This window comes from Tauraco erythrolophus, chromosome 8 (assembly GCF_009769465.1).
Source record: "Tauraco erythrolophus isolate bTauEry1 chromosome 8, bTauEry1.pri, whole genome shotgun sequence".
Taxonomy (NCBI): Eukaryota; Metazoa; Chordata; class Aves; order Musophagiformes; family Musophagidae; genus Tauraco; species Tauraco erythrolophus.
In genome coordinates this window covers 3470568-3541858 of record NC_141472.1, presented here as the reverse complement: position 1 = coordinate 3541858, position 71291 = coordinate 3470568, and the positions used below count along the sequence as shown (strand labels likewise).

The following is a 71291-nucleotide window of genomic DNA, read 5'->3' as shown; positions in this document are numbered from 1 at the left end:
GAGAGAGAAAGAGAGAGAAAGAGAGAAAGAGGGAAAGAGAGAAAGAGAGAAAGAGAAAGAGAGGAAGAGAGGAAGAGAGGAAGAGAGGAAGAAAGGAAGAAAGGAAGGAAGAAAGGAAGGAAGAAAGGAAGGAAGAAAGAAAGGAAGAAAGGAAGAAAGGAAGAAAGAAAGAAAGACAGAAAGAAAGAAAGACAGAAAGAAAGAAAGAAAGAAAGAAAGAAAGAAAGAAAGAAAGAAAGAAAAAAGAAAGAAAGAAGGAAAGAAAGAAAGAAGGAAAGAAAGAAAGAAGGAAAGAAGGAAGGAAAGAAAGAAAGAAAGAAAGAAAGAAAGAAAGAAAGAAAGAAAGAAAGAAAGAAAGAAAGAAAGAAAGAAAGAAAGAAAGAAAGAAAGAAAGAAAGAAAAGAAAGAAAGAAAGAAAGAAAGAAAGAAAGAAAGAAAGAAAGAAAGAAAGAAAGAAAGAAAGAAAGAAAGAAAGAAAGAAAAAGAAAGAAAGAGAAAGAAAGAAAGAAAGAAAGAAAGAAAAAAGAAAGAAAGAGAAAGAAAGAAAGAAAGAAAGAAAGAAAGAAAGAAAGAAAGAAAGAAAGAAAGAAAGAAAGAAAGAAAGAAAGAAAGAAAGAAAGAAAGAAAGAAAGAAAGAAAGAAAGAAAGAAAGAAAGAAAGAAAGAAAGAAAGAAAGAAAGAAAGAAAGAAAAAGAAAGACACTAAGCCGGTGCACTAAAGCGTGTACACGGACATGTTGAAGAAAATCAAGACTAATCACTCTCCAAGGCCGCTGAGGAACATCAACAAGGAGAATAATTTATTTTCAGTTGTTGTGGTTGAAAAAAAACTTTCTGAAGTAGGAAGGTGCAGGTGTGAGAAGGGTCATTGAAGCCAACTCCTTCGCAGGAGGGGCTAGAGTCAAGATCAGGCCAATGTCCACACCTCTGGCGTATTCAAGGCCAGGACTGGAGCGTGTCATCCTTCACGTCCTGTAACCACACTTTCCAACGACTACAAGTGCCCGCAGTAAACACGTCTACATCCAATTCCTCTCTGCAGTCAAGATGATTAATAGCTGAAGTCTTGAACTTAAAAGAATTGATGGAGTTCTGCCACGGACTTGAAAGCAGCCCAGATCTCGAACTTTGGATCCTAACCCCTTCAACGTGACGTTTAAGAACAATAACCAGTGAAATTTTTGGGCTCAAGTTTTCTCTGCTACGGCCTTGCGAAGCTCTTCTGTCCATCACGTTGCAGGTCGGCTGCGTTTCTCAGACACGGTTTGCCAATGCACATGGCTGGTATGAGATACAAGCTGTGACTCGTGTCCACCTGTACACGCCTGCGTTTCACCAGTGAAGCCCAGCATACGTTTCACTGAAGACAGAAATGACAGTTCTTGAAAAACGGTATGTTTTTTTTGGAAAGAGAGTGAGTTATTTTGAAGACTCACTTCATTTGTTCTCAGGGTAAGTTTTTATAAATCTAGATACACCAGAGACACTGAATGTTTTTTATCTTCTGTAATATTATCTTTTGTAAATTATCTTTTGCAATGCCTTCAAAACAAACTAGCATGCATTTGCATACACACAGACACATCAGCAAAGTGGGTGACACTGGGATCTGCAGAGTGAAGATCTCCATCTTTTCTTTCCTTTATTGCACCTTATATCATTTCCAGTTACAACATCCGAAATAGACAGCTGGTTTTATGGCCCTTTAATATACTTTGCAGGAAACAATCCTTGCATTAACATCTTTCCTTCCTGAATCCGCTCAGTATTGTTTTTCAAGTCAATATCAGGATAACTAGAAACTTTCATGGGCATCAAACTGGTTTATTTTTTCATTTATTATTAGAATTTGCATGACATTTAAGTTAAAACATTTCTCTGACTTTTTCCTTTGCATAAATGATACATTAAGTTTGTTCAAAATAAAGATTTTTTTTCCCTACAAAGATGAACTTGAAAATGGATTTTCTCTCTGTAAACTTTCCATTTTTTTCAAAGGGGAGGGCTCCTAAAGTTTTCTGACTTGAAAACAGTTTGAAGACCAAAAAAAAACCATGGTTAGCATCATGCTACTCCATGTAGCACCTGACCTGAGGAAACCCTAGGGAAAAGCAGTCAGTGATTACTTGAGATGCATTTGTTTCAGAAAGTGAAACAGGCTTTCAGAAGCCTCTGGCCAGATGTGAACTCCTTTTGAACACAGGGGGACCAGTTCTTGCGACCAGAATATTTCGGTTCTTCAAAAAACCAAAACCTATTTCTTAATGTTGCAATTGGGTTGGAGACAATCTGCACGTACCAGAAAAGTGGTTAAGGGAAGATTCCTGGAAGATGTATTTGTGCACAGGGATGACTGACAACACAAAACGCACAAGAAGTCAAGGTATTTCACCATAGTGGCAGTGGAGATGATTTAAGACAGACACGTGCAAGCCAGGGTTTGCACTTAACGGCCTTTGGTCTTTTAAACAAAATGAAAACAAGCGATGATACCAGCATAAAAGACGGTTATTGCTGTAGTCATAATGGACTCACTATAAATTCATTTTTTGTCCAGCTTGGTCTCTGTCATAACTTGTTGCAAACCATCACAATGATGCCTTACAGCTTTCCATGACATAGCATCCAAAAATGTCTTCCTTTGGAAGTATGCCTTCAAATTTCCATGTGTATACTGCTATGTTAATTCCTCAGGTCGTCTTGACACTCCATAGTGTTTTTCCAAGATATCATGTAGCTGCTTATAGGTAAGAGTACACTACGTCAGGAGAAATCAGACTTGTTGTCAGGAAATAGTTTTTCCAAGATCTGGCTGTCTACAGATATTAGATACCGGCCATGTTAGAAACTGTCCACCAGAGCACCACAGAGCAATAATACCACTGTTAGCAGCTAAGAATAAACACCTTCTGTGTTTCACTGTCATAAAATCTACTGCTTCCTGCTCCGAGTCCACTGCAGCAAAAGGGAACAGTTGCTAAAAACATCACAACCTTAACTTTAAAATAAGTTTAGCAATCCAATATAGCAGCAATTTTATTTCGAGAAGCATCTGGATTTTATTAGATGCAAATGCAGTTGGGTAGAAGTCTGGAAGAGGAGAGAGAGAGAAAAAAAATGTTCTCTCTGGAATATTTTAAACCAGAAGCATTCATCATGCTCAGCATATCCTTGTGATATAACACGGGGTTTAGGGTGACTGTGCAGTTCACTGCAAAGTTATTGCTACTGCAGTGAGTTATTGTGTTTATACTTTCATTGCCTCTTGCAACTTGCAAATGGCGACAGGTGAAAAGTTTCCTTTCTTTTTTGCATGATTTGGCAGCTGCTTGCAGCCTCACTCAGCGTCCCTTGCAGTAGGAAAGATGGAAGACTGATTTCTAGTCATTCCCAGGCAGTTCTGGGCATTTGCTGAGCCTTTTCCCTACAAAAAACCTGTACTTCTGGGAAGTCATCGCTCACAGGTGATGCTTGTGATGCTGTCCCTGTTGTTGGCTCTTCCAGCACCAGTTTAACAAGGCCATGTCTTCTAGTTCCCACCCAATGAACATTATATAAATTGTTCATTTATGTGGATTTTATACAACATGAATATCAAGTAGATGTATGAATGCAAATTTGAATATTAATTTAAATTTCAAAGTCCCAGATCAAAACACCCTGAAGTTATGCTTGGATTTAAAATCAGCATCAAAACTTCAGTTTTATAAACGAAGTCTCTTCTTCCAATGAGGCAAAACAAATCAGTGACTGCTATCTAGTGTGGCATTTGAACATCACAGTGTCACCTTCCCTGGAGATGAATCTCCTCTTTAAACACATAACTCACTGGAATATGCAAACGAACCCACACTTGTCTAAGAACTACGTAATCACAGCCTATAGTCATGTACACTATGACATAACTTGCACTGGCGATGACATCAGCCGCGTAGCAGGAGGGTTAGATGCTGATCAGCTGATGCTGAGGGTTAGATGCTGATCCGTTCACACACAGGGGCTAAAAAGGATCCTCAAGATCTAGCAGATAATTTTTATGGGGTGGGAAATTCACAGGGCCGCTTTCCCAGCCCTACTCTCTCTGCTGGTGGTCACTAGTCCAGGCAGCACATCGGATCAAATGGGCAAGAAAGCAACGAGGGGACAGTGACATTCATTACAGCAGCCTACAGCAGGTCTACATCCCTCTTTCTCATACCTGGAAACTTTTCTCATCAGGGAAGTGTGTGGATTGGCACTTTAAAAAGCTCCTCCTTGTCTTAAACCTTGTAGTAGAAAAAAGGATAAAAACACACTAATCAATTACGAGCATAGAATCATAGAATCACAGAATGGTGTGAGTTGGAAGGGACTTCAAAGATCATCCAGTTCCAACCCCCCTGCCATGGGCAGGGACACCCTCCACTACACCAGGTTGCTCAAAGCCTCATCCAACCTGGCCTTGAACACTGCCAGGGATGGGGCATCTACAGCTTCTCTGGGCAACCTGTTCCAGTGCCTCACCACCCTCAGAGTGAAAAATTTCTTTCTTATATCCAATCGAAATCTCCCCTCTTTCAGTTTAAAGCCATTGGGCTCCCATTCACCTAACACACCCCCTCCACTTCCGAGTGTGAACACACCATCCCGTCCCCGGGACGGATAATTTATCTGGGGAAGGGGAAGAGTGTAGTTCACCCTTTTATTTATCTTCTGTCTACCATTTAGGAGAGAATTTGACCTAAAAGGACTCAAAGATGTAAGCATCACCCTTAGCTGAGGCATGTTTGCAGCATCCCTGTGCATCCGTAAAAAGAAACGGTGCGCATAGCACTGGGCACACTACCGGGCATGTTTTTTAAGATTAATTTTATCAGTGTATCATGTCTGATTTAAAGGGCTCTGATTTGGGAACTTTTTCAAATATGTGCCCCACTAGAGAGGTAGTGAAATGCACCCTGAATGCACTGGCATTCTTCCATCCCTAAAAAAAACACAGTAATGTAGGTAGTAGTAATAAAGAAGCAGATTTCTGGAAAAACTCAGTAGTAGTGAAACCTGCTGTGTGGCACTCAAGGGCAACCACAAATTAATCCTTTTACCTTTGTCTTGAGGATGGATTAAGCTTAGGCCGTTCCCTATTGCCTCCAGCAACTTGGATACAAGCAGCAGTGTCGGAAGGCACGTTTTGTGCATCTGAGGACCGGATCGAAAAAGCCATTTAGTACCACTCATAAAAGCCAGCAAAGAGCACAAGCACACAAATCCTAACTCATGAGGTCTCACTGTCTCTTGCCTACGCAGACAACAGCAGTTCTCCAGGGAGGTGACCTTGGCCAATATGTTTAAATCATGGGAGGGATTTTTACAGATGCCAAAAGGATTAGGACACCCCATTTTCATTAATAATCAGGCATCACGCAAGGACCCACAACGCCTTTGAAAATTGCTCCCCACGTGTTCATTTCAATATGAAATCATGGAATCATAGAATCATGGAATGGCTTGGGTTGGAAGGGACCTCAAAGATCATCTAGTTCCAACCCCCCTGCCATGGGCAGGGACACCCTCCACTACACCAGGTTGCCCAAAGCCTCATCCAACCTGGCCTTGAACACTTCCAGGGATGGGGCAGCCACAGCTTCTCTGGGCAACCTGTGCCAGTGCCTCACCACCCTCAGAGGGAAGAATTTCTTCCTTATATCCAATCTAAATCTGCCCTCTTTCAGTTTAAAGCCATTGCCCCTTGTCTTATCATCCGATGGGCTGCATCCTCCAGTGGGTGCACATCTGTTTCCTTCTTTTTGAAAAACTTGACTGCCTCCAAGAACAGGAGTAAACTTAGTAATGAGGCAAGACTTAATCAGTATATTTAGATCATAACCAATACAGCATTGTGGTTTTTCACTTCCTGTTTTGTGTTGATTTTTAATTAACGTTGACATTTATATATAAAATAGTCGGTTTTCAAAAGGCCAACTGAAAACCCTCTTGTGGATTACCTCATCTAAGCACTGATTTTTTTTCTGTGCATATTTGTAATTGTCTGAAGGTTTTCCAAGCATGTCTTAAAGTCACACTCCAGTTTTCAAACACATTTATAGCAATGTTATAAGGTCATGAAACGTCAAAGAAAAAAATGAATTTTAAACAGTAACAGTGTTTGTGATGGACACTGGGTGTGGAAAGGATATTTAGACCCATATCTCATGAAGGCTGACACACAAATTTAAGGATATAGCTGCAGTCCATGGATTTAGAGATGGACACGCACAGTGTATATGCTTTTGTGGGATTGCTCTGGCCTGCTTAAAAATCAGTTGCACATTATGGTTTTGATTTTGGCTTTTCTATAAAGGCAGAATTTTTAACTGTCTTAAAGCATCAATACTTCCCTGAGAGGTTAGACAAAAAGAAAAACATTTAGCAGAAGTTAGGAGACCAAGCCTGCTCCTAAAGAAACCAAGGTCAGAAATGTTCTCATTTCAACAGAACAGTCTAGCAGTAAAATTTCTGCTTTCCTCTTAAATATTAGTATTCCTTTCCTTTTCTCCTCATGTGCCTGCCATAGCTCTCATCCCTCCAGCAGCTATGATCTGCTGCCAAGATTTGTTCTACTCTCCGCGTAATTTACGGCCCTGTCATGCAGCTTATTCATACACACTTTCCCAGTGGCAAGGCTGAGGATACTGGTGTATTTAAATGCTGCTCACAGCGGTGCGGCGAGCGGCCTCCAGAGAGACAAAGCACATGCCTAGCTTTATTCAGGTGACAGCCAAGGTAAATCAAACAGTGGAATTACTGCAACAGATAAAGCCAGACACTTTAATTAATCTTTGCAGGGTCAGGATCTCAGCCTTTCAGCTACAAAAAGTCCCTGGCATATCTCTAAGCTCTGAGCCAACAACAGCAATGAGTTCAGTGCACTGGGTTGCCTCTAGCCTAACGCTGCTTCCCCCAGCTGACCTACCCTCCCCGTGGCAATGTTTCTACCAGGCACTACGTGCCTACAGGAGCCAGGGGCCTAAATGGCATGTCTGTATAGACTCAGGTACTAAGAAACTTAAATGGTGCTGGCTTTCCATGAGACTTAGGCTCACAAGTCTCTTGGACCTGGCCTATCAAACAATCTCAGGTCTCAAACACATGGGAGGTAGACGTCCCTATGTCAACGCGAGCCCCAGGCATTTCAGAAGTGCTTAAACACCAGTACTCCAGAGCCCAAAGCTCTACCATAAAGTCCCTTTACAACAACGTTGGTAAAATATTACTGCTTTTCCTGTGATCCTTAGAATTTTGTTGTCTTAAACATTTCTTTCCCACGTACAGACGCTCCGTCTTCTATAAGTGTTCAAGGCCAGGTTGGATGAGGCTTGGGGCAACCTGATGTAGTGGAGAGTGCCCCTGCCCATGGCAGGGGGGTTGGAACTAGATGATCTTTGAGGTCCCTTCCAACCCAAACCATTCTGTGATTCTATGATTCTATAAAAAATTCCTATCACAAGTATGCTTCTCTTTTCCCCTTTTTGTTTTCTCCTTCAAGGCTTTCCATTTAAGAAATGTCTCAGGCTGTTTTATTTGCCAGAGGAAGAAAGAGTGATTTTTAGAAGATATGTTTCATAAGAAATTGCACAAAATACTCTCTAAAGACAGGAGACTTACACAGGCCTCCTGATTCCACGTCCCCGCGTACTTACGAAACAGAACGTGAAAACAGTGAGAAGGAAGAGTCAGCCAGGAGATGAACGCCACACGTAGCACATTTCCAATATCACACAAGACATTTCTGACTATAAATTAATTGAAGAGACATACTGTCAAAAACTTTCCCTTCATTGAACGTGCACATAATCTGCATTTTATACTAATGCACTCTATGGAAAATATGAATGCTGTTCCTGGAAAGTAAGCCGCGACCTCTTTCCACATTGTGTATAAATCTGGAGACTGTAATCAAATGCAGAAGCAAGGCATATCTCCAGACTCTGAAGCTTCTACCTGCCCCTGTAAATCTTTCAGCTATGGAATGGACAGCAAGTGGGTTTACACTAATCTAGCCAGATTAATACCCCAATTCGGTGATATGTATTTAAGTAACGTTTGCTTTAATTTCTGTATGACCCAGCTAAGCAAACATGTGCCTCCAATAAATATGGCTGGCTTGGGACGTATTCAGTGAGTACAAACACCAGATGCATCATCAAGAGCTTTGGGATATTTGTTTTTAGCATATGACCACAAGATATGATGCATCTTTGCAAAACTTCCTATTTCACTTAAGAATTATGCTCAGCGTTTTTGGTGTTGCCAGAAGCTATTCTAGACAACACAAGCAGAAGTTTCCTCTCTAGACTGTGTCAAACTATTCAGGGTTTTCTTCCCTTTGAAACCCCCTTTTTTCCTCTGTTTCCATACCTATGAAAGTGAAATGCTAATAGTTACCCAGTTTGGAAAGTCCCTAGATCAACCTGCTAACAGGCCCAAATCCTGCTCCTTCTAAGAAAAATGGGAATTGTGTTGTTCAGTTCAACAGGCTGGACTGCAGTCACCTCATTGTAGTCAGGTGAGGGATTTAGTTTTCCATTGGTTACGTGCCTCAGTGCCTGCCTGGCGACTGCTCCTATGCCTCTACAAGAGAGACGGAGACAAAGTGTAGGTGAAATTATGATGTCATCCCTTCCCCACACACTGGTCAAAGACACTTGCTGGTCTTGAGAGAAAAATTCTGCAAGAGAAGAGATGTGTCTGAATCACCAGTTTTCCTGCCAAACACTTCGAAGCTTTAAATTGGTGTGTAGGTGCTTGGAAGTAGTGAAACGGATTCCTGGGACACAGGCACAGCTCCTTGTTCTGGGCAAGCTGACTTGTTTTCCCTTGTGACATCCCAGTGGAACACTTCTTGCAGTGTATCTAGCTAAACCAATCAAACATACGTCAGTGGCTAAATACTACCAGTGATAAAACTTTTCTTTGCACATAATCACTTTGGCATGACTGTATCAACATAGATGGCAGAAAGAATTATGTAAAATGGCCCATGAAAACTGTGTATATTTATTGTTACTACAATAATCCATCATCTCAAGAATGAGTAACACTGCAAACTCCATAAATACTGTCAGAAAGGTAAAAGAAGTAAGTGAGGACTGTTGGAAAGCATCAGCTCCAAACCTGTAGTATTTCATGGATGGGTAGTTCTGTACAGACTGGAAATACGAACTCCAAGCCAGTCCAAGCTGCAAAGTAACTCTAAAACCTGAACAAGGACAATAGTAAAAAAAAAAACCCACATGCAGACCACTATCAGTTTTGAGTGCCAGCAAAAAAAAAAAAGGTCTAGCCCACTATAATCAACATTTGAAAGTAAGGAATTAATTCAAAGGATTAACAGCAGAGCAGAAATCCTCTGAGTCAGTATAGAAAGTCCTTTGCTGTGAGGTCCAGCTTTCAACAAAAACCAAATCAAAGCACATCTAGATTTTATCATAAAACCACACCAGAAACAGTTCAGCAATGAGATGTAGGACTGAGGTAGCTCCATTTCTCAGCCTGACTCTACAGTTAGAGGTTTCCAACAGAAGTGACTTGGGAGGAGAAAATGCCTTATCAATATCTATGCCTATAGAGGACCAAAACTCTCCGCTGGTAAAGCTCCCTAGGGAAGAATCCTACCTGCAGGAAGCCCTACCTTCAGACTAATGATGTGTTGACTGATTGACACAGAACGAAACTCCAGCCCGCTCTACTAAAATTTCTTGCTAGAAGCTCGTCCTCCACAAAGGGTTCGAATAAGCCAGAAACAGCCCTTACGCCTTATTGCGGGCCTCTCTCTGGGCTGGATTCCCACCCGCAGAAGAGAAATAGTTGGGAAAGTCTCACAGGAGAAGTGACACTATTGCTGGGCCGCAGAAACCACCAAGTTAAATTAAACACATCAGAAACCAAAGAACATCTCGCTGGCCAGGAGACCTGGACTACCAAAAGGGAGAGGGTGGAAGAGAAGGGAAAAGAAAGTGAGAATGAAGAAAGGGAGAAGACCCAAGTTCTCCCCCAGAAGATGGAAAGTATAAAAGGCGGCCAACAAGAACTTCTGGGCAGGGCTGCAAAACAAGTGAAAGTGAGAGTTTCTCTCATCTCTGAGAGTGCAGCCAAAAAATCAGGTTACCAACAGTAAAAAGAAGGGGGGAAAAAAAGCGCAAACCCTTCAAAATTGGCAGCAAAGAACTATCCACACTCCTTGGCTCCATGTAAGGCTGGGTGGAAGGGGTAAGAAGGAAACAGGGGACAAACTGCAGCTTGGAGCCAAAATATTTTCCTTCTGGATGCTCCTGGCTCCGTTCGGCCCTTTGTGACTCTCAATTTCAACCCGTTACGCGCTCCCCCATAATCATCATAATAAATAGCTGTTTGCTTGCTCAGTGTATTCAACTTCCTCGCAGCAAGCCAAGCTCAACCCAGCACTAGCTTTTCTTTCTGGATTTTCACCAGGCCTGCCTAAAACCAAACAAGGCTCGGTGTCATTTGCCATAGCCACTGGGAGAGAAGAAAAGCAACTGCACTCAAACAGCAGGGTTTGTAGCCAAGTTCACCTCATGCTGCTGGCGATGACATCACCGTCACTTAACGTCGCTTTAGTACTTTTCAGATTGCTGTGGAAAAAGGGAGGGTTTCAATTCTGGTTCTGGGCTTTGAGGGAGACGCAAGTTGTACTACCAACACGGACATAACTAACTGTTGTCCTTCCATTAAAAGAAAAAACCCTCTATCACTCAAAAGTCAAATTATTGTTAGAAACCTGTAATGGCTAAATAGAAACAGTCACTGGAATTAGGAGCCTTCTCCCATCACTACCGCTGGGTGGGATTTTGGCCAAAACGCAAAAATTAAAAAGAACAGACATAAGGAACTGCGCTTTTCCAACTGTCCTAACTTTTTTCCTTCCTTTGTCCATGCTTAATGTGTACAGCCTTGCACACGATTGCAGGCATTGCTAATTATCCTGTTATTTGTGGAGGGGGGTTCCGGCTCCTGAGGGGTGATCTGTCACACCCGTGCTGCCCAGGCTCCTTGCAGCAACCCTCGCTAGCACATTTTGTCCCAGTAGCCCCGCTTCAGGGCCTGTTGGAGCTCTCTCACCTTTGCTTTGGGGAGAAGCTGCAAGATTCCACTTCCTTCCTTGCAAGGAGTGCTGGGCTGTGGGATGGAGGAGGAAATGGCTCACTCATTCCCTGCAGTGGCCCTTGGGGGCTGCTTAACCTCTGAAAGGAGGAAAATAAGTGGCACAAGCAGCCAGTTAGAAGGGGATTTCCTTTGAGCGGGGCAGACATCAACTGGGGAGATGGAACATCCCTCATTAAGACAAAATAGTTCCAACTCTCCCTAAAATAACATCTCTTTCAAGAACCGGCAATACCATTCTTGGTGTCTCAAGCCAGGTCCTGGTTCAACAGTGCTCATGAGACATCCCAAAACACCAGTTCAGATTTCCAGAACTGCCCTGACAAGTTGCCAAAAGCACTGCAGAACATCCTCAGCAGCGTATCAGGCTGGGATTTCCAAAGGCAACATGAACAGGATTCGGCCATCTGTGAAAATCCCCGCCAAACTTCTCAATATGTGATGAAGAACATGTTTTTCAGCTCTTTCAAGCTGGTATTGCCCTTCCAAAAGCTTCTCCTGTGAACGAGGGTCTGTCCCATGCTACTTGCCTGTCACGGGTCTCATAAGAGTCCCCACTTTTCTTGAAGTTCTGGCACCAGGGAAAGTGTCAGAGTTTCAGTTTCCATTCTTAAATCACTTTGTTATGTGATGTAAACACCTCCTTAAAGAATGAGGAAAACAAATAAACAACCCAAACCCCCCAAAAGAACCCCTCTACCTGGAAAAGAATGAGAATCTCTCCCCTCTGCCCTCCAGAGCTGTCCCCCTGATTTCGCAGGGTCTGACTCACGAGTGTTGAACACCTGGGGCTGACAGTACTGCAGGCCCAACTGCAAAACAAGAGGAGCCGTGGCTATGAACTTCTCATCGCTGGCAAACTCCAACAGTTTGGGTAGACCAAACCAAACAACATCATCCACAGCCAGCTAGAGAAAGGAAACGCTTTCTTCTGCGTTGATGACACCGAACATTTTGTTAGGAAAGACTGGGGAGGAGGGAGAAGAGAAAGGAATTTCCATGGAGAGTGCCAAAGACCTAATTAATGCCCTGCTAGGGACCGTTTATACGCGAGGAAATTCATTCCTACACTGAGAGCCGGCATAAAGTTACGTACCGCTCGAGTGGCAGTTAACCGGCAGAAGGAATGAATTTCATTTAGAGTGATGTTCCAGATTCCTGGATGAGACACGCAGGAGTGAATGAAGCACTGTGCAATAGAGCCTCAGCAGCCTCGAAATGAATTTTGCTGTGACCTAACAAAAACCACAGGCTTGAAATTGTGATGATTCAGAAATTTTCAGCTCACAACAGGAGTTCTTGCAAAATATTTGGGAACTGCAGGAAGCGTTTAATGGTCTCCCCATGTCAAGGAGAGGAATCCCGACCTCTTGTCTTTATGGTTCTTGTTCCTATGAGTGATAATTTTAGAAGGAGATGACTAAGCCCGTGTGGCCTTTCTTCTAAGGTTGCTAAAAGAATAACAAGTGATCTGGCTTGGTCTTTTCTCTCCTGATTCATCCTCCCTCTTTACTATTGGAATTTTCATGAGAATGATTACAGGGGCAGACCACGCTCCCAGTCATACGTGTAGCCCCTCATGAGTGTGTGCAGTAAAGGAAATCAAGTCAACCCACTGGAGAGGTTTATCTACACAGCAAAGGAATGGAGCAGCAAAAGTCAAGACAAGCTTAGAAGGGCATGTGCCTTTTCTAACCGAGAGTTGGAAAGTTAAGATTTCAGTAGAAAAAAACTCTACAAAGACCAAGAACATGAATCAGAATACCCATGGCTAAAGTGGAGGTTTAGGACATTCTTAATCCTTATTTGGATGCAAAAACCACGGAAGGGTGGTTATAAATTCAAACTGATCTCATCCTAAGAAAGATTTCAGGTGAATCTTCCTTTCATTTCCTGTTAGCTCGAGGGATGAACTGGCAGCAGGACAGACGAAGGAGTTACATCCATTTCCCGAAATAACTAAGAGACATCTCAGAAAGTCTAGCAGCGTGCAGTATAAGAAATATTGAATGTTTGTGTCATAATTACTGTCAGAGATTCCTTTAGAAGTGAAACCAGGCTGTTCGGATTTGTGCTGAAATATGATTCGTGTAAGATTATTTCTGGCTGCTAATGAATGATGGCTACGCAAGAAGCTAATTTGAGCGCCATTGAAAATTGTGATTTTGTTTTGTGTGCTTCCAGTAATGTTTTCTTAAACAAGAATCTTAGATTTGTCCCTGTATTTGTGTAACTAATGCCGTGGAAAGCACTAGGCACAGTGACACGCTTGCTAACACTGTATTTCTCACTCGATTTTCAGACCAAACTCCATTTTCAGTTTTGTGTAAACACTCACGCTGTCCCTGAAGACCTAAGTGCAATGCAAAAGTACATGAACTGGACCTAAACCAGGCATAAATGAGGTCAGTGTCGATCATTTGGCCTTCATGGGGAGTATATACAGCATATGAACCTTTTAAAGGACACTTTAAAATAGTTGCTAAAAGTAGCATGCTGGAAATGGGGGGTCACTAAAAGCAGCATTGGAAATACGTCTGAAAGTCTTACTTCTTGGGAGCAGGGACTTTCCTCCTCTGCTCCCTGCAGAGAGCTGGTAGGTGCTATGTAGCTAAACCTACAGAGGTTATAAACTCCCTGGAGCCCTCTTTGGCTATGGTTGCACAGCAGCGAGCACCCACAGGCTCTTGCTCCATAGAAAGGACTGCTGGTTGCTTCCTCATGTTTGCTTATTCCACCATAGCCTGTTCCATATGGATCACCTGGACTTAGCTCTTACATTTTAAGCAGGTTTCCCCCAGCAATTTTTATTTATCATAATCTTCCTGTACTTGAAGGACCGACTTGTACATTATCCTTTCCTTTTCCATGTCAATTGAGCTCAATTAGCAGCTCAATTAGCAGCTGGTAGCAGCAGCACGACCTGTTCGACCTGTTTGTACACTCACTGGAAGGGTAAGCAGAAGCAAGGATTGTATTGTCCAAAGAAATTGAAAATTTGACCAAGAACTATGCATACTAACTGAGAAAATGACTTAAAATTGCCTCCTCATTGCACATTTGTGTTTCCCAGAAGGAAAATTCTTCTTTTCCACTGATTTCCACCCAGTAATGATTCCTTTGGAGCACACTACGTAAAGTACATCCCAGTTATAAAAGCTCGTACACCATCTTCTGACAACATGCCTTTCACCTTCTTTTTATCAGACAATTCCAGATATATTGTAAGCTAGAATTTGAGGATGACACTTCGTATCTTAGGTCTCAGAAAACCAGGAACACTTTCCGAAAGCACGTTCTTATTTTAAGAAACCGAGTATTTGCCAGTTTATGACGATGTGTCCCACTTCAAAAGCTCATGCTCTCCCTTGCTATGGCCACCTTAGTTCTGTGATTATTTTGAGGGATAATGTGTGTCCGGTAACTCAAAAAAAATGCAGTGCAGCAGATCTAAAAATAAAAATTAGGAAAGCTGGCAATTAGCTCACCACAGCTCACCTCAATTGACAGGTCAGGTTTCAATTTCCAGTAAGTTTTCAGCAAGGAAGCTTGTGCTAATGTATCTGTGGGCATCCCTCATACAGAGGAATAGAAATGTCTTTGAAAACAGAGACCTGACATCACAACTACGCGCTTTCCTGGAACTGGTGGATCTCTCCACCTGGAGTGGTGGATCTGTACACTGACTACTGAGAGAGTCAAAGAGTCTTCATCTCAAGTGGAATATTGCTGCTTGCATTTCAGTAAAGATAATACATTTGGTTTGCAGTAAGCGGAACTAGAGCTTGGTGCTCAACTTGCTGAAGAACTCTTACGGAGACCTGTGGATGTTCAGCTTAAGATGTCTGGAAACACCTTAGGCCACTTCACACTACCGCTGGTCTGAAAAGTTGCTTTAATAGATCAGGAACCACAGCAGACTTTAGATTAATAACCTCTTTGCCAAGACAGACTACGTGTGAGAGGAACAAAAATGCTTAGCAACACGACCTTCCTCTACGATCTGAACTTGTGTGGGTCCAGTCACTGTACCAGGACAGGGAACACTGGGATTTGCTCACTAGCAACTTCCCACCTGAGAGCCACAATTACAGTGCTTGCTCTCTGCTCTGCAGGGTTCCTTCAAACCAGGGAAAAGAGAACCCCCTAAAGCAGCAGAGATGGCTACAGCGAGAAGACGGGAAAAAATGTAACAAAATTTGTATACAGCAGGGTTACATTAGACAATCACGCTGAAGATCCCATGTACTTAAAAGGAGTTCAAAGCCTAACATTTCTTTTTTTTTTTTTTCACTTTTCTTTTGTTCTCAGAAGTGATTTCGGAGAGCCAGAAATAAAGTCAGAGGAAGAGGCTAATAAATTTATTTTCAACGGAATGTAACCGCACCATTTTTATCAAGTGAGGTGTGAAAGATCTTAACCTTGAGTTCCCAGCAACAGATAAAACATCACCTAGGGTTTCCTATTTCCACCCTGCACACGCGTGTTACGCCTCACCTTCCTCCCTGCGCAGAACGTTATTCCTCCCGAACGGAGCGGTATCAGCTTACAAGGCAGCACTGCTCAAGGGAAAGAGAAAAGTTTGTCTCTCCCAAAAAAAAAAAAAAAAAAAAAAAAAAAAGGCAAAAAAAAAAAAAGCCATTTTGTTAAGCCAAACGCTCCACAAAATGGCACGACCGCTTTGCAGCTCGCTCTCCCCCCGGGGGCCGAGCTCCCCGCGCTGCCCACCGCCCGCAGCCCCCGCCCCGTCCAGCCCGGCGCTTTGTGGCTGCCGGGCCGGGCTGGGCCGGGCCGGTTGCGCTCGACGGGGCGGCAGCTGCCCCCGCCCGGCCCCCGGCGGCGTCGAGGCCAATGGGCGCCGGGGCGGCGGTGGCCGCCCCCCTCCCCGCACCGCCCGTCTGATATATAGCGCCCGGGCGGCGCCGGGGTCCCGACCGTCGGGCTGCGTGCGAGCGGCGCCGCTGTCTGCCGTGCCGTGCCGTGCCGTGCCGTGCCGTGCCGTGCCGTGCCGTGCCGTGCCGTGATGTCGGGCCACGCCGTGTGGCGGCTGGCACTGCTTGCCCTCTGTCTGGGGGCGGCGGCGGGGGGTGGCGGCGGCGGCGACGGACAGCGCCGCGGAGGCAAGAGCCGGCGGCAAGCGCAGACCACCTCGGTCCCGCAGGGCACTCCCGCGCAGAGTAAGCGTGAGTACCGCGCCGGGATGGAGTCCCGCGGGCAGGACCGAGCATGGCGGGGGGGGGGGCTCGGCCCGGCCCGGCCCCTCCGCAGCGCGGGCGGGACGCGAGTGTTGCCCCGAGACCCCGGAGCGCGGCGGGATCCGGATCCCCGGCCGCGGCGGGTGACCCCCAGGGTGGCTTTTTTGCCTCCCTCGGAGTCGGCATCCCGGCCCCGTGCTGCCCCTCGGGCTTGGCGGGACCCGCACACGTGCGCGGCAGCCGGTGCCCGCTTTCCCTCCGTGCTTCTGCCCTCGGTAACTCCAAACTTTTCATTCTTTCCCCTCTCCGCTTCCTCCCTCCTCCTCCTCCTCTTCCCCCCGCCCAGAGACCTGTTTTGACAACGGAAAGTACTATCAGATAAACCAGCAGTGGGAGCGCACCTACCTGGGAAACACGCTGGTCTGTACCTGCTATGGTGGAAGCAGAGGGTTCAACTGCGAGAGCAAGCCCGAACGTAAGTTGGTGGTCTGGTCTGTCTGCAGCAAGACCCCCGGATAGCTTTTGGTGCCGAGTGAGCTCAGCCTTGTGCCCAGTTAGAACTGGCAGGCCAGGTTTTCAGCTGAAGTTTGGTACTTGGGGTCAGTAACGGATCTACACTCAATTACACTGAAGATCTGGCTTGGGATTTTAAGAAATGCTTTTCATTAGCGATGGGCCTGCCACCAGAACCCTGAGCCAAACATCACTCATCTCTCTGGAGGATTGGATCTAAACATTAATTTTGGAGCCAACCTCTTCTTTATAATGAACTGAACTGACTCCTGGACTCGCACGGGGAAGTTCAAATCTGGAGTCACTTTGCAGCCCTGGCTCTGCTGCTTGATTGCTTCACCCCAACTTTTCATAGCTGCGCAGTGTCGTCAGCTTGTTTAAAAATATTTCAGCTTACAACTTTCCACAGCCCCCCAGCCGTGCTGTGAGCTTTCTATAATTGAGTGTAAAATGAGATTGTTTAGTCTTCTGCAGAAAAGTTTAGGTAACAGAAAGAACTTTAAAATGCAACCTCTGCTGGAAGATCCGTCTTTCTGGGATACAATGTAGTTTAGATAATCAGCTGCGATCTATCTGTATTTGTTGGTCTGAAGCCACTGGTTTGCCATAACTTCTTTATATTGTTCTGGAGATACAGGAGAGAAGCATGAATGCTATCAGCCAGGAATCAGTTTAAGACAGATGGGACTGTCCCAGCAATCTGTTCTGCAAGGCTTGTGTGCTGCCTGCCTCATGGCAAGAGTATTTTAAGGAGTACTCAGTCCCCTTACTCCTCCATAAAAGGAGGTTTAATCTAGTTTCCTTCCTCTGCAGGGATTCCCAGGTTTTACAGTTTCGAAGTCCAATAGCAAGTTTCCCATATGGCACAGTTAACTTTATCTGTCCAGTAGTGAAGAAGGTTGTTCTGTCGCAGATCTCAAGTCTGGTGGCAGCACTGACACAACCGTTCTGTGATCATCTACTTGTGCATGAGTGTGAACAAGTCACAAGTAGTGCTGTTGACATCGGTGGGACTGCTGTAGAGTTTGAGATGGATGTACTCAATTTTTTGCTGGGTCAGAACAAGGAGGATTAGCATGACAAAGCACACAGCTTCTAGGAGATGTTTGCTCCCTCCTGTCCTCTGCACTGTTGAACTTCAGACAGCTGGGATGGATCCTTTCAGGGCATGCCTGCCCATGCGGCGTGCTCAACTTTTGGCTCACTGCGGGAGGGAAACTAAGGCTGCTCAGTATCATGAGGACCTTGAGAGGGTGAATTTAGTTCAACTTCCTCACTGCTGTTCCACCCCAGGAAAGAAGAGTAGACTGATTGCGTTTTTCCCTAGAAAAAAAGAGAATCCTTGTGAGGAGGCGAGGCATGTGTGTTTCTGTTGACTGTACGTGTTACTGGCATGGTTACATGAAGTTGATTTTTGTTTTTTCTCCCCTCATAGCTGAAGAGACTTGCTTTGACAAATACACTGGATCCACTTACCGAGTAGGGGAGACATATGAGCGCCCCAAGGACTCCATGATCTGGGACTGTACTTGCATTGGAGCTGGACGTGGGAGAATCAGCTGCACCATTGCCAGTATGTAACTAAGACCCTATCACTACAGCTATTGTTCCTTAGTGTCATATTTTCCAGAGCAACTTACACAATATTCCCGATGCCCATTAGCTAGAGTTGGGAGGGTGTAATCCAAAGCCTGTTAAAATCTCGGAATTGAAGGTCCTTGCCTCATGTACATACGAATTCCACGCACAACCAAATTCCTCTTTTATTTAAGAGGTGAAGTGCTATGTGTAGAAATGTAGGCCAAAAATAACTGTTAGTGTCCTGTCATACAGGTTAGTACATTTACTATATGCAAGAGTTAGTACATTTACTATATGCAAGAGTTAGTACATTTACTATATGCAAGAGTTACATCTTCACAGGCATATTTGTGAAAGTAGTTTTTTTGACTGGAAAAAAAAAAAAAGAATGAGGGTCTGCTCTGCAGCTGATGAGTCAGAATAACACCATCAGCATTAATGGCACTACTCTGAATAAATAATAATAAACCAATACCACCTGAGCGCCAGTCTCCCTGTACTCCAAAAATGCTGTGCCAACACTTGTCCTGGAGGGAGCTGGGATTTGGTATCCAGACACCAGCTCAATGTATTTCTGCAACTCCTTTTTCACCAGCCTGACCCGTACTTTCCTCTGTTCCTCCCTCTCTTCCCTTGGTCCTTTCTCCCCAGCTCTCCCTTTCACGTCTCTGTCTGGAAATCCTTTCCTTATTGAGTCACTGAATTGTTCACAGTTTCCCTTCAGTTCACAATTAGACTTTCTGTGACCACAGATGAAGATCACTGTGTCAGGACTTTTAGACTGAGATTTCAAAGTCCCTGAGGCACCTTTTGAGAAAAGTCTTGTTCTTAAAAGTATCCAGTTTCTCCTTTAAGACACGGATGCTGATGCTAGTAGCATTGCCACAGAGGACTTGAAGCCAGCCATCATTATGGCATGGAAAAAAAAACTATTGAATCTAACAAGTAGAGTCAAAGCCCTTCTGAATTTAATGCCATTTTATTGGGCAGGGATGATAAGTGTTGTAAGAAAAGAAAGAATCAGTAAGGAAATTGCAAACCTAAGAGCAGTCTCACTTCCTCAGCATCAGCCTGGTTTAGGGCTCACTGGAGAGTCTCATTGACTGCAACTGGCTTTGATTCAATCTTTATAACTCTTAGATTCCCTGCTTTCATAAATGAGCCAACAAAATGCTTTTAGTGGCTCCTAATAAATGACCAGATGCGTGTTCCTCCTTTTTTTTTTATTTTTCCCCTTGAAGAAGACCCTGTGTTTGCAAACTGCCCTTCACCATGATTCCCGCCCTGAGCCTGGGCCGAGTGGTGGGACACTGCTTGTGGGGCACTGCCGGGCTGGGAATCTGCCTTTTCAGGGCAGAGTTTCCAAACCCAAGAGGACCGATGTCACACTAAGCACCTCCTTATTCTCCACATGCCGGCCTGGCCACCGTGTCCCTCACACTGTGTAGGGACAGCCACAGAGGGGCCCAAGTGGTGCCACCTCAGAACAAGATGGAGACAAAACCCCTTCCCTCACCAACCTTCAGGCTGTGAGCAGGGTCTGAGGGGGGAAACAGCATGTCTGGTGTTCCCCTTTCACCAGCTGGGTGTCAGCTGTGGTTTGAGACCTGGAGGGGCTTAGTTGAGAGAGGACAGTGCTTGGGAGGTGCAGAAAATGGCGGGTGCCAGCAGAAAATGGCGGGTGCCATTTTGCAGGCTGGAGGAGGAGGTGGCCACGGTCTGCCCCACTCCTTCTCCTCACTGCCCTCCACCTCCGTACCAGGTGGCCCTTACCTTGTCCCTGGCGTGGTCCCTCACCTCAGTTCTCCTCTCTCCCCCCGCAGATCGCTGCCATGAGGGCGGCCAGTCCTACAAGATCGGTGATACCTGGCGCCGGCCCCACGAGACTGGCGGCTACATGCTGGAGTGCGTGTGCCTGGGCAACGGGAAGGGCGAGTGGACCTGCAAGCCCGTGGGTAGGTGACAGCTCCCTTCTCCCTCAGCGCAGTCGGGGTGAATGGCGTCTTCCTCCTTGTCTTCCCTGGGGCACCTCCGTGTGGGATAGCCCTGAGCGGACTCTTCTCCCCTTCCCTCTCGCAGCCGAGCGATGCTACGACAACACGGCCGGGACGTCCTACGTGGTGGGTGAGACCTGGGAGAAGCCCTACCAAGGCTGGATGATGGTGGACTGCACCTGCCTGGGGGAGGGCAGCGGCCGCATCACCTGCACCTCCAGAAGTAAGTCCTCGCCTGGCAGCCGCCAGCTGCTCCGCTTTATTTATCTTTTATTTTTCAAATCCGTCCTGTGCCAAAGAGAAAAAGCATTCCTTTTTCCGTCCCATTGAAGTGACAGTGGTTTGGGAGGGATGGCCGTCTCCAGAGGAGGGCTGGGAAACGGACCCCTCTGAGGTGAGGGGGAGCGTCTGCGCGTCTCGGGTGCTGTTCGCCATCCGGGGATCTGTGCTCCTCACGGAGCGGCTGGATTCCTTGGAGTTTTAACCTCATGGAGAGAGGAAGGTTTAAGAAATCTGCGGGCCAGCTGAGTCACGGTTGTGCATCCCAGGGGGATTGTTTGGTCCGCAAAATGGCGGAGCGTTTGGCCCCATATCTCCATTTCTGTTTTATTTAAGTAGCCTCCTGAGGAAGAATTAGGTGCTTTTAAAGAGAAATAGTTGCCTGCTCCCACAGCAGGGTCTGCCAGATTAAAATGTCTTCTTGTTTGTCCTTTTTATTGCTGTTTAATGTATACGTTACCACCATTGGTCTACCACCATTTTGTCTTCAGTGTAAACGTGCTTCGGCAGCACAGGTGCCTTTTTGAGTTTTTACATCATTGAAGGACATTACCATAAATACTCCGTTTCATTTGTATTTGCAAAGCAAACAGGGCTTTTTAAAATCAAAAATCTCGCTTGTTTGTCTACCTCCTGTTCCAGCTCTGCTAGGAGCAAACTCCGTTGCGGAGCTATCGTGGTTTACGCCAGCTGCCTCAAGAAAATTTAACTTTGTACCTTAAATCTTTGTTACGCAAGGTTTGAGGAAGCTCTTCTGTAGCCTTTGAATTGCCTCATATTCAGTTGCCTCGGGGCACGTAGGTAATGGCTCTCTGCAGATATGAACAGCAGACCTGTAAAGAATTAAAACACTAAGGAGGGTTGGGATTAAAACTGAAGATCTGGAGAGACTTGGTCAAGAAATAAGCTATAAAAATCAAACCAGCCTTGACAATGTTAAGTCTGTTAAAAACACATGGGGGGAAAAAAATCATTAGCTGTCAAATAGGAATGAATAAACCAGAATGTGTTGTTTGTGAATTTTGGAGGAGTTGTTATTGCTAATAAAAATGATTTGGCAGTGTCTTTCCTCCCATAACTCAGGTCTGCACTGTTGTATCATAGGGGAAATTGCAATATAATGACCTATTCAATTTTCGTTTTGTTTTCCAAATACAATCAACTAGAGAAATTCAAATCCATGTATGTAAAATGATAGCTGTAGCCCACAAAGTGGCATTACACTTCAGTGTGTGCTGCTGTTATATATCTGTTAAGGCCAGCGTTTTCCAGAATCACAGCTGATTTCTTGGGGGACATTTCAGCTTTTTTCATAGTTTAACTTGAGAATCTGATTGTCCCTAAGACAGATTTTTTTTTTTTTTTCACATTTGCAAAATTGCCTTATGAATACTTCACCAATTCACCACTCTTCTGGCAAATACTCAATTTTTGGTCATTTTAACTACTGGGAATTAGTAGCGTGTTTTCCACATTCATATTCTATCCTGTGTGCTCTTCAGTGGCAATCTGGCATGATACATATATCCTTCCACATTTCTTCATAAATCCATGTTCATTGATCCATGATTATATTTGAGCTACTGTATCAAGTTGTCCTTGAATGAGAAGGTAAAATGTTGTAATGGAAGAAGAACTAGTTAATCCATGTGGATCTGGCATCCAGACAAAAGTAGTTTGTTATGCTGTCCTTTGAACCCATTTACTCAATCCATCGGGGGCTGGGGGTTATTAAAGACAACAGGGAGATTTAGAAAGTCTAATATTCCTGGTATGACATGAGCAGCTTATTAACTTTACTGGAGCTTCGTGCACACTTCTTTTGGAAGAAATGGAATTTAACGTATTGCCCTCAAACAGATTTTTGTTTCTTCCAGCTGAAATAGAGCCCCGAACTTGAACTGCTCTGTATATAGTAGGAAATGAGCCAGCTACAAAGACTTATGCTTTTACAAAAGAAAAAAAAAGATGTTTAAGCTTTGAAGGTGTATGTTAGACAGAATGGGCTTAAAATAGCTTTAAAAGTAACTAGCAGAAATGTTTTCAATCCAGAACATTCTTTTTCACATTGATTTTGAACACAGCTTACCATGTTAATGCTGGGAATGTTACGGTGCTGATTTAGACGATGGCTACAAAGTGAAATTACAGTTCTGGAAATAAACGGGAATTTTCCCTTAGACTAAAGCATCAGGATTTTCAGATGCTCTCAGCCTACGCGGTTTAATGCAGGCTTTAGTGCATACAGGACTTGTAACAGTGGGCTGCAGAAAACGAGGTGGGCTTTCAAAAAAGGCTTTAAACGATCAGCTCATTTGCCAGTGTTGGTGGTTCAGCGTTATAAATTGCACGGTGAAGCCATCCAATGCAGAAATAGCTAACAGTCATGTTCCTTATACAGATAGGTGCAATGACCATGACACCAAGACTTCCTACAGAATTGGAGACACCTGGAGCAAGAAGGATAACCATGGAAACTTGCTTCAGTGCGTTTGTACCGGTAATGGCAGAGGTGAATGGAAATGCGAAAGACACACAGCCCTGCACACGACTAGGACCGGTAAGTGGGGCATCTTAGTGTGTAAGGTAGGGAAAGGGACAAGGAATGGCACATTTTGAACGGCTAGGACTTGGCACTGAGTTGTGCCAGCCGAATTTAAGAGTCTTGTCAGGGAAAGATCAGCAAGAATTAAGGTCAGAGTTCAGGAGATGCTCCTTGTTTGTGCGTGTGTAGATAAGATTAATTTATATCTTGTTTCTGAGCACAGATGGGGCTTGCACATACAGATGTGATTGCCTGCACAAACACGGTGCAGTAAATCACATCTAGGGCCGTGCATCCACAGGACCTATCTACTAGCTTTGTCTTGGAAGCATGGTGCTTCAAGTTAATATTTGAACTTTATGTGTTCGCCTCAGGGCAACTTGAAATGTCCTTAATTTAAACTCCACTGAGACCATCTGGTTTCTTTGACAAGATAAATACTCTACTAATGGATGAGTTTTAAACCCAGAAATGTCAAGGAATGCATACATTGCTATTTAATATATGTACATTAGGTAGTTTGTAATTTTGGTGTGAAATATTACCTAGTTTATAGGTAGCATATGTTTTTTGCCCAACGCTTGTTAAAGTCTTCAGCTTCTAAATTCAGCTTTGCCATTTTAAGGATCTAGGTTTCCTCCTGATGAGTGCAAGGTGAAACTCTGTTTTCCTGCATTACCTACACTAAATTCTTCCTGGTAAATGACCTTTAAATGTTTGGTACCAGCAGGTTAACTTCGAACTCTCAGAAGGTCTAAACTTTAAAATATACGAAGCTTCAAGGGTGCCAGTATTTTGTTTCCATTATTATTTCCCCTATTTCAGCAGAATTGAATTTGTGGAGATTCCTGTGGAAATCACTAGCAAAAATTTCCGTAATCTAGATGACAAGCCTCTTTGTCTCTCAGTATTATTTCAAATGATACTGGGCCAAAAACTTTGATTCAAAGTTTAAAAATTCTGGAGTAAATTAATACATTTGTGCTTTATTTTTATTTTTCAATGAAAAATTCAGAATGAATCCTTTTTGCCTTATCTTCTTTCCCTCTTGGTAATTTTTTATTGTCTTGTCACTTATCTTGATTTTTTTGCTCTGGATTTCCTTCAGCTTTTTTTTTTTTTTTTCCAAAATAATTGATTTTAAACAATTGCTGTGGAAACCAGTTGAAGCTCTTAATCCTTTCTAAAGCCACTCTACAGTGGTAGAAATCAGAGGCTATCGTTAGCAGAAGTGGGAGTTGCTCTTTTAATTTTGAAGTTTGCTAAGTGGAATAATTTAAAATATGCCTAGGGAAGCTAAGAGTTGTGCCTTTGATGTGATGGAGTGCCTAAGGTTTTATTATCTCAGCATTTAATTGCAGCATTCTATTATTTAGCTTTGCATGTAACATCTCACTTATTTCCTGTGTTCTGCTGCAGGATCTGGCTCTCCCAGCTTCACCAATGTACAGACTGCGTTGTACCAGCCCCAGCCCCAGCAGCCCCAGCCTCAGCCATATGGCCAGTGCATAACTGATAACGGGGTGGTGTACTCTGTGGGTATGCAGTGGCTCAAGACACAGGGCAGCCAGCAAATGCTTTGTACCTGCCTGGGCAATGGAGTCAGCTGCCAGGAAATAGGTATGGGTTTGTCTTTAGTGCCTGTTCAGTCCAACAAGATCTTTCGGAATGCCCTGTGGTTTCGTTTCAAAGTACAATCCTTTTGTGTGTGTATCAGAAGTGTCTTCTGAAGAAGATGTACTGGAGGAAGGTGCAAGGGGTGAAGAAATCGTTGTTTCGGTTATTTTGAAGCCTGGTTCTGTAGGGCAGAAACATTTCCCAGTGAGTTATATATAACCTGCTGAGGGAGAACAGAGCCCTTGGGGAGCAGCATTAATAACTTTATTTAAACCAAACTGCAATAATATATGTTTGGAAAAGAATGTAAAGGAATGACACAGCGGTGGGGTTAAGTCATCTGTTGGTGTGTGTTGGCCCAGGTCCATGGCAGCCAGTGGGGGTTCGCATCAGCCAGTGGCTTGGCCCGGAGTGGCTATTGCTGTTTTAGAGCCCTAAGGTTTGGGGATTGCTTTAAGCCAGAGTCTAATGCTGTGATTTGTTTGTTTTAAAGCTGTGACCCAAACGTACGGTGGCAATTCTGATGGAGAGGCCTGTGTCCTGCCTTTCACCTACGACGGGAGGACTTTCTATTCCTGCACCACTGAAGGCCGCACAGATGGGCACCTCTGGTGCAGCACGACTTCCAACTTCGAGCAGGACAGAAGATACTCTTTCTGTACCGAGCAGAACGGTAAATTCTCAGACGATCTTCACATGCATGTGGCCCTCGTGCACAAATGGAAGAAGGAGCAGAGAACATACAGACAGGCTGCCTGAACAATTCCAGCAGCTTGAGGGACTCCATGCATGCCTCAACAGCAAGGCTGTGAATGGAAGGCTGCCTGGAGCCAAGGCACTTTTGTGATCTTGACATCTTTGGAGGGTGCTCAGGGTGATAGAGGCGTAGTTGAGTCCTGTTCTCTCTCCTCTGACCTGACTTTAGAAAGGGAGTACCTTGACAGGGTAGAGCTTTGGCCCAAGGGGTACTTAGACTTTGCCTTTGCTTGGCTGAATTGCTAGATCAATGCCCATATTAGGCTGCAAAGAAGAGGATAGCCATGGAGTACAGTTTGTGCAGTCCTCTGTCATTCCCTCTGTTCCGACTATCCAGCCAGGCTGCCATATATAGCCGTAATCTTAATGTGATTTGTGATCGCTGATCAAGAGCTGGTGCATGACTAATGCGGCAGCATTCCCTCTTGTCTGTGGATGGCCAGTGTTCCTTTTGCAGCACAGATCTACCTGTGTGGTTGTGCTTCCTGGAAAGCCCATCAGACATCCATGGAACAGTATCCAGACAGCTTCTCTGGGATCTGACCTTGGAGAGAATTTTTCACATTCCCATGTGAAAATACTGCTTCTTACACAGCATACATTTTTTTATTCTATTTTTTTTTTTTCACTTGGTTCGACTTCAGTTGTTTTTTCTGATAAAAGTCAAGCCTTTCTCTGGAGCACATACCATATTCTTTTTTTTTTTAAAAAATAACCACACGAACCAAACAAAACCACTGTCCCTGTCCACACACACGTTCCTGTTTTAGTGAGGCTTCTTGGGATTTACTGTGGGGAATGAGAAATATCGGTATGGAAAAACCTCAACACATGCCTCCTCGTTCTCTGTTATTTGTAAAGCAGAGTTGCTCAAGAGGTGAGTAGTTCAGGTAGATTACAGCCCTCTTTCCACTGGTGCTTGCAAAACATGAAGCTTCCATCCTGCAGAGAGGTTTTGACTTGTCCTGTTGTACATAACTGAGTTGTAACTGAGTTGTAACCCTTTCCTGAGGGCTAAGGCTTTACTTGAAGCCAAAGGTCACAGTTGGGTAATAGCATCAGTGAGATAATACAGGTATGCTGTGAGTTTGTTTGATCCCCTAGGCCTTGGCACAAAGGGTCTGCAAAGCTACCTACCAAACACAGTAAGCTTTGGTTGTTCCCTGTTCCCCAGGAATTCCCATGGCTGGCTCCACAGCTCCTTCCAAAACAATGTTTGAACTGAATTGACCTTGTGCAAGGCTTATGTTTCCGGATCTGAATTAATTAAAGCCAAGGAAAGAGGCCTGTGGATAACATGCGGGGTACACATGGGAAAAAACAGTGCTAGCTCTTCTGTGTGTGCTGAGGGAGAGTGTAGGCTTCATTCACATCTGTTTTCCTTTCACTTTTGTACAGTTTTGGTCCAGACACGTGGTGGCAACTCCAATGGTGCTCTGTGCCACTTCCCCTTCCTGTACAACAACCGCAACTACACGGACTGTACTTCTGAGGGACGGCGAGACAACATGAAGTGGTGTGGAACCACTGAGAACTATGACGCTGACCAGAAATTTGGTTTCTGCCCTATGGCTGGTAAGGCTGAGAACCGTAAAAGGATGATGGAATACCTACAAGTGGTTCTTTGAGTTGGAACGTAAAGAGCTGTCGGTCATCGGTCAGTTATTGATGACTTCCAGTGAACTGCATCCAGCCCAAAACCCTTTAAGGTGTTTCTGAAGTTTTGTCCTCTTTTTTCCCCACTGATCACCTCTAGCAGAGACTTAGGCAGTGCTAGTAGAAGGCAATTTTCATTACTCCTTCACTGCAAGCCAGTGGTAGGCACGCTTCTCAGTTGGTGCAAACTACTGTTGGTACATTAGAGGGCATGGGACTGTAGTGCTTTGTAGCAAGTGAGGTTTATATCTTGCATCTGCCAAAGCTTCTCCCTCATGGTTATTCACTACCTCCTGCCTGATCTGTGGTAAGGAATAAGTCTGTACTTATCATATCTGTGTTACCCTGGAAATGGCAGTAATGTCAAAATCGGTATTGTGGTCCATTCCCACAATCCACTCCTCTCTTCGTGATGTCAGGAGGGGACATGTGGGAGGGAATGTGACTACCAGTTTCTAAATGAATGGCCTTTGCTAACTAATGGCAATGCAGCATCTGAGTCTTTTAAACGGCCTGTGGAACACGCAGGTCTTCAAATGGCTGTGTTCATATAAAGGCATGTGTGTAGAAAGAACTGATTCTTTCACACAGCACCCCTTGGGCATTGTACAGAAGCCATTTCTAGTAGCTTTCAAATGAAAATTAAAATGAATGAGCCCCTGCAAGGGATCTGCACTTAGAGAATATCATCACCCAGCAAAAATGCTGTTGGAGATTGAGTGGGTGCCTAAAGCTGCAGATGCAGAAACCACTACACAGGATGAAGGGGCATTGCAAATGGTCTAAGCCCTCAAGCTCTTGTTAATTCTAGCCACATAAAGTATCCTTCTGCTTTCTTCTCAACCAGCCCACGAAGAAATCTGCACAACCAATGATGGTGTCATGTACCGTGTTGGGGACCAGTGGGATAAACAACACGACATGGGCCACATGATGAGATGTACTTGCGTAGGAAATGGCCGTGGAGAATGGACCTGCATCGCGTATTCCCAGCTCAGAGGTACTGATTTTCACACTGATGTCACCACTTTAGTCTAACTGTTTGGAGGGGTGGGAGAAATGGTTTTTTTTTCCTGTCACTGTGAGTTCAGACTCAACAACTGTGTATTACTAAGCTTTTCTTTGGAGTAGAAGAAATCAGAGAGCTCTGTGAAGTTCCCGTCTTGTTTACATGCTGCAGAAGTCCTGTTTCAGCCTTTGCAGGCTAGCAGGCAGAGGCAAACCTTGATCAGCTTGGTCAGTAGGTATCCCTACCTCCTTTTGTCTACGTTTAGGAACGGGTGCCACTGTGACTTTACAAAGAGCTCAGCAGAGGCACCCTTCCCCCTCAAGAACAGACAAAACTCCAGACTAGTCTGAAGTTCAAATGCAGAACCGTCCTATTTTATCGTTCTGCGGTGAAATTTTTCAATTCCTTTGTGCTGGATTAGCCCTTTGCTGGCTAATCTATATGAAAAGTTGGCAGGACAGCACTGAGATTACTCTTATTTATTTACTTATTTATATGAGTGGTCCAAGTGGAGAAGTGCTTAAGCAATACCAAAAAAAGAAGACTTAAAAGCACAGACATTTGATCACCCTACAGCATTGGCTTCATGTCTGGAAAAGGCAGGGGGGTTGCTGAAAAGCAGCCAAGAAAGGACTCTTAACACCACTGCTGAAATGGGATATAATTTATAGGGAAAGGCACTCTCAAGGGCTTTGGGAGGTTTTTTTTTTTATGTGTTTCCTTCAGAACAGTGAGAAATGGTGCTGCTAAGTGTTCTGGTCTGTGAAACTCCTTTTTCCACATACGCAGCTAATTCTCTGCAGTTTCATTCTGGAGTTAAAGTGGTCTGTCTTGATGGGAGGGAGGGAGTAGAGATACTTTGCTTTTTCAAAAGGCAAAGGTTATCTAAGTAGAGCTGCATAAACATAGCAGTTGGAGAAGGTCTTTAATACTCCTAGGAATACTGCTCAGTTTATCCTGACGCCATACCCGTGGTGTGGGAAAGTATGGTGGGGAATGAAAGTCTGGGATTAACTGAGTCACTTCCCCAAAGACAGATGGTTTGTGATTGACTCCGGAACTGAACTTGGGTCACTTGGGTCCCAGTTAACAAAACAACGTGCTTCTGGGGTGGTTTTTGTGTTGTGTTTTTTTTCTCTGCTGCTCACTGTGATTAGACGTTAGGCGTTCTGGACCAAATCACAGGTTGACATGTGGCCATTGAAGCTGATAGACTGATACCATTGTACTTAAGCGTGGGGTCTGGTTACTGTGTTTTGAGGGAATGGTATATTAGCAGGCACCAGTAGCATCTTGGATGTGCTCCTGTCTTGAGATTACTGCAAAGTGTAGCAGAGATACCCAGCAGAGTAACATCATGAGGATGTTTGTGGTATCTTTACGAATTTGGAGTAGCCCTTTTCTCCTTAGGTAGTTCTGATGAATTCAGGCATTACTCACCGAGGTATTCCAGTCTACACCTTCCTCAGAGGAGGCAGTGAGAGAGACAGTGTGCTGTTTTAGATTTTCTTTTCCATGTGGAATCTGTCAAAAGGAACAACCAGGCAGTTCTGTAGTTTGAGTACTTTGGACTGTATCCTGCAGACCTCTTTTTCTGCAAGTGTTGCTTGTTTGCACACTGCTGATAAATGGACTCGGGAGCGGTGGTGTGTATGCAGCACTAATCTGTGGTGACCACAGGTATCAGGAGGGCTCCCTTTGTCATGGTCAGTCTCTGTGAGCTGACCAAGAGGAGGGAGCAATGTGCCAAGCAGAAGGATTTTCTCCTAATGCTTAGAGCTATTGCTGATGAACTGTCTCTGCTCTTTCTCAAACAGACCAGTGCATCGTGGACGGCATCACCTATGATGTGAACCAGACCTTCCACAAGCGTCATGATGAGGGGCACATGCTGAACTGCACATGCTTTGGCCAGGGCCGGGGGAGATGGAAATGCGATCCTGTTGGTAAGTCACCAGCTCTTCCTGCTTGCCAAATACAGGCTGTGGCTGTGCAGGAACTGGTTACGGTATGGTGAAACTGGTGTGTGAGTCTTTGCCCACTCTTTGCCCTGAATTGCACAACTACAAAAGTAGAAGTAACACTGGGTTTGCTGGAGGGGAAGTCAAAGGGCATTCCTAGTTTTAAGGACATAAGCTTGGGTTATCAGATACGTCACAGAAGAAGACACTGATGATGCAGTAGTGATGGATTATGGCAACATACCTCTCACAATGTAGCAGGTTGTGGTAACAGGGCGCGTTAGCCCCAGGCTGGGGTGATTTGGCTGAATTCTGGTACCTGAGCTGCTGGCCGAGCAGGCAGGGCTCTCAGACTGAACGCTGGCACTGACACTAGGATCAGTTTTCTTTCTCTATCCTAAAATCCTTAGGTCTCCTCATTGAACTGAGAAAGGAGCAAGAACATGTATTAACTTACCTTGGACTAAATTGATTTTTTTTTGGCTGCCCTTTGTTCTGGCAAAGAGAGAAAGCTCAGGATGAGAACACGTGTTAATAGCACTCGGGAGGTTAGCTAAAACCATCATGGTTCTCTGCAGGAATGAGGAGATTTCATCTCTTCTGCCTCCCCCCACTTCCCTAGTGAGCCTTGATTGGAAGATAAGACCTGGCTGTTTGGTTTGCAATTACTAAATCCAAGAGAACGTCGAACTATTGCCAAGAAAATCTATTCGAAAGTACTAGTGGTTAAGTTCTGCTTTTTTAAACGGTAATATCTGTACAGGTTTACTGGAGGAGCTTAGATTCTAAAGCTCCTGGAAATTACTGCCTTAAAAGAAGGAGTGGGGATGATTTCGGCTGTCTGTAAAGATGCAATCAGTTTGATGTTGTTGGCTCTCTCTCAACTAGGCTCCTGTTTATCGAAGCAAGCATAACACCAGTTCTCACTGAAAATTTCCGTTGAGACAGAAACACAGGTATAGGTCAGACTAGGAAGTGTACTGAAGCACTGGTACTGTGTTGTATTTACACCTGTTAAGCTGATTTCAGGATTTGATCTGTCCTCCTTTGGTTTATACAATGGTATGTCTGGAAAGAGTGCTGAAAATCAACAGGTTGTCCTCAACTTGCAACATGTGACTGAATCAGAAATCAGAATCTGCTGAAGCCAGTAGGAATTTTGCCACTGATTTCCTTGAGAGCAGCATGGTTTAGCTTTGGACGAGCAATGAACTTAGTTGACTGGAGCTTGTTTGGCTCCACAATAGTTCAAAATAAACCCTTTCTTGAAGGAACACCCCATTGACTTCACTGGGAAGCTTGCCAGGTGGACGGCCTGTACTTGACAGTATCTTAAGAAACGCATCACAGCTGAGTTAGCCCCCCAGTATCTAACTTAACACATGCAATGTCAAGAACCTCGATTTGAGATTCAGCCTCTGTTGCCACTTTATGTAACTGTATTTGCAGATAAGCATTGGTGTTACATTTCTTTGTGTAAAAGTCTCTTGTGACTTACTCTTCTGTGTTCAGCACAGATTTTTCACTACAGTTTCAGTAACACGCGATGGTTGACTGTCTCTTTTGTGCCTTTAGATCAGTGCCAGGATTCAGAAACCCGTACCTTTTACCAAATCGGAGATTCGTGGGAGAAGTATGTCCATGGTGTCAGATACCAGTGCTATTGCTATGGTCGTGGTATTGGAGAATGGCATTGCCAGCCTCTGCAGACCTATCCTGGTAAGAAATCCAACAGGTAACTCACTCAACTGCTGAGTAAGACACGTGCAAAGCAATCTTTGCACTGCTCACTTGTTCAGATTTCTGTACGTTATTCCTTTTGGTTTCCTTTTTTAAACAAAACCATTTCCCGCCCCCTCCCTTGGCAGACACAAACTGGTGTCGTGATTATAAAGAAGGGGCTGGGTTAGTTTACAGAATGGCTGTCTGTTCACACAACAACTTGGGTTTACATTGCCTTTTGGTGTTCAGCGATATCGCACCTGCAACCTTCCCTTTCTATTGCTGAAAACTTTTGCATCTGTAGTCTTCCCTTTTCCACTCACTGCAGAAGCAAAATCAGCCACAGAATGAAGTGTTTTTACTGATCGGTGCCCTGAAGAATTTAAATATTTGGACTTTCGTTTGCCCGGTCAGTTCCAGGAAATCTTTATAGGGGCAGGCAATGCCCGTTTGTTGACTTGTTCAGTTTCAGTTCCCTGAACAGAACAAGATAAGGGAAATCTCTTTCCTGCTCAAAGTTGCAACTGCCACTACCTTAATCTGAAGAAGATGGAATAGTAAGGCTGTGGTTTTGGCTTCCCTGTTGGGTGTAGATGACTACGCTTGTGTCATTGGTTCTGCAGCTCATCTTGGAGCATGAATGCGGAGGAACTGCGTAAGGATTGAATGTAGCAGCTTCAATGCTGAGATGGTTCTCTGCTTTTATATCAAGATAGGTTAAAATGAGTCAGTCCACTCACTAGCTGCAGTGTATTTATACCCCAAGTGCCCTGCAAGGCAGGAATGGGAATGAGGCTCATTCAGAAAGAGGGTTTTCATATAGGTTCCCCTGCTTGTAGAAGGGGACTAGCCCCTTGGAAGCCTGTTGAAGCTACATGTTTCACGTAAATAAGACGAGTACCTCTTCTCTGTTACTTGCTTCACACACGCTGTATGGAAGGCCTTTGTGACAGCACCCTGTTGAACCTGACCTGTATTCCTGAGTATACAGCGGTGTTCTCCATGAACTAGCTGCATTTCTGTCCATGGCCATACAGCTAAAGAGCCAGAGACCAGGCAGAAGGACACTTGGCAGACAGAACTGTGGACTTGCCTTTCTTTGGGGCAGTGAACTAAGGAGGGCAAGAATAGGAAGCAAGCCACCTTTGGACTTTTTTCCTGAGTTTCTTACTGGGGTTTGCTGAGCCTCAGTGACTCCTGTCAGACTGCTTAAACAAACATCTCCCTGAGCTATGTGAAATGCGCATGTCTCCAGTCTGGAGACCAGAGCTCTGGGCTTCTTTAGACACAAGAGTGACTGAAAATGTGTAAATAAACCAAATCTAATGTTTCTGAATGTAGGTTTGGGGTTAGGTGAGCTTTGAAATTTTCTGCATGTGGGCACAGGTTTGTTTGCCAGGAAGTCCCATTAAATATGGAGCAGGTATATATGTTACACAGTTGTCCAAATAAATCATAATTAGAAACACTGGGAGCGGGAGGAGGGTGAAGGTGTTTAATGGCTAAAACGAGACACTTTCCTGCAGATTCCAGGGTGCTCCTTACTGGCATTTCTGACAACTAACACGAGCACAGTGTTGCTGAGTGTTCAGCAATAACTCCCCAGCAGGGCTGGGAGGGACCAAAAGAAGAACCACTGGATTGTAAAACCTTTCCTTCTCTATTAGAGAGCTTTGTGGAGAAAATGTGCCAGAGCCTGATCTAGCTAAATGCAATCGGTAGGCTTAGGCATTAGAGCACTGCTGGACTTGTATTTTCATGAGTTTATGGGTCTGAGTTGTCTCAGGACTTCCACCAACCCTTCTGGTGTGGTTTGTGTGCAGAAGACATGCCTCACTGCCTGTGGAGTGCTCCACAGAGTCATGAAAATTCAGTGTTTCAGATCAGCTGATGAAGAAATTCAGTATAATAGTAAAATATTAGTGGCTCTCTGCAGAGCGTATTCAGTGACAGATCTGGAATTTGCCCTCACCGTGCCACAAGTTCGGCCCTGGATTGGGCAGACACTTCTCACCTGTTTCCCTGTTCCCGGTGCAGAAGATATTACTCGATGAAAGTAGTTAGTTGCTAAAAAGCTCCCCCTCTTTGAGCAATATGACCTTGCTTCGCAGACTTTTTCTATACTAAACCACTCTGGTTTTCTATTCCATTGATAACTCACAGGAAATGAACTCTAACAGCACATGTTAACTCCCCCCCAGAATATATTCTAATTCATCACTTTTCCAAGTAGCAGGGAGGCATTAAGGATAGAAAGACAATATAACTTGTTTCCCACGTATAGAAATAGTATGTGAGCCACACAACTTTCTTGCTTTTTGATGAAAGGCAGAAGAGAAGCATCCCCAGTATGTTAAAAATGGCAATTCTTTTTTTTCAGGGTCAACTGGGCCTGTTCAGGTGATCATCACAGAGAGTGCGAATCAGCCAAACTCACACCCCATCCAGTGGAACGCCCCCGAACGATCTCACATCACCAAGTACATCTTGCGCTGGAGACCCGTGAGTGCCACGTTCATCATCATTCTTTCATCAAAAATACTTTATTTGGCTTTTTCTGGTGCCTGAAAGAAGTGGCCCACGCCATTTCAGCAAACTTTAGTTGCTAATTCAGTGTCCTTGTCCTGTGGAGGTCAACAGTTACTCTGAGGATCAAAGACAACCAGTGCTGTATAAACACTTGATGTTTTCCTGCCCAAACTTTACTGGTCACTGTGTTCATGAAGTATCTGATTAACCAAAGCACTAGCACAGCAAGGAGATAAGTTTGTATCCTTCCTCACTTTATGTAAATCCTTGAGGAAGCTCCTTTGTACTAAGAAACATTGTTTTAGTACCATGTGCATATCCAGAGGCAACTGGGATCGCTTTTATCCCATTAACGAGGAGGTAAAAATGAGTAGGATCCGAAGACATAAACAGCTAGCGTAGGATTAAATAAACAGTCATCTTCCATCTTCTGTAAGTCTAAACCAAAGCTGGTTAACCACTGCTTGTTGGCTCACTCATGTTTGAGGAGCGATTAGTTTTAACCAACGTAGACGAGTTGTGTTACAGTTCCCCTGAGCACAGCTTCACAAAAGACCACTTAATGATTAGGAACATTAGTACCTCGATGCTGCTCGTTATTAAGAGAACAATAAAGGCCCTGATCCAAAGCCATTAAAGGCACTAAAGTCTTTTTACTGACTTCAGTGTATCTTGGATCAAGGCCTGAATGAAATGGACTTTAAAGCACTGGAGTACAAACCTCAGAGGATGGAGCATTATTTTAGAGCTTCCCATAGAGTTCAAATGCAGGGTAGAAGGGAAGAACTTTTCTGTATATTGTTTTCAGATGATGGCTTAGACTGTTACTGTGAACAGCCTTCAAATATGCATTTTCCAGCCACTCCTTCGTGCCTTAATCCTTTTTTGATAAAGAAATGAGTTCAGTGTATATATTACAGATAGTGCTCCTTTTAAAGCAAAAGGTTCAAAGCTAGATTGTTTTTCAGTTTGTCCCACTAAAACTTTATCACCCAGAATATCACTAGCCCTGCTTCCCAGCATAGCTTTCTCATCTCTTTTGACATCTCTTTAAGCCATTTGAGTCACATTCGTGTTTGAATATCACAGTGCTTGGTAACCATGTTGCAGGTTAGGTCACTAGATACCCCTGCTTGCAGCCTAGGGGGGGCTCTCACTATTTGGGTGTCCTGGTTACAGAAAAACTCTGGAAGGCAGTGGAAGGAAGCCACTATCCCTGGCTACCAGAACTCTTACACCATCTCAGGCCTGAAGCCTGGTGTGATATATGAAGGACAGCTCATCAGTGTTCAGCGGTACGGCCACAAAGAAGTCACTCGCTTTGATTTTACTACAACCAGCACCACAGCAGTGACAAGTAAGTTGAACAGCAGGGCATCCAGAAAAAAACTAATTTCCTTCACCTAAGTCTGTTTCATGCATCCCAGTTAACACAAAAGTAGTGATGGTTAATTAAACCTCTTTCTCCTCTCTTGTAGGCAACACAGTTTCAGGCGAGACAACTCTTCTTCCTCCTGTGGTTGCTACTTCAGAGTCAGTCACTGAAATCACAGCCAACAGCTTTGTTGTCTCCTGGGTTTCTGCTTCTGACACGGTTTCTGGATTCCGTGTTGAGTATGAGCTGAGCGAGGAGGGCGATGAGCCGCAGTATCTTGGTGAGGCAATATTGGAGTCTGTTAGACCAAAGCGTCGCTAAGAGCACATCGCTGTTTTGTGTGACAATCAGTACAGTTAGTGTAAGTAGGGAGGACCTTGCTATCTTTCAATATGATTCCATTAGGATACGAGAGTGGCAGGACTAGCTCAGATTAGAACCTTACTTAGTTCATTGTCCTTTCTCCATTGACAGCTGTAAGTTCATGTCCAAGGAAGACTGTGAGAACAAGGCAAGTACACAGCAATATCCCCTCAGAATGCTGTCCCAGGCTCCTGCAGAGGAAAACTCCCTGAGCCAGGGGTGGTGGATTTGTAATAACTGTGGGTAGATATATCTATTCTTTTCAGCTCCACGAGTTTGTCCAGTCTTTTTTTTTTTTGTTGTTTGTTTGAAATAATGTAAATTTACTAGGTTCCACAGCATCCAGAAGTGAGCAGCAGTGCAGATGAGAAGAGAACCGAGTCTGGTTTTTTGAACCTGCTGCCTGGCTAATTTCCTTTGCTATACCTTTGTCCTTCCATCAGAATGGACAGAGAGAAATCTTTCCCAAATGCCCTTTCTTGGCTACTTGTCATCCCATGGATGTCTGTTCCAGGCCGCTCTGTCAGTTGTTTTGTTTGAATTGGATCTTATTCATCTTTGATAATGTGACAACTTAGGTAAGCCAGGAAGCTGGTTAAAGGCACTGGACTCAGACCTAGGAATCGAATCCATTTCTCCAACATCTACTGTAGAGCCTGTGTCAGCACACATAATTTAATCTTAACTTCTTTTTCCTAACTTCCTGTCTTAACAATGGTAATAGCAATATCTCACAAGGATTCGAGGTTAATAGCTATGAGGACATGAGTGTGATAGAAGAACGACACGAGAAAAAGAAGAGTAATCCTCTGACCTCATAATTCTCCCTGCACTGTTGCTCCCCTCGACTCACAGGCTTGGACTCGTGAGCAGAAGTGGCTCACATGGGGACTGCCAGCACTGTCACCACCTTTATTGTCTGCACATTGGCTGCCCAGACAGCTGAGTTGTGTTGTGAAGCAGCTCCTGAGCTCATCTGTCCACAGGCAGAGGTTTACAGGCAGATTGAAAGGCAATTCCCAGTTTCCCTTAAGATGCTTGGCTTCAGTCTGGCCAGTAAGGAGCTGCTTCATGGGGAATTTCCTACATCTGGCATGTAGGTGGACATCTGGGGGAAGGGAGTGGGGAGAGATGTTCATCAGCTCTCATAATGTCATTCTTCTCCACTCGTGAGTCAGTCTTTCCACATAACCTATTCATGTGAAAATTGTCCCAATATTATATTTCTGTATTGGAAATACAACCGGTTATGAAGCGAGTACTTCGTTAGCCCAGATGGCCAAATGCCAGCAGTGTGCAAGGGGCTGCTGCTCAGGTCGCTCTGCCACATCACACACCAAGCCTTGCTGTCCTAGGTGTTGTCTGCTTGCTGAATGTGGAGACCTGTCCCAACTCTCCACACAACTTTTCTGATGTTTCATTGCAGGAAGTCTGTGATTCAGCCCAGATTAGAGCAGAGGTCTCAATTATTTCATTTGGAGAGAAAGCAAAATGTTAAAACTGCTAAGGCAATTTTTTCTTTCCTACCTTCCCTAGATCTTCCAAGCACAGCCACTTCTGTCAACATCCCAGACTTGCTTCCTGGTCGCAAGTATATTGTTAATGTCTATCAGATCTCTGAGGAAGGAGAGCAGAATCTGATCCTGTCTACTTCACAGACCACAGGTATGGGTGGGTGGGTGTTGCTGCACTTTAAAAGCTGGTTTTATTGTTTGCTGAATGAATTTTTGTTACTTCTTACCTTCATGCTTGCTGTCTTCCTCTATTTATTCTCTTAAACAGCTCCTGATGCACCTCCCGATCACACCGTGGAAAGTGTAGATGACACATCGATTGTCATTAGCTGGAGCAGACCACAGGCTCCCATCACAGGTTAGTCTAATTGGAGTGCACGCATTTTGCACTGCTGGTGGCATCTGAAATCTGGGTAAAAAAGCAAATGAAGGACAGCTCTGGGGCAGAGGGCTGGTGCCTAATTCTGCCCAGTCCGAGAGACCAGTTGGAAAGCACATGGGCAGTTTAGCATTTGCTTGGTTTCACTGTCTTGAACCAAGTAATTCAGGAGGCTGGGTGCAAAACAATTCCTTCTGGATCTGTGTTAAGTAAAACCCATGACCTTCTCTTTGGATCTGTCATCCAGACCATCCCATAACAAGCCCGAGAACTGTATAGACCCTAAATCCACATGTCAAAACTCAGAAATATTCTAATCCAGGTCAGATTATGCTTTGTAAGGTGTTATATGTGTGTGATCTGTAGATGGGATGTGAGCAGAGGCAAGCCACAGGTCCCACTGAAGTTCGGGATTGTTTTTAAGAAAGCTCAGTGGGGAGATCAGTTTAGTTCTCGTTTCTAGCATTCCTTGTGCTGCCTTACTGGTTATGGCTGAGGACTATATATACTTCTCTTGCTTTAGGCTACAGAATTATCTACACACCCTCTGTGGAAGGCAGCAGCACAGAGCTCAACCTGCCTGACACTGCAACCTCTGTAACGCTCAGTGACTTGATGCCGGGTGTTCAGTACAACATCAGCATCTACGCAGTGGAAGAAAATCAGGAGAGTACTCCTGTCTTCATCCAACAGGAAACCACAGGCGTCCCACGCACAGGTAATGGGCAGCATATTCTGGATATCACTCACTGAGTTTTCTCTTAGTACATAGAGCCAAAATGATAATGCAGGCTTACGTTGCTCTAGCTTAATGAATCCTTAAATGGACTCAATTCTGATTTTTTTGTCGTTGTTGTGGTTTTTAATTTTAAACGTCACTGGTTTTGAAGTTCTACAGCAAAGTCACACTCATTTATGAATTGACACAGTCAAGCCACCACTCTGCGTTAATAGGGTTGGAATTCCCAGGGATCAGACTGCAGGCAGGTCAAAAGGTTGGTCTTGCGTTGTGTCTACAGAAAAGATAGATCAGAGTTTCCGAAGTTGTCCTAAGGGGATTCTGCTAAGAGATCTTCTTAACAGCCTGGTAAATCATTTTGCCTCAGTACTTGGCCTGCAGATGTTTAAGGTTATGTGCTCAGACACCACAACACAAATCCAAATCGTTCACCTGACTTCTCCCTCTCCCTTCCAGTCCTAACCATTATTTTCCATTGCAGTCGGTGGGGATGGGAGGTTGCTCGGCATTGACCGATGTGCCGAAATAACACCGTATGATCTAAACTTGTGGCACCCACAATTTAAAAAAATAATGGTTTCAGGGTTCCTAAAGTATCCAATTGGACTGAACAGCCAAACCAAAAGAAAGGACAGTGAAAGAATTTGGATCTGATGTGGTAGCAGTGGAATTTGATGGTCCTGCAAGTTGCAAGCACGTGTTTGCAAATGGGAATTTACCAGGGATGAAGTTACCTCCATGATTTTATGGTTTGGCATCTACATCTTCCAAAAATCTGCATTGGTTAACCTTAGGGCAGTACCAGTCCTAATCTAAAGAAACTTAATTTGAACATAGGAATTCAAGGGTGCAGTACTTGGACCAACACAGAGGGAACTGGATTTTGTCTTTGACTATAGTAAGGCCAGATCAGCCCCTGCACTTGCTGAATTATAAAAGATGGATTTTAAGTTAATTATAGACATTCAGAACATGCCATGGGTTTTGAAAACCCTCTCTTTTAATTTTAAAAGAAGGTTCCTATTTCTAACCCCTGGAGTACTTTTCCCCCAAAAAAAGCTTTTGGTTCTGCATATAGTTGAAGTTTGGTAGCATATTACATCGTCTTTCAGTTCTCTTTCTGTGACAGCAAGATGCCTTCTATGACTGAAGGCCTAAAATACTTAAAACTAAAGTTAAACTTTAAAGTTAAACAGCTAAACTGTAGTTATATTTTCAGTTGAGTCTGCTTAAATATTGTCTGGGAATGTGTGTATAAGGTAAGGTTACCGTGACATTTTTAATATGGTAAATATACTTGGACTCTCCACCGTTCAATCAAAATTCTCTTTTTTCTTCCATGTAAACCCATAGCTTCTCCTACTGATTGCTCAGGACTCCCTCTAACACTGTTCTGTCGCTCTGCTTTCAGATGAAGTTCCTTCACCAAGAGATCTTCAGTTTGTGGAGGTTTCTGATATCAAGATCACCATCATGTGGACCCCACCGCAGAGCCAGGTGTCTGGCTATCGAGTGGAAGTGATCCCTGTCAATCGCCCTGGCCAACACGGCCAGAGACTGCCCATCACCAGGAGCTCTTTTGCTGAAGTTATTGACCTGCTCCCAGGAACAACCTATCTCTTCAAAATCTTTGCCGTAAACCACGGCAGGGAGAGCAAACCTTTGACTGGACAGCAAACTACCAGTAAGTGTCTTTCCTTCCTGCTTTTTTCAGCCTTTTCAAGTGCATGTTTCTCTGTCGCTTGGAGAAATACATAAACAGAGCACTTAAAGTGCAACGGTTACAGCCCAGGAGGTATCCCATAACTAGGATGACAGGGCTGGGAATTCATTCACTCAAACAATGATCTCTTCAGCAGATTTATCCTCCTCCAGGGCTTTCCAATGGGAGTTTAACTCTCATGGCACTTTAAAACAATTTCGCATGGCTGGAATTCAACTTTTTTATTACTGACTGAGAATTGATGGGCCCCGCAGTTCTTTTACAGCACAGATCATAGCCTGTAATTTTTTTTTTTTTTTTGAGGATACCTTAGGGCAGATTTCAGCATGACTTAGGAGCCTTTTTGAGATTGCTCTGAAAAATCCCTAACTCCTTTCTGACAGCTACATACCTATTTGGCTCCACTGTCAGCAGCAGGAGTTCTACATGCACATGTAAGGACAAGCCTTGTCATTAAAACGACTGCATTTCAGCTTTGCCAGGTCAGGCCTGGCTTTCCACAGGCTGAAATTTCACTGTCATCCCAGTGAAACCTGGGAAACTGGTTTTCAGCGACCTCAATGGACTGTTGACAAAAGCCATGGGGAGCATATATTTTTTCAGGAAGGGTCATGCAGGATCTTTCAGAACCCGATTGCCGATGATCTAGTGGTAGTGCAGCATGTCACCAGTGTGAGGCAAGATGACAAGTGAAGTACACAGTCTGTCAGGCATTGCTTTTTGCTTTGCAGAAGCATAGAGAAGAGAGGAGCAGAGGCTGGGCAAGATATTGCCTTTCAGATGGAAGAGAAGTTTAGCATGGGTTTGGGTGGCTATCTCCACTTCTAATCCAAGGGAAGCAGATCAAGCAGAACCTAGGATGTGGTTCATTTGAACAGGGCAATAGAAGGGTCACTCAGTGTTTGTGGTAGTCTTCGATCGTGTCACGTTATTCAAAGCACCACCTATGCACATCTGCTGCTGTTCTGATACTTTTCAGTACATGAGAGCAACTTTTGAGAGTCTGGTCCAGCTCTTATAAATGAGAGGGAAGGAAAAGAAATGGGATAATCTGTGAATATAGCTATGCCGTTCAAGAAATACTGTTTACTTAGATCCATAAAGTTAGGAGCCATGAATAGTGCCTCTCCCTCTTCCCATCTCCCTTGACTATGAAGGGAGAATAGGATCCTTATGTTTTATCTTTTGACATAAGTATGCAATTTGGGTACGACACAGATAATGTGAACACCCTCCCTCCTCTTTCCAGTGAGGCTTTCAAAAGCAAGGATGCCACTTAGGAGTCTGAACTCTCTTGGAACCATTTAGAACAAGAAGAGCTCAGTTCCCAGTTAGCTCTGTAAGTTTTTGTGGGTTTTTTTTCAGGAGCCTTGGCTAGGTGTAGAGTCCCTCTGAAAGTCCACACACAGAGGTGTGCATCGAAGCACAGACATTTGATTCAGACAGCACAGGGCTAGTTACAAATGTCTGGAATCATTTTCTGTAGGCTGTGATCATCCACTTAACTGCTTTGCTTAAACCACATTTCAGAAAGTATTCACATAAATTGCATCCTGTAATCGAAAGTCCTGGGAAACAGAAATCATTCAGAGTTCCCAAGGAAAACCCTGCAGCAAAAGTCTCTTCCCACGGTGTAAATGTGATTCTCTTTTTGGCCTCCCGTTAAAAAGCAGTCTACAAATAAACTCTGAGTGTGTGTGTGGCTTTTTAATCTTCCCCTTTTTTCTTTAGTATGGGTAGAGGAAGTGATAAAAGCCTAATAGAGCTGGCAAATTAAGTTGTGCTGAACGGAACTGACTGTAGGCTACAAATTGGAGGAAGATACAATCCTTGTCAGATGAGACTTAGCACAGATCTAAGTACCAAGAGGTGATAAAGCTGGAGATGGGCCAGCCTCCCTGGGCTGGAGATGGGCCTAAGGAGGGTCATCCTCATCCTTTGTCTTCTAGAACTATCTCCCCCATCTTTTCAAGTGGTCGGAGAAGGAAGTCCTCGCTTGCTTTTCTCTCCCTCCTCAAAAAGGGAGAAAACAATTAGGGAGAAAAAAAAAAAAAGACAAAAACTGCTTCCCGCTGAATCACTGAGAGAGTGATGAAAACATTAATTTTTATCACAAAAACGTTATATACTCGCGGGGGAGAAAAAAAGAATTTGCCATCAAAAAAGAGCACTGATGGAACGTCTCCTCGCTGCTCCTAATCTCAGGGTACGATTAGGGCCTGGAAAAAACGGGGAAACTTGCCCTGTAGATGCTGTAAACTCCTCGCTGCAGCCAGGGCTACCCTGCCTGCCTGGGGGCAAATTGCTGAAGTGTCTTTTCCCCTCCGAGCCTCATCTTGTCTCAGCCAAAGGCAGTGACATCTCTGCCATTCTCTGGGCTCCAGTGGAGTGCTGAAGGAGCTGTGTAGCCTCAGCCTTTTGTTTTCTGGGGTTTTCTGGGTTTTATCGGTTTCAGCAGCTTCCCAGAGGTAGTGATAAAAAGGGGAAAGAGCCTGATGAAAGCCCTTGCATGAGTCCCGTGGGAGAGATGAGCATGCTTAGAATTGTTGTTTAGTCAGTTCCATGGTGTGATTATTTTTAAGTAGATCTAGGAACTGGTTTTCTGCAGAAAGCTGCTGACTGTTACTTATTTTTACATTAAAATGACGAAGCGGGGGGGTGTGTGTGTGTTTTGTTTTGGGAAGGATTTCGAGAGGGCATGGAGTAGGACTGGACAAAGATTTAAAAGAATAAATCTTTTTAATGAAAAAGAGCTAAAGATAGGTTTCTGTGCTCATGCTGACAAGTCTAAACTGAGCTGATTTTTAAAAAATGCTCAGCATTCATGAGAAACTATTGAAATTCCTGAGAGCATTTGGGTTCATCTGTCTTGCCTCAGCCGTTAGCCTGACTTCCCCGTGGGATGGCAAGTATGGCAGCGACCCAAATTGGTGCAGCCTGGAATGTGCTGCTCTGCCTGGCCCAGCATATTACCAGATGGCACTGAGGCATGGATATAGTTATTTCATTTCTATTTCTAGCGCTCTCATGATCCCCACCTTCTCTCTTCTCTTCCGTCATGCTCATGCCCTAAGTGAGAAATACAGGCTCAACAATCTCATTGTACCCCCGTGGTAATGGACGTGCTTTGGAAGTAGGGGTGAAGTAGAGATTCGGCTGGAAAATTGATGCATGCTACGCTCTTTCTTCCCCAGAGCTTGATGCCCCCACCAACCTGAGATTCCTCAATACCACGGAGCATTCGGTGTTGGTGTTGTGGACACGGCCCCGTGCTGTGATCACCGGATACCGGCTGACTGCCGGTCCCACAAGAGGAGGTCAACCCAGGACCTACAATGTGGGACCTTCTGCCACCAAGTACCTGCTCAGGAACTTGCAGCCTGGCACCGAGTACACGGTGTACCTTGTGGCAGTTAAAGACGACTTGCAAAGCGCCAGAGAGACTGGAGTCTTCACAACTTGTGAGTATAACAGGCACATATTCCTCTTCCCTAACGCCCTGGCCCTTCTTCAAAACTTGTGCTGAAAGTGGCTATTGTGAGTTGGTTTACAGAAGAAGCCTTTTGAAGGAGTATTCCAGCAGAACTGCTTGGGAAATATTCCTTGTTCTTCTTTCTGAATTATTTGGCAGGAAAATTAGAGTTATTTGCATCAAAAAGCTTTTAGTAAAATATATTTCAGGTTTTTTTGGTGACTAAAAACAGAAGGGAAAACTTACTACTGGTACCTCAGTTTTTCTTTAACTGAATGACAAAGAAATTTAATTTTACTTGATCTTTCCAGTCGTTTGGTTTTTGCATGACAAATCAAGGAAAGCAACCAGCTCCCTTAAAATGGGCAGGAATAATTAGTCAGTCATGTGGATAAAGCTGAAGGCAGTCGTTTCTCAAGCCCAACCATACCATCTAAGGCAGTTCAACTGCGGTTACAGCAACTGACACAAACTCTACATTCTATCCTTCTTTTATTCTAATTGGGTTTTTTTTGGTTTTTTGTTTTTTTTACATTTCAATCATCTGTACTTGAGCTGTTGGCTTGGAAGAAATATTAAGCAAATTTTGGGAGGAAAGGGAGTTCTGTAAGAGCCCATGCATACTTCTAGAAAGAACAAATAGATTCACTGTTCAAATAATGATGAAGCTATCATATAAACTAACAAAACTCAAAGCCATCCAAGCCCAGAACCACATCCTCTTTTCAAAAGAGAATGTGGTTTCTTTTAGAACAATATGAAATTAAAATAAGGGTTCAAACTTTTCAGCAGTGAAACATTGTTGACCTTGGCGAGGTGCTTTTTGCTGACAAACAGCCTTATCTATAAATATTTCTCAATTAGGATATGACTGGATCTCTTGGATGAATATTGCCTTCAAATTCTGGCTTACCTGAATGAAACCAGTCCAGTTTAAGACTATAGATTAATGAAGCAAGTCTCTTCATGAATAACGAGATCAATTCAGATTAAACTCAGTGGAGTTATTTGGACTGATTCTCGGCTTCACAAAGGCTTTGGCTTCTGCATAATGCTCCTGACAGATATCAGTGAGACCACAGATGCCTCAGATTGACTTTGAGCTCTCTTTAACTGTGCTGACCTCAAAAGAGTTGAAGGTGTTGGTGAGGGATGAGATGGTCCTAGCTGGGACAGCTGGATGACAGACAAGAGTGTGGTGTTCTGCTGATTGAATGGCATATGGTGGGTGAAGGAAGAAAAGGAACACTTTAGGTATCATGACAAAACCAAAATTCTCCAAATTCTTGGGGTGGGATGCATAGAGGACTTACAAGGCCCAGTTCAATATTTTCGTTTTCCTCAGAAACAACAAAAACATGGGCTGTGATTAGACCACTTGCATACTGTGTCTATCAGGCCTAGCAGCAGACAGAAGTCTTCTGTCAGATCCCTCCCAAATCACTGGGTTTTCAAAAGTAATATAGTTCAGCTCTTATTCCATATAGTTCAGCTCTTATTCCATACCTTTTGCTATCTGGACCGCTGTAGGTCAGCTTTTCTGTTTGGTGCCATCACAGCAGCTAGACTTCAGCTCTCTCAATTCACTTCACAGATCAGCCTGTTGGCTCTGTTCCTCCTTTTAACACAGAAGTGACCGAGACTTCTATTGTCATCACCTGGACACCTGCCCCAAGGATTGGTTTCAAGGTAGGGGAAACTGGAGTCCCATGTTTCTTTTTCCTCTTGTGTCACTGATAGGGAGGACAGATCAATGCTGTTTTCTACGGGCTGCCGTGAAGATAGTAGCGCAAAGGAAAGAGGTGCAGAAGACATGCTGCTTACAGGGGCAGGTCTAGGTCACAGAGATCAATGCAAGCATGTCCTCTGGGCTTCAGGTCGAGTTCATCAGTGGGACATCTAAAGCACAAGTTACAGGATTAACAGTTGGCGTTCAGCGTAAGGACCCGTGACGCTCGTGTGGGATGATAAGTCAGGGTGCTGATAGTTACCTGGAATAGGAGTGTTGAGACTGAAAAGCAAACTTTGCTGCTTCTCTGCAGCTGGGTGTGCGCCCAAGCCAAGGTGGAGAGGCTCCCCGGGAGGTCATCTCTGATTCTGGCAGCATCGTGATATCTGGCCTGACCCCTGGCGTGGAGTACACCTACAGCCTCACGGTCCTCATGGACGGCCAGGAGAGAGAGACTCCGATCGTCAGGAGAGTGACTACACGTACGACACGTTTGCTTTTCCACAGTTATTCCTTCTTCCACTTGCTTCCTCTGTGCTCCCCAGATGAATGGCTGTCTTCTGGGAGTTGGTTCTAGTCTTTATCTCCTGTCGTGGTTTGGAAGGTGTTTTTCTTTTTGATGCATAGGTGACAGTAGCACTAGCTCACGCAGTGCAGGGTCACAACTTCAGGAGAATGTTTTTTAGCTAATTCTGAAGGGTGAGGATATAACCAGGGGAGGAGGGGTGCTGAGGGAGCTGGCATGATTCTCAGTGCCAAAAATGACCCGTTTTTCCGAATGCTTGCAGCGTTGTCTCCACCAACCAACCTGCGCTTGGAGCCCAATCCTGATACTGGGATCCTGGTAGTCTCCTGGGATAGAAGCACAACTCCAGGTAACTGTGTGAACTCACACTATGCTCAAACCTCCTGTTGTATCAGAATGCTAACGTTTGTTCTGTGGTGCCTTGCAGTTCATCAAGGAGACATTGATAGGAAGCTTGCGTTGAGTCATTTAAGGAAGGATGTACATATTTCTAGATATATTCAAGGATATAATTCACATTTAAGTGTAGGTTGCCATAGGACTCTTTGTGATTTACATTCCCTGTAAAATGCTCTTTTGGAGTATGAATGTGTTTAAGTATTTCAGCTGGTTTAGATATTTGAAGGATTTCTTCAAATATCCCCAGTGGTTTATAAACAGTCCAAGGGAAGGAAAGCAAAATGGACCAAAAAAATTGCTGGCAATGTAGAATAAGTTCATGTCATTGGGAGTAAGCATGGGATTTCTGAAAGTGTTTAAAATGAACTCTTCTCCCACAATAGCTGGTGGGAGCTGTACAATTGACTTCCACAAAACGAGGATTGAAAGCTTTTGAAAACCCCACTCTCAGTCAGTAGGTACATTCTACTTAGGGATATGGTTTAATGGGGAATTAGGGATGGTTGGACTGGATGATCTCTAAGGTCTTTTCCAACCTAGAAATCTATGAAATCTTTTCTTGACACGTCGTGAGATTTTCAGTTTGGTAAGGTCTCAAAGGGAACTGAAATTATGCTGTGAGAGTGGCATGGCTGCCTCCTAGGAAGCTCGTTTCGGGGTGCTTGACAAAAGCAAACCTCTTGCCTGCTGGGCTCAGGGTGGTAAAATCACTTGTAAAATGTCATGTGTTGGCTTCAATTGTTCCTACTGAGACCTGATGTCAATAAATACAGCGTGAGATTACTGCATACTGGTATATCTGTCTTGCAGGCATCAGCGGGTACCGAGTGACCACTGCTCCTACGAATGGGCAGCAGGGCTCGACCTTGGAGGAAGTAGTAGGTGCAGATCAGACCACCTGCACCTTTGAAAACCTAAACCCTGGTGTGGAGTACAATGTCAGCGTTTACTCAGTCAAGGACGACCAGGAGAGCGTCCCCATCTCTGAAACCGTCACACAAGGTAAGGAAAGGATGAGCAGCAGTTGTAGCTACTCCAAGTCAAATTGCTGAGCCCGAGAGCTCTACATTACAGAACCCTTGTTAGTCTGGTGGCAGAGGGCTTAGACTTTATATCTAGTCTCAAGAAACAGAATAGCCATGCACCAGCACGTGACAGAGCAGTTCTTACACCCTGTATTTCTCTGTGTGGACAGCCTACATTGCCTGTCATCTGGGTAGTGGTAAAGAGAAGGATCTGTTGTATCAGCACACTAAGCTGCAGAGATTTAACTTGGCCCTGCAGCACCCCGGCATCTGGAGCACACTGGTGGGAATGGGAAGTAGGTGAAGAGAGGTATGAGTGGGAAGCGAGCAGAGGAGAAATTTTGGCAGCGATAGTGGCAGAAAATGACTTCAGTGCAATGGAGAGGAAAGCCAAGATTGAAAGGTCCATCACTGTAGCACTTCTGGGACACAAAGTGGTGTGTGCCACCTCCCGGTACACGCTGCGATGACTGCAGAAGCTACCTTTGTGGCCACAGTAGCAGAATTAATATGCATCTCCCCAAATGGTTTCATTTCGTTTTCCTTTGCGAGGGCTTTGTTTGTTTGTTTTTGTTTCTGCTCAGCCCTGAAATGATGCCAGCTACTGTGTTTGCTTGCTCTTATAACACCGCTTTAAAATTTCCGTGCTTCACTGAGGTGCTGTGTGCTCCCTGGGGGTGAACTAATATTAATTACTGCATAATTAAAGCAGTAGTAGCTTTAGCCCTTCACCATCTTCTGGTGGGGGAAAGCTGAGAATGTGTGTCTCTGGCTTTTGGCACTCTTTAAAGGTGATATGGTACATGCATTCCATGTGGATAAACAATGATTTTACAGAAAACTGGCGTTTTTTTGCATCTATTCTGTAAAATAAGTCTTTCCCTAGAAAGACATTAGAATAGATCGTAACCACTGTCGTGAAAGCCAATCTTTTGCAATGTTACCATCCCATAATTCCTTTTCAAGCTAACTTTTAATGATCCAACAGAATGGATACCGAGTCCTGCATCTTTGACTCACCTGCTGGTGTCTGATCCTGAGGGAGGAAGGACATCCATTAGCTCCCACTGATTTCAGGATCACCCTGCTGAAGTTACATAGCCAAATCTTGTAGCTTAAATCAATACCAGCCTATTGAATTGAGCAGCTGAGGGTTTGGCCGTTGTCAATTAAAGATGCATCTAACATTCCCCACCCCTTGGCCAATTCTGTTGGTCCTAACATACAGGAAAAGAACAACTTTGCTATAGGAATAATATCTATAGGACAAACAGTTATAGCTGTGCTTGTTTGCCATAAAAAACTTAGGCAGTATCTAGAAGAAAGTGTTTATTCAGTGGTTTGGTTCTGAGATTTTTTTGAACAATTTAGCCAAGAAATCAAGTCAGCCTCTTGGCCACATCATGTGCTGGGCATAACCTCTCAATATGGGGACATTGTCGCTCTTACAGAATACTTCTCATCTGAAGATCATTTTTAACCATTTGCCATCTTTCCATGTTATTATTCACGTTCCGTACCATCTGGTTTTAGCACATATATTGCAGCAGTTAGTGGTAAGTAGAACTTGAGGAATTCTGGGCCAGATCCTCAAGCCATTACAGGGATTTGAGACTTTTTTCCAAGTCCAGTGTAAATAGTTCAGAGAGTGGATGATCTACCCTGAAGCTTTGTGATGGTTCTTACCAGCTGGGGCTGTAGGCCAATTCAGCCCCTTCAAAGGAGCTGATATTTTTAGGATTCCAATGATAAAAGTTAGACTTACCATTTGAACAAGACAAATTCTAAAGGGTCAATCAACTATTATTTCAGAGGAGTTGTTTAATTTATACGTTAATAGACTTTGTTCTCTTGTATTCTACCCGCAAAAAGAAAATAATTGGTATGTTTTTTTCTGTGTCTATTTTCATCAGAAAATTATGAGTCTTTATGGCTCGTCATTGCTTAAAGTAAATTTGTAACACGTTAAGTGCCTCATGTAGCCCTTCTTGGAAATTGTACGACTAAAGTGGAAGTGCATTGCCACAGGGGATTGGGATTTCAGCTTCTGTCTGCCCGGAGAGGCAGCTGGGGACTGCATTGAAGGGTACAATACAAAAAGGGAAAAAAAAAAAAAAACAAACCCACAGAAAATCAAACCACCAACCCCCCTCCTTTCCCCCTAAGCCCCAAGGGAAATTCTGCATATCACCGCAATTGCTTCCAAAGTTCTGTCGATGTTAATGGTGATGAACACTGCTTTTTTCTCCCTTGTCTTTCTTGTGCCTCCGTGTGTCTTTGCCTTTCCTGCTCTTTAACTCATTAGAGGTGCCCCAACTCACTGACCTAAGCTTTGTTGACATAACTGACTCAAGCATCGGCCTGAGGTGGACCCCGTTAAATGCCTCCACCATTATTGGCTACCGCATCACAGTAGTTGCGGCAGGAGAAAGTGTCCCTATTTTTGAAGATTTTGTGGACTCCTCAGTAGGATACTACACAGTCACAGGCTTGGAGCCGGGCATTGATTACGACATCAGTGTAATCACACTCATTAATGGCGGAGAGAGCGCCCCTACCACTCTGACACAGCAAACGGGTGAATTTTGAAAACTTCTGTGTTTTGTGACGTGGACGGTGTTTCATGCTGTCACTGGCTGTCGGGATGACGGGGCTTTGTCCAAAGAGGAATCCAGCCGCTCACCTGGAGGGGAAGCCAGACAGCCCTAATTTGCTCTTTTTCCTAAGTGGCAGCTGGGGATGGATACGCACTGCTCGGTTTTCTAATTCGAGGCATTTTAATACTGTGAACGGCTGCAGACTTGCCAGGCACATTCACCTTGTGCTGCTCAGATTTCCGGGATCCCGCTGGAATCAAGAGCCCGAAATGTGAGCTGTATATTCACCAGACTTTTTTTTAAACTGTGATTCCTCAAAACAAGAGTGCCAAAGGGCGGAGCAGTCCAGCAGACACCCTCCAGCCTTGATAGCTATTTGAGCTTCCAGCAGCCTGTTTCAGTGGTGGCCCCCACTCTTTCCACAATGCCCCAAAGGGTGCAGATGACACACCGCTCCGAGTACACGCCAGTGACAGCCGTGCCACACCGTCAAGGGTCTCTCTAGTGCATGAGCAGAAGGCAAGCTGAAAACTGGTTCTTGCATGAAATCCTATTGTGTTTGAAAATCCCCAGGCTGTAAATCCTTCGACACGAGTAGAAGTAGAGTCATAGGAAATTAGTGATATACCCTCTCCTCTCCCGTGTGTGCATGTATGAATTGTAGATGAGATTACTTTTCCATCTGTAAGCTGCTGGATGGCAACTTTAAACCTCTCCTGGCTCTGCATCTGTAATGTGGAATCCAGCTGCAAGAAGCACGTTACTGAAACCTGCTACCTTGTTTTCAAATTAGCCCCACAGGGAATATTTAAAGAACCGGGAATTGCCAAGAGGTTAAAGGAGCCTGACAGTAGTACAGACGTATTTTTCTCTTCACTATCGTAGAACCGAATGTAGCTTAGAAGTCAGTTTGCATGGGGCTGACACAGTAGTCCGTTGTGCATGAGATACTTTCTCTGGTGATTCCTGAACATACATCTTGACCAACTTGTACGAGTTCAGAGAACTGAGATACGTTTGCTCTTTGCTGTGTAGCTGTGCCTCCTCCCACCGATCTCCGCTTCACTAACGTGGGGCCCGATACGATGAGGGTGACTTGGACCGCACCGACTTCCATCGTTCTGAGCAGTTTCTTGGTGCGCTACTCGCCTGTGAAGAAGGAGGAGGACGTTGCCGAGCTGACAATTTCACCCTCAGACAACATGGTGATCTTGACAAGTAAGAGGGTTACGTACATAAGCCAAGCAAATATAAGAAGCCCCTTATATACGGGTGGAGACATGACATAAGATGAGGCAAAAGAAAAATTGCTTACTCTAAGTGTAACAAATGCTCAGCAGATCTAAGCTGATGTCAAAGTCGCCTCGTACAAACTCCCACTAAATGAGGTTTGGTCACTTGCTTTACCCAAGTGAAAGCCAAACCATGGGGAAGTGTTTGTTGTTGGTTTTTTTTCCCATCAATCTAAGGACAATGATGAATTAGACTGTGAGGCAATTGCATTGATTTGCAGCCTGGTGAGGTATTAAGAGTGAATACGTATTATTCACCTGGTTTGCCAAAAATGTCAAGGACTTGCAGTGCAGAGGTTCAGGGAGAGGATCAGAACGTGCAAAAGGTCGTTGCTCCTTTGGCTATATATGCTTGGGACCAGAAAATACATACTGTTTGGAACCTTACAGGACATGGCATTTCAAAGTTGGGGCAGATGTTTATTTTTGCTGGTGCAAAAGCTGTGCTACATTTGAAGGTTTTTTTTCTCCATCCTAGAATCCGGTTGGTTGAGTGAAAGGCAACACCTACTTTCAGAATAAGAGACCAAATCTGGAGCTCGTCTGAGTTAGAATAGCTGTGTTACAAATTGGAATAGGGCCAAGGATTTCCATCAGCTAAAGGTCTGACCTGGTGCCTACCTAAACTACTAGATAAGTAGAAAAGATCTTGTAGAAAACTAATTGCTTCTAACCAGTCTCTACAAACTATTGAAGCAATGATACAGGATGCCGTGCTCCTTCGGGCTAAAACATTGCAAGCAACCATAATGCCACAAAAAGAATGGATTTACATTTTTGACCGTCCTGGAGGCTCAGATCTTCCATCAAGCGAAACCTGATTGCGTCCCTTAAGAACCACAGTTATAATTGTGTAGGTTGAGCGACTTGTAGCTATTAGTTAAGAAATTTATGTCTAAATTCCTGTACTTCAACTCCACAGATCTGCTCCCTGGTACTGAATATCTGGTGAGAGTCTACAGTGTTTCTGAGCAACATGAGAGTGCACCTTTGTCTGGAATCCAGAAAACAGGTACTTAGATGCACCCTGAGACAGATGTGTGATTAATGCCATCCATTAGGCATTCATTAAGGGACTTGTTGCTCTTTCTTGTGTATTGCTACCTTGTTGATGGGTCAACTAGATATCAAAGAGCAATGCAGATGCACATCTTGGGAAACACTAGGAAATTTTGCATTTCATTATGTCTGAGAGCCAGAACTTCTGTTGCTTTTAAACAGAGCATTGTAGACCCTAGTGTGAATATACCAGCAGTGTCTGCTGGAGAACAAGCCTAGGCAGAGCCTATCATTTCCATCACTGAGTCTTTCTTGTTTCATAACTGTGTGAGGGAGTTTGCTGGTCATGGGCGTTGTTTTATGCTGTGCTGTCTGCGTGTGCCATACATTCTTTTCCTGCAGTTGCATTCCAGTGCTTGTGCATCTGGCTTTGATCCTGAACACACACTTGTTTAGTTCCATGGCTGAATAGCACTTGGCTTAGGATCTGGCCTTGTCATGGTACTGAGCTTAATGAAACATGGTGGTGGTGATGATGACCAGTCATTCGGTTGAGCTTGGTCTCTTCTTTCTTTGGAATACCCAGGTCTTGATTCCCCCACTGGCCTTGACTTCTCGGATATAACTGCTAACTCTTTCACCGTCCACTGGATGGCTCCTCGTGCCACCATTACAGGCTACAAAATCCGGCATCACCCAGAGCACGGTGTTGGCAGGCCCAAGGAGGACCGCGTGCCCCCCTCACGGAACTCCATCACCCTTACTAACCTGCTTCCAGGGACTGAGTACGTGGTCAGCATCACTGCCATCCACGGCAGGGAGGAGAGCGTGCCCTTGGTCGGCCAACAAACAACAGGTAGGCCTTGAGAGAACACTGGCTAAAAGTTACTGGGAAGGTTTTGAGTGTCCTCTAGCAAAGTAGTTGCTGTTAAACCAGATCTTCCCTACCAGCTGGTGAAACTCTGCTCAGGAGGAAGTGCCTGTCATCCTGAGGTAGGGCCTGATTTAGAAAAAGGTGGGAGAACCCATGCTACTTTCAGATCAAGTCAGATGTCTTTAGGGCCAGCAGAACTTTTTTCCTTAAATCTAGTCCAATGCTGGATGATTTTTAACCAGATACTTCACTTGTAGAGTGTGTGCACTTGGTTAAAACTAAGGCAGATGAGTAGCAGAAGAGCACAGTATGACAGGTGGAATATGCAGCTGATGTACATTAACTGCTTTTAAACTCTTTCTCAATTCTTTGTTTTTCTAGTGTCTGATGTTCCAAGGGACCTGGAAGTTACCCCCACCAGCCCAACCAGCCTTGTGATTTCCTGGGATGCTCCTGCAGTGACAGTCAGATACTACCGGATCACTTATGGTGAAACAGGTGAGTACAGGCTGCTATGGCCAGTCACAGACCAGAAACCCTGTTCTGAGGCCGCTGGGAAGCCACAGCAAATAGCAAAGGCAAGTTTGACCATAGCAGACAAAAACCCTCTTGTATCTCTGAGATTCTCGCAGCGTATTTAGAGAAGATTGTCAAATGTAGGTGTCTTTTTTTTTAAAAAGGAGAGCAAATCATTTTTCATCTACCAAAAAGAAAGAGCACCTGGAGCATTCCAGTCATTTTGGGAGTGGTTCTGTGGACATATTTTATTCTTCTCCTTGAGCAGCTCTGAAAAAGATTTTGACCCAAGAACCACTGAAATCAACAGCGTCCTGCTTTCAACTGGATGCATATTGGATTGTCCTGGATTTTGTAGTGATTTTAAATGTATGATTTAGAGATCCATTACATTTCTTTTTCCGCTCTACCCTCCTTAGGTGGAAGCAGCCCTGTGCAGGAGTTTACAGTGCCTGGCACCATGTCTACTGCTACCATCACTGGCCTCAAACCTGGTGTAGACTATACCATCACCGTGTACGCTGTAACTGGCCGTGGAGACAGCCCTGCCAGTAGCAAGCCAGTCACTGTCACCTACAAAACAGGTGAGACCTGTTTAAACAAAACAAAACAAAAAAACCCACAGAAACCCCTACAGCTTTGCGTTGGCTTGTTCCCATAAATTTCTGTCACTGATCCCTGGTTTCTTTTAGAAGTCATGGGCTATGTTGTAAGCCCATCATTTTCAGTGGAGCTGCATATCGTGGTGGCCCAGCATGATACTGACATGACACAGAAGGGGATCATGGACTTGGACTTTTGGAGGAGGGAGACCCTGTGGAGTCCAGATGGGGATACAAGCAATATTTGCCTGCTTGTTGCAGAGTGGAAATCCTGTTGGGCTCTCATATTATGGGATCACTGTTGGGTTAACTCTGGTGCACTGTCACATTACGTGATCCTTATGAGACCTCACTTTCTAACTCCAGGACTGTCATCTCACTTCTGATCTGGATGTAGCATAATCCTCCTCTTACTGTAGCTGCAGATAAAGGCATTTAGTAGCCTTTAGAACAACAAAAGTCCTCAGCTGACATTGATATGAGGTCAGTTACTCACATCATTGTTAAAGCTTTTTTGCTCTGGGGTAGCATGAGGGACAAACCAATACCAACATGTGTTTTCTGTTCTAAGAAGCACAGCCTAAAAAAGGCAGAGCAGAATGAAATTCAGCTAGGAGGTAGCAGTGGAGGGAGGGTTTCCTCTAGCAATGTACTCAGAAAAACCTGGTTTTGTCGCACAGAAATAGACACGCCATCCCAGATGCAAGTTACCGACGTCCAGGACAACAGTATCAGCATCAGATGGCTCCCTTCAACATCCCCAGTCACAGGGTATCGAGTGACAGCTGTCCCTAAGAAAGGACACGGGCCCACGAAAACTAAAAATGTCCCTGCAGGTAAGAGTACTTGACATCCTTCACCAGATCTGCAAGGAATGCAAGACATGACCACTAGAAGCAACGCCATCAGGCACTAAGCGTATGCTCGATGCCAAACTTTCTCCTGCTTCTACCATTTTTTGCCAATCTGCTGACTTCAGTTGGGTCTCATTCAGGTGAAGCTAGGCCAATTTTTTTCTCCAAAAGCTTCCCATTTCTTTAACACCACTGTGCTGCGAAGGTTTGTTCTTGGCAACCTCGGTGTCGCCGAGAGGCACCTGGATTTCAAAGGAATGCCATTGGGTTCTTTAGCATGCAGCAAAACTTCCTCTGAAATCCTTCTGGAGGTCACATAATGTGACCCTTGGTCATAGCATGGCCTCAGTCACGGATGCTACAGGCTTGACCTCATAGAGCCTGCTGAGTCAGCTCTCAGGTTGCTCTCGGGAACATAGTGCCTTTTGTGGGATCTGCAGAGATGAGCACTCGGGGATGCTTGTGATGCAGCTGAATTAATGGTCAGTCCTACCCCAGGAAATGGTGAAAGCTGGTCTTCTCTCGCTTTATTTTTCCTACTGTGCTAACCTGCCCTTTTAGCTGTGGGGCCTTGGAGCAGGTACAAATTGCAGATGCCTCGTCGTGCACTGCCAGAGCATCATAGTGAAAGCAAAAGGCAAACTCGATATGTCAATCCCGTCTCGTTTTAATGATGTTTATCCATGGTATGGCTTATTATACAGGCCCTTCCTTCAAGGCTACTTAGAGGCCAGTTCTCTGCTGCCTTGTGCAGCTGCAGGTGGACTAATGTTGTTCTCTCCTGCCAGATCAAACACAAGTCACCATTGAAGGTCTGCAGCCCACAGTTGAGTATATGGTCAGCGTCTACGCTCAGAATCAGAACGGAGAGAGCCTCCCCTTGGTGGAGACAGCTGTCACCAGTACGTATTTCACTTCACGGTAACAACCCAAATGTTATCTATTGATGTCTGAATCTACCGTGCAGTGTCACTTTCCCAGTGAAATCAAGTGGCAGGTGCCTGGTCTCCAGGAGAATGCAAGGTGGTCTGCCCTGTGATAAGTACCATGCACCTAAATTGCAGATGCTGGCAAAAATGCAGTCCCTCTCCCTCAAACACTGGCAAAATGCAATTCCCCACCCCATCAAAATGCTGTGCTTCTGATTTTCTTTCACTAAAGCTGCTAAATATTTTTGGGTTTTGTTTACCTTCAGCCAATCAGTGGGAAAAAAAATGCACAAAGATCTCCCTTCTGGAGCTAGGTGGCAAAGGTGATTGCTGATAAGGGACCGGGCTTGGCTTGGGAGCACTCGCCCTGTGCAAGGGAGTAAAGGAAACCACGGGAGTTATCAAGAACTCGAGATGAAGCATGGGAGCAGACAGGACAGCTCAGCTCTCAACTGGCTGTATCTGCCTGTGCAAAGCAGCCATACTGCTCTGGACACAAAGAGGAGGCGAGGGGGAACATGTAACTCAGAGGGATCTCTCTGATGTAAAGTGCCTTTTTCAGGGACCCCTCTGGGGTAGGGATTTGCATGCACGTTATTCCCTTGCTCAGGCTTGTGTTCAAAACCACAGCTCAGCCCCAGATAATGACATAATTGTCCTGAAGACAACAGGACCTTCCCTGAAGCTTTGCAGAGACGCGAAGAGTCCGCAACAATTTCAAACCAACAGACCTGTGGACGAAAATCACCTTTGCCAACTAGAAAACATAGACATATATATAACATGGCAAGTAAAAAAAGTTGAAATCCTTTAGAAAAGCATAATTTGGATCCAATATAAAAATGATATGCCAGATCCTCCCATTTTGTGAATGAAATGGGTATAGCTCTGTGGCAGCCACACTAGAGTGCTGTGGAGCAAGGCTCGCTTCCCTCGCTGTCTGGCACTGAGCTCCCACCTTGCTAGGAAAATCCGATGAATCGCTCTAATTGGGAAGTGTGTGTATCACCCAGTTGCACCTGTGGACGCTCCCTGTGCACTCAATACAAAGCTGAAAAGTTTGTTTCTAACTGATTTGAAAATATCATATACTGAGTAATTTGCTTTCGTGATAAATGTGTTAATTGGATATTAATTTATGAAAGAAAATAGCGGGACTGATTCTCCTTGGGCTGGCACTTTGCACAGCAGCTTACAATAGTGAAAAGCAAATGCAGCATGAATCCAGACTCACCCAGTTGGTTACTGGCTGTTTCTTTTTTGGCTCTTGACCACTTTAAGGTAGCTTAATGCTCCTAGAGTTGTGTAAAAGGGGTTTCAGTGTCAAGGGGCACTCAAATATAGGCAAGGGTTGATGTTCTGGCTGCTTTGAAGGTGGTAACGCAGGTTCCTTTTGGTTCCAACAAGGCCAAGATTGCCTTCCTGCTGTCTGGCTGTCGGCCGGGCTCTGCACGGGTGTAAGCACGTGTGCAAGGTGCAGCACAGAGGAGAATCAAGTACCCTCTCTCCCGCGCAAAACCGGAAACTGCTTTGCATGGAACAGAAATGCTTTTTATTTTCCTCACCCACAACCTGCTTTTTATCACATAACCTCTTACCGTTAATTTGCCTAACAGACATTGACCGCCCTAAAGGACTAACATTCACTGAGGTGGATGTTGATTCCATCAAAATTGCTTGGGAAAGCCCGCAGGGGCAAGTCACCAGGTACAAGGTGACCTACTCAAGCCCTGAGGATGGAATCCATGAGCTATTGCCGGCCCCAGGTGGCGAAGAAGACACTGCTGAGCTGCATGGCCTCAGGCCAGGTTCTGAGTACACTATCAATATCGTTGCCATATACGATGACATGGAGAGCCTGCCCCTCACTGGGACCCAGTCCACAGGTACACCTTTAACTACACCACCCAGCAGGCCATGGCAGCGGTGGCTTCTGCCCTGCTGGGTAAACTGTGCTTCCATGTGCAACTGGTGGCTCCGTGCCAGGGAAGCCCCAGGAACAGCCAAGGGGATGTGATTGCTCTTGAGAGACGGCTGGTGCCGGAGAGCTGGCTGCCAGCAGAGTCAGCCTGCGTACACACTAGCAAAGGCAGGGAAGATCAGCAGGATTGAAGGAGAAGATCCTAGAGAAAGGAGGGATGTTACCTTCTCTCAGTCCTCAAGCACATTGGTAACGTCCAGTCCTGAGTCATGGAACCTAATTCCTGGTGAACCACCCTCTCACATCGTTCTTGTCTTGTCTTTAGGATATAGGGCACCTGCAAGCAGAGGCAGTTACCAGCAACAGAGGGGTTAGGGCAGCTTTCATTCCTCAGGGTCCTCACTGTCGGGTGGAGCAGAAGATCAGCATGAAGGGCTGGGAGACTGCTTAACCCTCAGGTCTCACAGAGCCTCGAGATCCCTCACTGGCACTGCCCTGAGGACTACGGCCCATGTGCATGCCCACACTGTGCGCTCACACCACCTTCACACAAAGAGCACATGCTCCATTCAGGAGGGTCCCTTATGTGCCAGTCTGATCCAACTCCACGTAGAATACATTCGGCATTCCTTTGGGGAAAAAGGAAAAGGAAGCTAATTGCTCGAGATAAAATTAATTCCAGCAATATGGAATCCATTGCAAAGCTTCCAGCACTACCAGATGTGCCTTTATTACAAAGGCAGCACCTTCGTAATAAAGGTCTCCCGTTCATTTGTGGATGAAAAATTGTCACTGCAATTTCAGGGGTGTGATGCAGACAGTGGTTCCTGTGTACAGACTGCTATAGCAAACTGAAGCAAAGTACTGTAGTGATCGAGACAGCTGGCTGACCACCTGCCAGAAATGCAAATACAGCAATTTGTAAAACCCACTCTCTGTGGTTTACCCTTTGTGGGCTGTTCAAAAGCGTATTTGAAGTCGTTCAAGACTTTCCATTGGCTCTCGTGGGCTTTAGATGGAGCGCTGAGCAAAGCAACAAGGGAGAAATTAGAAAACGAAGCAACATGCTAACAGTGGGCACTATGGTAAGGTGTACTGTTCCACTGTTCACAGCCCAAGGATTACCAACAGGAAGGCGAGAAAATGTTTCAATGTATGCTCCTTTTTTTTTTAATGCAAACACTTGTTTTTAAAATATCAGATGTGTTAGTTGACGAAAGACTCGTGCGTGATGGGCCCTATGGCCATCACAGCTCAGCTTTTCCATCGCCTTGCTCTCTGTATAGTAATTTACACTTGTGTAAGTGGCTGTAAAATGCTCCCCTTCTGCATTTGCAGTATTTTTATATCCTCTTTGCAATTCCTGAGCCTGCTTCCTACTTACTTTTGTAAATCATCAGTTGTATTATAGAAATGAACAGAGATAGGCAAGCGAAGCAGGACTAAACTATTAGCTGTGTGATGAAAAGCAGAGACAGGCAGAAGAATTAAAACAGACTGGCCTACTACAGACTTAAGCACCTCCCAAAGCCATCACCTTATATCACAGCAAGTGTTGTTACTCACCTAACTTCAGGGTTGCAGCATCGAGATCTCCTTATTTCTCCTGAAAAGTGATACTGCAGATTTGAGGATCTCTTCCTGAATACCTTGTCCCCTTCCACGGTGCTTTATGCCTGTGTTTGCAGAATGCACATCACTTTCCCACCCACGTATTTCAGGCCTAAAACTATCTCATGTTCAGGAGAGAATATTGTTTTATCCAAGACTCGTCTTCTTCAAACTAACCGTGTGCCAATCCGGATTTTTGCAGCAATTCCACCTCCAACAAACCTGAGGTTTACTCAGGTAACACCCACCAGTCTCACCGTCAACTGGAACGCACCGAACGTTCGCCTCACTGGCTACAGAGTCAGAGTGAACCCCAAAGAAAAGACTGGTCCTATGAAAGAAATCAACCTTTCTCCGGACAGTACATCCGCTGTCGTGTCTGGATTAATGGTAACTCCTTTCTTTGTGTGATGCAGGCTGTGTTGTGGGAAGGAGATGTTAGGAGAACTTGAAGCAATTTCAGATTCCTGGGTCAGGACCATCAGCTGGAGTAGACCATTACAGCTCCTAAGGGTCTGACTAGCCATCAGCTGTAATTACTCATTACCATAGTTCTTAAAAGGCAAGGAATTGGCCTGCTGAATCTGCATTCTTTCCCCTTCCTCATTTAGCACAGAGAGAAGGATGCCTTAATCAAATGCAAATTATCAGGTTCACAATCAGCAGTAACCCAGTAAAATGCTTTTACTCATCTTCCACCAAAGAGGGCAGAGAAAGTAACCTAATGCAGAGGCTTTCAAGCTGTGGTACGGGAGCTCTGGCAGTCTGTTGCCTCTTTTTAAGACGTCTGCAAAAATGTAAGTAAAAAATGCAAGTCTTTTGTGAGTAGGCTTAAATTTGCAATATAGCCATCTTCTCCACTGGCAACATTTCAGGAGTTCCTGAACTGGAAAAGGCTGAAAATCATTGCTTTTTATGGTTCCTGCTATCTTAAAAAGCTACTGATCTGTTTTTAAGGAGTTTTATGAATCATTTTCAAAAATGAGCCTTAAAAAATGTTCTAATCTAAGTGGACTCCTGGTCTGATGCAGTCAAGGACAAAAGACCACACTGTAACTTTCACCACGCTCTTTTCTTCGCAGTAAGAGCACCTTATCATAGCAAATGGCATCCATTAACCCCAGGAGAAACAGGAAGTAAATTCATTTTTTCTGCAGAATCAGCTTTGAAGCACAGATTCCAAAATGAGGGATGACAAATAAGCTTCTTCCAGGATTTCCTCTGTGGACTACCAGTATTATCAACAGCACTGTTTATCAGGGCTCGTATCTACTCTTTTATTGCAGCTGGAAATAATTAGAAACATCTCATCAATCCTTCCCTGATTTGCGTTATTTTAAGGTTTCATACTTCAGTAACTGGGGACCAAGAAATGTGGCTCCACTGAACACTGAATGAGGGCAGGAGTATTTCCCACTGTGCCAGGTCCTTCTCATAACGGGGTGTAACTTTGTCCATTCTAGGTAGCAACCAAGTATGAAGTGAGTGTGTACGCCCTGAAGGACTCTCTGACCAGCCGCCCAGCCCAAGGGGTGGTCACCACTCTTGAAAGTAAGTCGTGATCCTCCACAAGTGACCAGTTAGTATCATGCTGGGTGCAGAGGCCCGGAGGCAGAGATCTTGCCCTGTATCAAAATTAGGGCTCTACGCAAAGCTCCAGCAAAGACCTTCGCAAACACTTGGCTGGTAGGATTCACAGTCCCCACAGTACTGACAGCACGCCTTTTCCTTCTGGTGCAGATGTTAGTCCCCCTCGCAGGGCCCGTGTGACAGATGCTACTGAAACAACCATCACTATTACCTGGAGAACCAAGACTGAGACCATCACTGGCTTCCAAGTTGATGCCATCCCAGCAAGTGGCCAGAACCCCATTCAAAGGACCATCAGCCCTGATGTTAGGACTTACACTATCACTGGTAAGTGAGGGGCTTCTGCAGGTGCAGGAGCTTCCAGGGTCACATCAGGAGGTACGCTGGGTTCTTGTTTAGTAGTTGAATTTCCTTGATGAGAAATAATTTAGGAACAAAAGGTAGGAAAAAAAAAAATAGCTGAGTCATAAAGACTAGTCTCCAAGAAGCTGTTGAAAGACATTCTGATGCCCCTTTTAGATGGCTTCCTCAGATTAGCTAACGTTTGTGTTTCAACTTCCTTTTAGGCTTGCAACCTGGCAATGACTACAAGATCTACCTTTACACTCTGAACGAGAACGCACGCAGTTCCCCAGTAGTGATTGACGCCTCCACTGGTAATGACCTTGTCTGACTTTTCTGCTCACGCTAACACGTAGCAGTCATGTATGGCCAGGCAGAAATTGTCTGTATCTGATCACACGTAATATTTACGGTGACTTACAGCAGTAGATTCTACTCCTGAGTTTGAGAAGGGTGTATCAGAAGATGCAGTTCAGGTGAAGAAGATGCTTTACCTTTGCTGCATTTGACTCGTTTCTTTTTGTTTTCACCTAGCTATCGATGCTCCTTCCAACCTGCGCTTCCTTACAACCACAAGCAACTCCCTCCTGATCACCTGGCAGCCTCCGCGGGCCAAGATCACGGGCTACATCATCAGATATGAGAAACCTGGCTCACCAGCCAAGGAGGTTCTGCCTCGCCCTCGGCCCGGCACCACTGAGGCTACTATTACTGGTACCTAGCTCTGTTTCATTGGGGAGCTCTTCACCTGAAACACTTAAATTTGAAGAGAGAAGGGGAAGGCCTAATTATAAAATGTGTTGATGGTCAGCTAAGAGAAAGACAGAGGTTTTTTTTCCCTTTAATGTGGTTTCTAATAACAGACAGTGGTTTTATAAGCACACCTGTCCCACAAACACAATACACTTCTCTGATCAGATCAGATTTGACGAATCCACACGTTTGTTTCCACTGCCACCAGACTGTCATCCGTTCACGGAAAAACGCCTGTGACTCTGGCACCCATCACTTACACATTCTGAAGATTGGTTACGTTTTGTGTCTGCAGAGTCCATGATCCCAGCTGACATGGTCAGATTTCAAACTCACACTGAGGAGCAGGAAGCTGGACTCTTTGTACTGTCCTGAAAACCTCAGGTCCCAAATGCACCTACCCATACTATAGCCATACCCACCTTTCATTTTGCCTTAGGTCCTGCATGTAATCATAAAAGAAAAGCAACTCTTGAGTGTAAGATGGCTTTATGTCCTTCCTCCCTCCCTAGGTCTGGAACCAGGAACTGAGTACATCATCTACATCATTGCTGTGAAGAACAATCAAAAGAGCGAACCACTGGTTGGCAGAAAAAGGACAGGTAAAACAAAGCTCTGGATTGTTGCGTGCCAACAGGAGATGATGTCTTCCGCTTTGGGAATACAATCTCAGGACTGAAATAATAATGTTATTTAAAATATCCTGTTCACACCGTTCAGCCACATCTTTTTTTTTATGAGTCAAGTAGGCTTCATAAAGAGGTTTTCCTTTCTAGGATGCAGGAGGTAAGATTCCGAAGTAACATTAATCGCATTTAGCTGCGTTGGAACACTAAGAACAGAACAACGTGCTTGGTGGTTGATTCTCTTGCCTGGGTACCTATTTGATAATTGAATTAGGGTTAACGCTCACATTTCTGTCTAGCACACGATGGCATCAAAGGCAGAATCCATTCATTTGTTGCCCATTGCATTCCTCTTACTCCACACTGTCCACCGCGTGACATTGAGATACCTGTAGCAAGCAAAATACCAGCTGTACGTCCAAGTGTGACCAAGGAGCTAGTTTCTTACTGCACACCAGTGATTCTTCTTAAACTGATAACGTGTGAATATCTCTTGTCATCGTTTTTTCTTCTCAGTTTGAGCAGTGGTGGCTTCTTTGGGTTGCAGTGTTCAGAACTGTTGCCCAGCTGTATGAAAATGTCATACCAACACACTTCTTATGCCTATGTATGAAAGATATATTTATATAGTATATAAATATATAGAGAGATAAAAAATACCTTCACAATTACAATGAGGTCATAAAAAGTGTGTTGCATCTTGGGATGATTGCTAATCTTTGATGCTTGGAGCAGCGTCCAGCTTCCACTCTAGCTGTTTAATGTACCGTTGTAAATTTGCCACGCTTTGCTTTACGGCTTCTAACCTTTCTTTGGCTAGATGAGCTTCCCACGTTGATTACCAGACCGCACCCCAACCAACCCGACATTCTCGACGTACCTTCCATTGACGAGGGGACCCCATACCTCACGAACAACAGGTATGACAATGGAAACGGTATCCAACTTCCAGGCACCTCTGGGCACCCACAGACAATAGGACACCAGGGTCAACAAGTCTTCTTTGAGGAACATGGCTACAGACGGCCTGTACCCACTACAGCAACTCCCCTCAGGCCGGGGTCGAGGCGGCAACCACCAAACGTAGATGAAGCAATTGAAATCCCTGGGTACCAAGTGCCTATCGTAGTCGAACCGTCGTACCCTCACTCGCGTGTGCCCAGGCGCAACGACACCACGGGCCAAGAAGCTCTTTCTCAAACCACCATCTCTTGGAGGCCGTTGCTGGAGAGCTCTGAATACATCATCTCATGTCAGCCCGTCAGCCAGGATGAAGACACTCTGCAGGTAACTGAACTGTTTGGGGACAGGAACGGCGTTAGCCTCACCCGTGGCAGCAGATGTCCCTTGGGAGTCCAGTCCCTTTGCTGTGTTAAGGGAGTGGCAGTCAGAATTAGCTTCAAGAGTCTTTTTAACATGTAGCTGAGACCGGGAAGGAAAAATGCCTCCCTCCTCTCCTTCACGGAGAAGGCTACAGGATAAAACTGCTAAAACAGCAAGCCCTTGGAACACTGTCAGTGTCAACATTTCACCAGGGAAGGGGGCAGTCAGGGAGGCGATTGGGAGTTCCAAGACTGAGGTGCTGCTTCTCTAAGCCAAAGACTCCCTTAGCCCTTTTCCTTGGTCTCCCTTGGTTTCTGTTTCCCTGAAACAGCAGTAATAACATATCCCTCATGAGCCGTAGCCCAGAGTAGTCAAGTTTAACTGGCTATTGTTGGAAGTTCTCCAAATGTCTACGGGGAACAGGCTGGCTCCATCATGGTGCAGAGCATAGACGTCAACCTAGACACCCTGCCTTTCCTATGAATGGGGTGGTACCTAAGGACTAATCGCTCTTCCCTTTCCGGTGACTTGGCATTGCCTCTTGTTGCAGTTCAGGGTTCCTGGCACTTCCTCCAGTGCTACACTCACTGGTCTTACAAGAGGGGCCACCTACAACATCATAGTGGAAGCCCTGAAAGATCACCGGAGACAAAAGGTGCTGGAGGAGGTGGTCACAGTTGGCAATACTGGTAAGTAAAAGCTTTGTGGAGTCTGGGTGAACCTGTGCTGTCCCTGCCTCATTTCCCTTACTGAAGGCAACGTGCCCAGTGCCCAGGCTTCAGAACAGTTCAGAAAGGAAACTTCTCCTGACAAAGAAAGTTCATGGCAGGACTGACCGGGTGATTAGAGCTAATCTGATCTGTTGTTAAATCATGAAGAACGTGCTTTGAGGCTCTGTACACTCCTCTAGGGTCAGCGCCCAAGAGAGAGCAAGAGAATCCAGTATTTGCCACACTCAAAGGAAGTCAGGGATCATGCTGGTGTCACAGATTCCTGCTCAGCAGCAAAGATCTGCTGTCACAATAGCATATCAGGCTTATGGGAAGGTGCTGGTGGCCAGCTTAACTGCTCTGTCTGTTGTTTGCCACTGCTTCCTCCAGCAGCACCGCTAGACCATCCTGAAGGTCTGGCAGCCAGGCAAGCTGCCTGCAGAGATGCTGATTAAGCACCAACAGGCAGCGGTTAGAAGCCATGTGACCAACCACAAGTACTTGTGGTCTGGGACAGCACTTGCCACAGCTGAAAAGCCCAGAGCCCACACACACCCTGTGGGACCTGGGCTTTGCTTTCACCAGCACAGGGGTCTGGTCAACAACTCTCTCTCTCCATCTCCTCCTGTGTGTGTTTTGAGGTCAAAAGAAGAGGAGGATGGGATGGGAGAAGAGGAAATGAAGAGTTAAGGATTTACTTTGTCCACCCAATAAGCCTCTCCATGCAGCCTCCTGGTGCCCCCACCTCCCTGGGAAATAAGGCTGTTCCTGCCTTTCCAGCACCCTTATGTCTGTCACAGACTGAACCCAGAGCATTAACTCTTGACCCACCCTGACCATCACACACTGAAGTGGTGGTTGGAAAACACCCACCTTCCAGTCAAGGCACGCATCCGAGGTGGAAATAAATCTGTCCCAACAGCACGATCTGGTCTCCTTCTCCCATCCCCATGCCATGAGCCAGAGTCTGAAGAGCCCCAGGAAAGCACACGTGCAGCTACCAACCTCCTGCTGTTCCCCAGCACCTCACAGCACGTTTCTTTCAGAAACAGGCTAAGTCAGGTTGTTGCTCTCCAGCAGCAAATGCAAAAACTCACACTTGCTTGAAACTTGGCGCATCAAAATGAAAATAGCCTTCGTGTCAGGTTTTTTTATCATTCAACTGCTCTGACACATGCAAATGGAAAATAAATCACAGGGAGCCTGGACTGCTGACAGAACCATCAAGTATAAGCCCATGAGGTAGCTCCATTACTGCCAGGATATTGTAAGTTTTTTTTTTTTAAAAAAAAGCATGTATTCAGTGAAAATGTGTCTTTCAGTAGTTCCCATTGCTGTGTGTGATGCCTGTTTCTTCTCTTTTTTTGTTCCAGTGTCGGAAGGACTAAACCAGCCAGCCGACGACACCTGCTTCGATACTTACACTGGCTCCTTCTATTCCATCGGCGAGGAATGGGAGCGGTTATCTGAGACTGGCTTTAAGCTCTGGTGCCAGTGTTTGGGCTTTGGCAGTGGGCATTTCAGATGCGATTCTTCTAGTGAGTAGCTTGCTTTTGCCCGTCCCGGTCTCTGAGCTCCCTGAGCACTAACGGCATGTTTGACAGAACCAGCCTGACCCAAACATGATGCAAATGAACGCAGGCTCCGAAGTTTTTCCACCAAAACGGTGTTTTGCATCATGAGTGATGGAAAACTTTGGTTACGTCCGAGCTGTGCGGCTTAGCTAGCATTGCTGTTCGCTGCGCCAGCAACAATCGATACGCACGGATACATACTGGTTTTTTCACCAGTTAAATGTTGGTTTTGTTTTTCCTTACCCTTGCCAGGCACGTCTAGGTAATGTGTAAAAGTGAGCTCCGCAAGACACTTAGAAGGCAGTATCTGAGTAGCCATGTAAGAAGACAGCTTCCAATATTAAATTATGGTTGAATCTCCATCTCCTAATTATACACATGGTTGCAGTGGGCCAGACAGAACTTGTGTGGATTTCAGTGGATGTTACAGCAAGTATCGTAGAATCACAGAATGGTGTGGGTTGGAAGGGACCTCAAAGATCATCCAGTTCCAAACCCCTGCCATGGGCAGGGACACCCTCCACTACACCAGCTTGCCCAAAGCCTCATCCAACCTGGCCTTGAACACTTCCAGGGATCCACAACTTCTCTGGGCAACCTGTTCCAGTGCCTCACTACCCTCAGAGGGAAAAATTTCTTCCTTATATCCAATCTAAATCTGCCCTCTTTCAGTTTAAAGCCATTGCCCCTTGTCCTATCACTACACACCCTTGTACAAAGCCCCTCTCCAGCTTTCCTGTAGGCCTCCTTTAGGTACTGGAAGGCTGCAATAAGATCAAGTCCCGGGTCTGGTTTGCGTTGCAGACGGCCTTTGCAGAGCATCTTGTGGAACCAGTTTTCTAATTTTCTCAGCTGCTCTTTGAAGCTCTGTCAGGCACGCAACACCTCTGCTGGGGCACTAAGTTTTCTTCTTTGCAGGACTGCGGTTTACATGGAAGAGTATCGGAGTTGATGTAAGGGAATGGAACAAAAGCCTGTGATTGAGTGGTTTAACGCAATGCGTATCCAGCTGATTTAAATTATGCTTTTAAATTGTGGAGTAACCTAGGCAAAGAGAGCATTTCTACATTTGGCATAGACTCAGAGGAGTGACTGCAGGGAAGACACTTGTTTTACAGGATTAATGTTTATGTTTCCTCATTTGATCCACATGGCTTACCCCATTGTGTTTTGCAGCCTCTGTGATACAGTTTTACTGGGTATTTACTCAAAAAAGAGCATTTAAAATATTTTTCTCTCCCTTCCTGCCCCATGTCTATTAAAGTCCCTTTCGTTTCTCTTCCTCTCCCCCTCCCCACTCTTTACCACATCCTACTTTCTCTTTTCCTAAAGGCCTCTAGCCATTTCCCAGACTTGTAACAGTCCTCAGCAGTTCAACGCTGCAGGAGCTGAACACGTTTCCAGCAGGAACCCGTTTCTTCCTTGGGACTTACATGAGCCAAAAAGATTCTTTCTCCCTGCCCCCCTGTTGGTTCCTGAGACAACACCAAGCTGTTCTCGTCCCGCTGTGTCCCTGCAGTGTGGGAGATAACTCCTGCTTCTCTTGTTCCAGAGTGGTGCCACGATAACGGTGTAAACTACAAGATCGGGGAGAAGTGGGACAGGCAGGGGGAGAACGGCCAGATGATGAGCTGCACCTGCCTTGGGAATGGAAAAGGAGAATTCAAGTGTGAACCTCGTAAGTCCCCTTCTGCTGTCAATTTAATTGAGTTTCTGTTCAGGAAGTTTCAGCATCTCGGGCTGTTCCCATGAAGGCCCTGCCGTGGGCGCAAGGAGAGTATCACTGTGTGTCTGATTCAGTGACATTGAATCTGTTCCCACAAGAGCTGAAGGCATAAAACTCACATTCCCAAGCTTAAAAGGAAGAAAACCCTCTTTTGTTAGCTGAGGTCACAGCACGCTCAGCATCTGTCTGCCCTTGGCCCTGGAGCCACACAGGAGGGACGTGTCACCGCACGAAGTGGTGTAGATTGTACCCTAAGTAACAAAGGACTTTTCTGCAGGGCCCGTTGCCTGAAGATCCTCTAGATGTCACGCTGTGAGTTAAACTGCATTGCTCTTGTCAGGCAAATACCCTCAGGTTCTAGTTTGAAGTGTCTGGAGAGCTATAAAAATGACGGGTGTTCCCCTGCCGGTCAGTGAGCCTCTGGTCAAACCGGGAGCGTGTGCTCCCGTTCTGATCGCCACGCTGCTCCGAGTGTGCTTAAAGCCAAGCACAGGCCATGCTGGTGAGCTCTGCCTCTTCCTCCACAGACGAGACCACATGCTATGATGATGGGAAGATGTACCAGGTTGGAGAGCAGTGGCAGAAGGAGTACTTTGGGGCCATCTGCTCCTGCACTTGTTACGGAGGACAGCAGGTAAGCAGGAGGGACTTGGCACGCAGAACACAAGGAATGAGGAGAGGAGGTTCCTATGCTGGAGCGCAACCCTAAGACTCCTGGGTTTTGGGTCAGATGGTGTCTAATGCCTGGCCAAAACAGGCCCCCATAAGAAGAAAAATAATCAGTGGGAGATTGGGGACTTGGAGTTGGAGCCTGTGTGGTATAAAACAGGAGCAACCTCGCTGGTGCTGGTGGAGCTGTACCCACACGTATCAGCGTGGTCTGACCGGCGTCCGCAATGTTCTGCTTCTCCAGGGCTGGCGTTGTGACAACTGCCGCAGACCCAGCGTGGAGGTGGCCCCCGAAGGCTCTGCTGGCCATACCTACACACAGTTTACCCAGAGGTACCACCAGGCCACAAACACCGTGAGTACACTTTTCTTCTCTGCCCGCCCTTCACTGCGAGTCTGGTCCACAGCAGATACGTGGGGTGTGCACAGGGCTCGAGGGACAGGAGTAGTGTGTAGTGTGCATGATCACCCCCACTCCAGCAAACCCATTACCCTGCACCACACAGAACATACGCTTGGGCTCACGCCTCCACGCCGCGTTCAGTGCCACTCAGGGCAGTGGGATGTCCCGCTGCCCAGCGCTGGGAGGTGCCCGCATGCCCTGGCTGCGGCGGGAGTGCATGTGGTGATTTCCGACTCCTCACTCGCTGCTGTAAACCAGCTGAGAAAGCTGAACAGCTGCCAAGGCTGGCACGGGTTCCCAGTCCAAACCACAGCACGCAGGTGTCCGTCCTTCCAGGACAGAGCGCTAACTGATCTCCTTCCCTCCTGACAGAACGTCAACTGCCCCATTGAGTGTTTCATGCCCCTAGATGTACAGGCAGACACACAACATCCTCGGGGAAAGTAACATCCAGCAAGACTTCTTGCAGCGATGGCAACAGACAAACCAAAGCATAAATCCCTATCTGCCACGATTACCATCCAAACTGGAGTGATGCTAGCAAAACTGCATCTTTTGAGAATGGCCCCCTCTGCTCTGGAGCCATTTTCCCAGCTTCAGCTCAACTCACAGCTTCTCCAAGCGCCACTCTTGGAGTGTTTCAGACTTTTCTCACGATTGATAGCGATGCTCTCGGTTTTTGCTCAAGGTGTTGAATACCAGTCAGTATTTTCAAATTTACAGAAGAGGAAAAAAAAAAAAAAAGAGGGAGATGCTAAATCACAAATTGGTGGGGGGTCAATATACTACGGGGAAGGGAGGGAGCAGAAATTGAAGGTTTCCATGCTACGCAGAGAACATTGGAGTACAACGTTAGTGAAGTTCAGCGATAGGAAAGTCCACCGAACACTTCTGCTTTCACATAAGCGTGCAGCCAGCAATAAGATAGGAACAGCAAATCCAATCACTGTGATATTTAAAATATGCACAGTCCTAATTCTTTCTCAATGATCCTAGTATTTTTCTAGCTGTATCTTTATATCTCATACTGTTATTTATCAGTTTTGTTCCCCTGACCTTCAAGTGTTTTTATATGGGAATAAAATGTATTGAAGACACTTAGTATGCAGTTGACAAAGAGGAATTTGGTGTAATTATGATCAGTGATTATTTTTATACTGTAAGTGCCAAAGCTTTACTACTGTGGAAAAGAAAAAAACAACTCTTTTAATAAAAAGATTTACAAACCAGACATGTAGTTTAAGGGATTCTCTTTGCTACCGTGGAATCTAGGATGAAGACTGTTGTTCTGAGCTGGAGTAACACTGCCTTGAAACAAGATGGAACAAACATCTCAATGGAGTGTGACGTAGACCTCAAGAGAACATTTGTAGAGCAGTTTGTTAATTAAAGGCTGCCAGCTGTACCCCCTGCCCCAGCAGAGCGCAGAGATACCAGAGTATGTATGGCACGCTGCAGGAGGCAGGGGCTTGCTTTGCGGGATAAGTTGGAAAGGGAAAGGAAAATACTGTTGCTTTGGACATGAGCTGAGGTAGAGATGGTCCTCAACCCAGCCAGACACTTAAATTCCTAGAATCAAATACGCCAAAATGAGTGAGGCCACCCACACCCGTGAAGTGGGAT

General features: G+C 45.0%; 1 protein-coding gene across 2 annotated transcripts; it reads left to right on the top strand.

Annotated features, from left to right (window-relative positions):
• The first annotated feature begins 16179 nt into the window (after positions 1-16179).
• FN1 (fibronectin 1) lies at positions 16180-70879 on the top strand. Of its 2 annotated transcripts, XM_086616137.1 has the most exons (46): positions 16180-16339; positions 16698-16826; positions 18300-18437; positions 20269-20400; positions 20525-20662; positions 23120-23278; positions 24683-24883; positions 25374-25553; positions 27035-27211; positions 28140-28292; positions 30119-30247; positions 31838-31981; positions 34365-34486; positions 35693-35870; positions 35992-36168; positions 37788-37916; positions 38034-38123; positions 38668-38862; positions 40295-40567; positions 43801-44067; positions 45673-45767; positions 46121-46289; positions 46596-46682; positions 47543-47734; positions 50063-50335; positions 51390-51572; positions 52569-52658; positions 53232-53501; positions 53901-54017; positions 54455-54619; positions 55318-55473; positions 56280-56393; positions 58037-58306; positions 60155-60342; positions 61416-61503; positions 61693-61869; positions 62109-62198; positions 62419-62598; positions 63150-63239; positions 64084-64550; positions 65137-65275; positions 66670-66834; positions 68423-68548; positions 69124-69230; positions 69510-69620; positions 70041-70879. In XM_086616137.1, exons 1-46 carry the CDS (start codon positions 16180-16182, stop codon positions 70113-70115), a joined length of 7455 nt encoding a protein of 2484 aa, XP_086472263.1. In that variant the 3' UTR covers positions 70116-70879. The 2 variants fall into 2 exon arrangements, with proteins under 2 accessions (XP_086472263.1, XP_086472264.1); XM_086616138.1 differs by lacking the exons at positions 16180-16339; positions 16698-16826; positions 50063-50335 and having other exon boundaries at positions 18336-18437.
• Positions 70880-71291: the final 412 nt, after the last annotated feature.

Coding starts and splice junctions, on each gene's coding strand:
- FN1 (XM_086616137.1), top strand. CDS start 16,180: ATGTCGGGCCACGCCGTGTGGCGGCTGGCACTGCTTGCCCTCTGTCTG. Junction 30,248..31,837: donor ATGGAAATGCGATCCTGTTG/GTAAGTCACCAG, acceptor TTGTGCCTTTAG/ATCAGTGCCAGGATTCAGAA. Junction 35,871..35,991: donor CAGCACCACAGCAGTGACAA/GTAAGTTGAACA, acceptor CCTCTCTTGTAG/GCAACACAGTTTCAGGCGAG.